Source organism: Gossypium hirsutum, chromosome A07, assembly GCF_007990345.1.
Source record: "Gossypium hirsutum isolate 1008001.06 chromosome A07, Gossypium_hirsutum_v2.1, whole genome shotgun sequence".
In the NCBI taxonomy this organism is placed as follows: Eukaryota; Viridiplantae; Streptophyta; class Magnoliopsida; order Malvales; family Malvaceae; genus Gossypium; species Gossypium hirsutum.
This window is the reverse complement of record NC_053430.1, coordinates 76,703,756-76,775,844: the sequence shown is the minus strand read 5'-3', so window position 1 is coordinate 76,775,844 and position 72,089 is coordinate 76,703,756. Positions and strand designations below refer to the sequence as shown.

General features: G+C 35.8%; 4 protein-coding genes across 27 annotated transcripts; 2 read left to right on the top strand and 2 right to left on the bottom strand.

The window, feature by feature from the left end:
• The first annotated feature begins 34,834 nt into the window (after positions 1-34,834).
• On the top strand, positions 34,835-36,274 carry LOC107899358 (chlorophyll a-b binding protein 151, chloroplastic-like). The gene is made up of 2 exons (XM_016825049.2): positions 34,835-35,229; positions 35,492-36,274. The coding sequence occupies exons 1-2, from the start codon at positions 35,084-35,086 to the stop codon at positions 36,141-36,143; spliced, it is 798 nt and encodes a 265-aa protein (XP_016680538.1). The 5' UTR covers positions 34,835-35,083; the 3' UTR covers positions 36,144-36,274.
• LOC107899357 (pentatricopeptide repeat-containing protein At1g08070, chloroplastic) lies at positions 36,043-38,680 on the bottom strand. Its single transcript, XM_016825048.2, has one exon. It carries the CDS (start codon positions 38,552-38,554, stop codon positions 36,506-36,508), a length of 2,049 nt encoding a protein of 682 aa, XP_016680537.1. The 5' UTR covers positions 38,555-38,680; the 3' UTR covers positions 36,043-36,505.
• Positions 38,681-49,025: 10,345 nt separating this feature from the next.
• LOC107898192 (protein MAINTENANCE OF MERISTEMS-like) lies at positions 49,026-49,644 on the bottom strand. Its single transcript, XM_016823725.1, has 2 exons — positions 49,219-49,644; positions 49,026-49,163 (listed from the first exon to the last, which is right to left on the bottom strand). The coding sequence occupies exons 1-2, from the start codon at positions 49,642-49,644 to the stop codon at positions 49,026-49,028; spliced, it is 564 nt and encodes a 187-aa protein (XP_016679214.1).
• Positions 49,645-53,056: 3,412 nt separating this feature from the next.
• On the top strand, positions 53,057-56,803 carry LOC107899356 (phosphoserine phosphatase, chloroplastic). Of its 24 annotated transcripts, none has more exons than XR_005930656.1 (8): positions 53,057-53,265; positions 53,378-53,582; positions 54,110-54,182; positions 54,696-54,850; positions 55,206-55,355; positions 55,430-55,483; positions 55,807-55,846; positions 56,501-56,803. XR_005930656.1 is itself a non-coding variant. In XM_041117970.1 (7 exons), exons 2-6 carry the CDS (start codon positions 53,551-53,553, stop codon positions 55,822-55,824), a joined length of 348 nt encoding a protein of 115 aa, XP_040973904.1. In that variant the 5' UTR covers positions 53,119-53,265; positions 53,378-53,550; the 3' UTR covers positions 55,825-55,846; positions 56,501-56,803. The 24 variants fall into 24 exon arrangements, 6 of the variants coding, with proteins under 6 accessions (XP_040973904.1, XP_016680534.1, XP_016680535.1 ...); XR_005930644.1 differs by having other exon boundaries at positions 53,119-53,265; positions 54,696-54,789; XR_005930649.1 differs by having other exon boundaries at positions 53,119-53,265; positions 54,945-55,355.
• The last annotated feature ends 15,286 nt before the right edge of the window (positions 56,804-72,089 follow it).

Genomic DNA, 72,089 nt, shown 5'->3' with positions numbered 1-72,089 from the left:
CAAAACCGAGTCATAAAAATAATTAATTTCCATATTCTATGCTTATTATGTGTGTACATGAGTATGTGGAAGTTCCATTCTCCAATTTTGCCAATTGTATGAGAAATTATTAAATAGGGATCGATATGAGACATGGTGAAAATATGATAGGCTAATTTAAAATGGTCTATTAATGCATGTTGTGAAAATGATGGGTTTGCATGTCAAATTACCCAAAATTTGAGCTAGTGGTTGGCCATGCTATGGGTGGAAACATGTTGGGAACATGTTGGCCTAGTGAGGTATGTAGGAAAAAAATAAAATAAGGAGTATGGGTAATAAAGAAAGGAAAAACAAAAAATGAGTGGTTGTTTCCCCCCCCCCATTGCCGTGAGCTAAAGAAAGGAAAAGAAAAACTTGTTCATCCTTTTCATCCTCTTTTGACCGAAAATTCTAAGGGAGGAGGAAGGAGTTCTTGCTTCATGTTTGGTTTGGAAGAGAATTAGGAGGAAGTTTGGCCATGCATGTAACTAGATTGAGGTATGTTTGATATTATTCTTTGAGATTCATGTATATTTTAAGTTGTAAGTTTGAAATCTACCTAGCCATGGTTCAAACTTTGTTAAATGATGGAGATGATATTCGGCCATGCATGTTACATTCTTGGTTGGTATTTTGATGTTTGATGTTGTGGTGATGAGGCATGAAGATGAGTTAAGATTCGGCCTAGGTGGAGTTTGTGTTAATGCCATTGCATGCTAAATATGAAGCTTGTTAATGATGCATGTGATGGTGGATTGATGATTCTTGAATCTCTTTTTTTTAGCATTTTTGAGTGAGCACATATGTGCATTGGTTGCTAGATGGGGAAGAATCGGCTAGCAAGTTGTGTGCTAAGGCCGAATATAATTTTTGTAGGTTAATGAGTAATGCATGTGCTAAATTGATGGAAAGGGAGAGGATGCTTTACTAGTGTATAAATGATATAAAGATTTTAGAAATTATTTTTGCTTAGGTGTATGTATGATTAGGTATATTCGGCCATATGAGTAAATATATAGATGATGTTAAATTTGATTATGTATAATGGGCCATATAGGGTACACATTGTGATATTAACTTTGATTCTCCATAATTGATCAAGTGGGTGATTAGTAAGGGTGATTGCCGAATATACTAACATACATATGCATGTGTCATTGGATTGTAAATATTTAGCAAGGCGGTTAAACTAGTTGATTTATTGATTAAGCTCAAGGAGTTAAAGGAGGAGAATCGAGCAAAGGCAAAGAAAAGATCATCGAGTAGCCGAGTTGGAACCATCTTACCCAACACAAGTAAGTCATTAAGCATATCTTTGGTATTGATTTAAAGGATCGTAATACCTATACCATTGTGTTTAATGAGATGAAATGTATACAAATGTATATGTAAGTAGAGATGAAATTTGTCGAATGTAAAAAGGAAGTGAAGCCTATTGAGTGGCTGGTTTCCGGCACTAAGTGTGCGGGCAATAAGTGTTCACGGTCATGAGATTGGCACTAAGTGTGCGGGTTTAAATTGTACAGCACTAAGTGTGCGAGTTTAAAGTACATGGCACTAAGTGTGCGTGGTTGATTATTAAGCACTATGTGTGCGAACCCAATATATATTTTCTATAAATTATTTACATTAAGGGTGCGACCTTACCGAGTCGATTTTGGACAGCGGAAAAGGTAAGTGTGCGAACTTGAAATGCATGGCACTAAGTGTGTGAGTTTAAAGTGCATGGCACTAAGTGTGCGTGGTTGATTATTAAGCACTATGTGTGCGAACCCAATATATATTTTCTATAAATTATTTACATGAAGGGTGCGACTTTACCGAGTCTATTTTGGACAGCGGAAAAGGTAAGTACCTTGAGTTCATGGCTAATAGGCGCTATGTTTATATTTGGAGTTGAGCTTGGTAAGTTTTGAACCTATGTGACGATTATAGTTGAAGTCACGTACATAAGGTTCATTGTGGAATAGGTGAAAGTTCGTTTAATTGTATGATTATAACAAAAATAAAATGATGTATGAAAGGCCAATGTAGGACTTGGTATGAGATTGAACCATAGGGTTTAAGGAACTATGGTATAGTTTGGTATGGATGGAGTACTTAACCTCATTTCATTGTTTCCTGTTGTGATAATTTTATTAATGGATGGTTGTGGAATACTTATGGCTTACTGAGTTATATACTCATTCGGTGTTTGCTTGTCACCTATTCTAGGTTTCTTGGACTCGTCTCTTTTTGCGTGATCGTGCCGTCGTCGAAGTCATCACACCGGCTAGCAAGTTTTGGTACTTTCTTCTTAGTCGGCTTAGGAGAACATTTCGGCATGTATAGGCTATTATGTTGTGTTTGAACTTTGGTATGTAAACTTTTAGCCATGCGAAAATGGCATAAATGTTCGGTTGGGTTTGGTTTCATAACGTTAGGTCGTAAATCTTGATAATTCGACCTTTTTATGCCATATGTCATGGTTGATTATTTTGGTGTTAAAATTCATGATATGGCAATAGTGTAGTAGGGGGATGTTTGACAATGATTAGCCTTTGGCATGGCTAGTCATGATCATAATTTGTGATATGTATGACGAATTACTAGTTAGATCAAGGAGAAATCACGTAATGGGCATAGTTGCTTTCGTAACAGATGCTGGCAGCAGCAGTGACGTGAGATTGAAAAATCACTAAAAATAGTAGGAGTGGAATAAATTGATGAATAAATTATGTATTCGAAGCTCGATGAGTCTATTTTCATATAGAAGCAACGAAAAGATCATATGGATAGTATGTTAAGAGATATTCAGGTTCTCGTGAGACAGGGCCAGAACGGTTTCTGGATTCCCTATTCCGACTTTGGAAATTCATTATAAATTAACCAGAGACAATTAGGAGTCATACCATATATGGATAGATTCCTCTCTGAGTCTAGTTTCTATAGAAACAAACGGCATCAGTATTGAAGCTCTGTGCAGGGAGATATCCAGGTCGTAATGCGCAAAGGTCAGTGTAGTCGATCCCTGTAACATGGGAGACTTTGACTAATAAACTGTACTAATTGGCCCGACCAAAAATTCTAGAAAAAAATATGTAGATGGGCATATGAGTCTAGTTTCAGGGAAAAATCACGAAACTGATTTTCGAGTTGTGAAACTCAAGATATGATTTTTAAAGCGACTAGTACGCAGATTGGCAGTGTCTGAGAAATATTTTTATAAAGGGTTTAAAGTCTGTTAACATCTTGTGTTCGACTCCGGTGTCGGTCTCGGGTTCGGGGTGTTACAATTGACCATCAGTCTGTGGATGAAAAGCGGTGCTAAAATGCAACTTGGTACCCAAGGCTTCTTGCAATTTCTTCCAAAATCGCGAGGTGAACCTCGGATCTCTATCAGACACAATAGAAATAGGTACCCCGTGTAATCTCACAATCTGAGAAACATACAATTCAGCTAGTTTATCCAATGAAAAATTCGTACGTACGGGGATAAAGTGAGCCGACTTAGTCAGTCTATCAACAACAACCCAAATCGCATCTTTCTTACTTGCCGACACTGGCAACCCAGATACAAAATCCATCGTGACTCGATCCCATTTCCATTCAGGTATCATGATCGGCTGAAGTAAACCTGTAGGCACTTGATGTTCCGCTTTCACTTGTTGACATATTAAACACTTCGAAACAAATTCGGAAATGTCTCGTTTCATACCATGCCACCAAAACTGACGTCTCAGATCGTTGTACATTTCGTACTCCCCGGGTGAATTGACATTCGGCTACAATGAGCTTCGTTCAGAATCATCGAAATAAGTTCTGAATTTCTTGGAACACACAAACGACTTCTGAACCTCAAACAATCGTCATCATCAATTTAAAACTCTGATTCCATATCCCAAACACATTCAGCCCGTTTTTCAACCAATCCATCATCGACTTTCTGAGCTTCACGGATTTGATGAATCAACAATGGTTTGGCCTTTAATTCAGCTACTAACACATTGTCGGATAGAACAGACAAGTGTACATTCATCGCTCGTAAAGCAAACAGTGATTTACGACTTAAGGCATCTGCAACCACATTAGCCTTTCCCGGGTGATAATCAATGACAAGCTCGCCTTTGTCGCAGATTCAAGTCTCTTTGAGTCATCAAATATTTGAGACTTTTGTGATCCGAATATACATGGCACTTCTCACCAAATAAGTAATGTCGCCATATTTTCAAAGCGAATACGATGGCAACTAATTCGAGATCATGGGTTGGATAATTTTTCTCATGTGGCTTCAATTGTCTCGACGCATAAGCTACAACTCGACCTTCTTGCATCAATACACAGCCTAACCCAAGTAAGGATGCATCACTGAAGATGACAAACTCCTTGCCTGATTCGGGCTGCACTAGTACTAGAGCTTCAGTCAAATAAGTTTTCAGTTGATCGAAACTTTTCTGACACTTTTCTGTCCATTCAAACTTGACATCTTTCTGAAGTAGTTTCGTTATTGGTGTGGCTATCATCGAGAAACCCTTTACAAAGCGTCTGTAGTAACTGGCAAGTCCCAAAAAGCTCCGAACTTCAGTAATATTTCTCGGAGGCTTCCAGTTAAGTATGGCCGAAATTTTGCTCGGATCAACTCGAATACCCGATACAGATACCACATGACCCAAGAAGCTAACCTCTCTTAACCAGAACTCACACTTACTGAACTTAGCATATAACTGCTTATCCCGTAAAATTTGCAACACTAATCCCAGGTGTTCAGCATGATCGGTTTCATTTCTCGAATAAACCAAAATATCATCGATAAACACAACTACAAACCGATCCAAATACTATCTGAAAATCCGATTCATCAAATCCATAAATACCGCAGGGGCATTAGTGAGCCCAAACGGCATCACTAAGAATTCGTAGCGACCGTACCTCGTTCTGAAAGCGGTTTTGGGTATATCCGAATCTCAAATTCGCAACTAATAATAACCCGATCTCAAATCTATCTTTGAAAACACTGAGGCTCTTTTTAGTTGATCAAACAAATCATCAATGCGTGGTAACGGATATTTATTCTTTATAGTCACTTTATTCAGCTGACGGTAGTCGATGCACAACCTCATGTTTCCGTCCTTCTTTTTCACAAACAATACTGGTGCACCCCAAGGTGAGAAACTTGGTCGAGCGAAACCTCTATCCATCAACTCTTGCAACTGAGCTTTCAATTCCTTCAATTCCGTTGGTGCCATACGATACGGAGCTATCGAAATCGGTGTAGTCTCAGGTATAAGCTCAATACCAAACTCTACCTCCCGAACAGGTGGTAAACCCGGTAATTCTTCGGGAAAAACATCCGGATATTCACAAACCACCGGTACCGATTCAAGTTTCTTTTCTGGCTCTTTATTATCAAGTACGTATGCAAGATACGCTTCACACCCCTTTCTCACATATTTTTGAGCTAACATCGAGGATATTATTGTTGGCAATCCATTCAAGACAGTAGACTCAACTCGGATTATCTCATTATTTGCACACCTCAAATCAATAGTCTTTCTTTTGCAATTCACAACTGCATCATGCACGGTCAACCAATCCAAACCGAGAATAACATCAAATTCATCAAACAGTAAAAGCATCAAGTCCGCCGGAAAACAGGAACCTCGAATTACTAGGGGACATTTCTTACACACCTTATCAACAAGCACACAACGACCCAAGGGATTCGACACTTTAATAACGAACTCAGTAGACTCAACAGGTAAAGTCTTATTGGATGCTAAAGTCTCACATATATAAGAATGAGTAGAACCAGGGTCAATCAATGCAATCACATTAGTATCAAAGAGAGTGAAAGTACCGGTAATAACATCTGGCGAGGAAGCATCCTCTCGTGCACGTATGGCATAAGCTCTAGTAGGAGCACGAGCCTCAGATCTGGTTGTAGTGTCTCTAGATCCTCTCTGACCGCCACTAGCATTGCCCGTGTTTCTAGATGGTCTACCCCGGGCAGTAGTAGCACTTGGTTTCCCACTCTGATTTACATTTTGTTCAGACAGTCTCGGGCAATCCTTGATAAAATGGTCAGCTGATCCGCACTTATAACAGGAGCGGTCATGGAATCTACAACTCCCCAAATGCCATTTACCACAATACTGGCACTCCGTTCTGTCTCGACGATCATTTCCAACACTGGCGACCGACGTGACTCGTGTACTCACAGGGGGTCGATCGCGATCTCGTCTAGAAAATCCCGAAGTGTCTCTAGACCAGCATAAGTCATCTCTAAATTTCTTCGATGACTGTTGAAAGGGCTTTCCCGAAGATCTCTTACGAAACTCCTTTGCTCCCATATCAGCTTTTCTTTTCTCCTTACTGAGCTCTTCGGCTTTGCAAGCTCGTTCGACAAGTACCACAAATTCTCGGATTTCTAAAATGCCAACATATAGCTTTATATCATCGTTCAGTCCATCCTCGAAACTTTTACACATCACAACTTCTGAAGAAATGCATTCTCGAGCGTACCGGCTAAGCCTTACAAACTTTCGTTCATAATCAGTAACCGACATGGAACCTTGTTTAAGTTCAAGAAATTCCTTCCGTTTTTGATCAATGAATCTCTGACTGATATACTTTTTTCGAAACTCGGTTTGGAAAAACTCCCAAGTTACTAGCTCTCTGGGCACAATAGAAATCAAGGTATTCCACCAATAGTAGGCAGAATCACGTAGCAAGGAGATAGTACACTTTAGGCATTCATTGGGTGTGCAAGATAGTTCATCGAGTACCCGAATAGTGTTGTCCAACCAAAATTCAGCTTGCTCGGCATCATCGCTGTCCGTAGCTTTAAATTCAGTAGCCCCGTGTTTTCAGATTCTGTCAACTAGGGGCTTATTTGACCTTATTTGGTCAGTTACCGGAGGTATTGTAGGTGCGGGGGTTGTATTAGTCGGGAATGGAGGTTGTGGAACAGCCGTATTAGTTCGAATGTATTGGTTGAACCAATCATTCTTCACGCTATAAAAAGCCTGTCTAGCTTCGTTATTCTGATTACTAGCAATAGGTTGAGAGTCCGCCAGAGCTGTCCCTTGTGCGGGAGCAGGCGCTACACTCTCAAGATCATCAGCTACCGCTCGGTTGGGATCGGGATCCATTTCTATAAGTAAACACATTTTTAACTGTCAGAAATCACCACACTATCAAATAAACACATAATGGCATGTATAGCTAGACCCAAACGTATTACGGTAGTCCTAGAATCGACTAAACCATAGCTCTGATACCAATAAAATTGCAACGCCCCGTACCCGAGACCATTGCCGGAGTCAATCACGAGGTGTTAACGGACTTAATTCATTTACTTACACAGTTCATTGTTAAATTTCCAGACAAGCTGGTTAACTGCATCATAGTCACTTTAAAAATCATATCTCAAGTTCCGAAGCTTGAAAACCAATTCTGTAAATTTTTCCTGAAACTAGACTCATACATCTATCTTCAAATTTTTTTCTAGAATTTTTGGTCAGGTTAATTAGTACAGTTTATTAGTTAAATTCTCCCCTGTTTCAGGGTTCGACTACTCTGACCTTCATGCATTACGACTTAGATATCTCCCTGTACAGGGCTTCAATACTTATTCCGTTTGTTTCTAAAGAAACTATACTCAAAAAGGAATCTGTACATATAGGGCATGACTTCTAATTATCTCGGATTAATTTATAGTGAATTTCCAAAGTTAGAATAGGGGATCCAGAAATTGATCTGGCCCTATTTTACAAAACTTATACATCTCATAAAATACGGCTCATATGATCGTTTCGTTACTTTCATATGAAAGTAGATTCATCAAGGTTCGATTACATAATTTATTCACTATTTAATTCCATTCCTACTATTTTTACCGATTTTTCAAATCCACATCACTGCTGCTGTCAGCATTTTTTTTAAGGTAAACTTTACCTATTTCATGGTTTTCCATGGATCAACTAGAATTTTGTCATACATAGCACCAAAATGATTGTGATTAACCATTCCAATGGCTAATCGTTACCAAACATTTCCATACCACTCAATGAACAACATACAAAATGATTATAATGCTATGCTCAATATATATATAAGCCATTTTCGCATGGCTATCCAAATATATACATTACCAAAGGTACTTGACTAACAACAAAGGGCAGTCCTATACATGCCATTATCAGAGTTCAACTAAAAGAGTACCAAAAGGGCTTCGATAGTGTGGACGACTTCGACTTTGACAATCCCGAGTCCGATAGCTGACGAGCAAAATCTATAAAACAGAGAATCAAAGCAACGGAATAAGCATTTAATGCTTAGTAAGTTTGAGTAATGAAATTAGTTTTGACTAAAGTATAACATTCATATGGCTAAATGACTAACTTCATATATGCACATTCTCATAATCATACTTACTTCACGCTTCAATCAACATATTCATACACAAGGTATCAAACCTAACTAAAGGCCGAAAGTTCGTTAATCAATTGAACGAATACTATTTAAAACGAATCAACTTTTCCGATGCATATACGAAACATACCTTATCGTTTGGATTTTATGAGCGTATTAATTGAAATTATTACAACAAGATCGCTCACTTCCAAACCCAAGTATCTTCGGGATTTAGCCGGACATAACAACTCGCACAAATGCCTTCGGGTCTTAGCCCGGATATAATCACTAGCATAAATGCCTTCGGGACATAGCCCGGATATAACAACTCGCACGAATGCCTTCGAATCTTAGTCCGGTTATCATCCAAATAATCATGCACATATGTCCACAAATCATAACACATCTTTATTTCGTTTTCATTACTAGAACTCAGACACAAGGCACTTATCTACCATTACCATTTTCAACTCAATAACCACATACAAAGAGCATGGTTTTGATTCGCTATATAACATGATCGAATCGAATCATAATCTAAGTTCCATTACTCGAAAACTTACCTCGGATGCTGTCGAACGATTTCAACGGCTATTCGATCACCTTTTCCTTTCCTTTATCGGATTTAGTTCCCCTTTGCTCTTGAGCTTAATTTAACAAATAAATTGATTTAATCATTTTGAACATCAAAGAGAAATTCAAGGTACTTAGCCCATATATATTAGGCATTAGAGTCATATATGTATGAAATCATGAATCAAATTCAACATATTAGCCAATATTCTCCTTTAGCCGATTTTCTAAGTCAAGATAAAGCCATCAATATGCTTACCTATAGCCGAACGTACAACATCAATCTATGTATTCATTCATGTGGCCGAATATGCATGTCTATGTTGAGGCCGATTATATACTTAATACATTCTACAAATATGGTTACTTGTATTGACTAAATACCATTTTGTTTCAAGTTCAAAATTCGGTTAATACACATATATACACTAGTAATCAAATACTAACATTTGCACTTCACCTTAATAGCTAGCTTAGCAAACCTTAATTTAACTTATAATTGTTCATAACACAATTAAAGCATCCTCTCCATTCCATCAATTCAAAACACATACATTACTCAATAATATTCAAAATCATATTCGGCCTTAGTACACACTTGTTAGCCGATTTTTCTCCATTTAGCAACTAATGCACATATGTGCTCATTTGCTAGACTCTACTTCACCTAACTACCATTTCTCATCCAAATAACATGAACCACATTTACTCATGACATCAAGCATTCTTTAATTAGGCTATTACTAGTATAAGCTTTAACCATTCATATTTTTAGAAAGACCAAGTTCTTTCCTCAATACATTCATCATCAAAATTTAAGTAAAACAATCAAAATTCCTTCCTTTATAACCATAGCCGAAGGCTCCATTCACCCATCATTAGTGAAAATTTTATCATGGGCTAAGCAAGAACCATGATAATTTACCTAAAACAAGTAAACATTTCACAAATTTAACACAATATACTAACCTCCCTAAGGATTCAAGTGACCGAAATTCTTCCCCTCCTTTGTTTCTTCTATTCGGCCAAGTTGAACAACAAAGAGAGAACTTTGTTTTCATCCCCAATTTCCTTTTCATTACTTTATTACTAACCTTTTATTTTATTATTTCTAACATAAAACACTAACACAAAATGTTTATAATAGGCTTTAACCCATAGCATGGCCGGCCACCATCTTGGTTTTTGGTTAATTTGACATGCAAGTACAATTATTTGCAACATGCATAAATAGGCCACTTTACATTTGCCTAGCACATTTCTAAATTTTCTCACATAAGTCCTATTTAATAAAATTCACTTACAATTAACAAAATTCAAACATGAAATTTTCACACATGCATATATACATATAATAAGCATCAAATATGACGGTCAATTATTTTTATGACTCAGTTTAGTGGTCCCGAAACCACTTTCCGACTAGGGTCAATTTAGGGCTGTCACAAAATGGATCCCAATTGAGCTGAGGCTAATAACGTTGAAACTAATGCGCCGGCTCCCGCTCAAGAGGCAACACTGTCTAATAGTAGACCTCCAACGACTGGTCAGGGAGAAGGGGCTAGGGAAGCCTTTCTCCACATGATGAACGAGTGGTATACAGAGTTTGTTCGAACAAATTCAAATTCCCAACCTCTTCTACCGTCACCTCGGCCGCTTCCCATAGCTCCACAAGGTATGGAATTTGTAAGAATGAACAAGTCCCTGGTTGATAAGATTTGAAAGCACAGGGCTAAAGATTTCAGAGCTAACATGGATGATGATCCCGAGAGAGCTGAGTTTTGGCTTGAAAACTCCATTAGGGTATTTGATGAGCTATTTTGTGCACCTGATAAGTGTTTAAAGTGTGCCATCTCACTTTTGAGAGATTCTGCATACCACTAGTGGAATACACTAGTATTGATGGTACAAGAAAGAGGATTACCTGGGAATTCTTTCAAGAGGAGTTCCAAAAGAAATATATTAGTTAACGGTTCATCGATCAGAAACGTAAGGAATTTCTTGAGTTGAAATAGGGTCGAATCTCAGTGACAGAATATGAACGAGAATTTGTCAAACTTAGTAAATATGCTCGAGAGTGTGTTTCCACCAAGGCTATCATGTGCAAGAGATTTGAGGATGGATTGAATGAGGATATTCATGTGTTAGTTGGGATCTTAGAGCTGAAAGAATTTGTAGTGTTAGTTGAGCGAGCTTGTAGGGTCGAAGAGTTGAATAAAGAGAAGAGGAAAGCTAATTGTGAAGCTAGAGATTCGAGGAAAAGACTTATGAGTAAGCCATTTCCATCTCATTCAAAGAAATCTAAAGAAATGTATTCCCGTTCAAATGTATCAGCTGCATATTCTCATAGAGACAGCATGAAGCAATACTCGAGTTTTAAATCTCAAGCCACTTCAATGGCAAGTGTGGGTAATGTAAGGCCTAACAAACCCGAATTTCAGCATTATGGAAGAAGACATACTGGTGAGTGTAGGATGAATGACAAGGCTTGTTTCAAGTGTGGTTTTCAGGAGCATTTCATCTGAGATTTCCCCAAAATGGCCAAGAAAGAAAAATTTTCAGAGTGTAAGACCGAGTAATACTACTAATAGGGGTAGGCCACAAAGGAATACTAGAAATGGAACTAGCACTAAAGGTGTGATGAAGGATTTAGCGATGAGATCCGAAACTCGAGCACCTGCTAGAGCCTATGCCATCTGTGCTCGCGAAGAAGCGACATCTCTAGATGTTATCACTGGTAACTTTTTCTCTTTATAATACTAATGTAGTTGCATTTATTGATCTTAGATCGACCCACTCTTATGTTTGTGTGAAATTGGTAACTAGTAAGAGCTTACCTGTTGAGTTTATTGAGTTTGTGATTAGAGTGTCAAACCCCTTAGGCAAACATGTGTTAGTTTATAGAGTTTGCAAGAATTGTCCCTTGATGATTCGAGGTCACTATTTGTTAGTTGATTTAATGTTGTTGCCATTTGATAAATTCAATGTTATTTTGGGTATGGATTGGTTAACACTGCATGATGCCGTAGTGAACTGTAAAAGAAAGATTATTAAACTGAAATGTGAAAATGGTGAAACTCTTCGGATTGATTCAGATGAGTTGGGTGAGGTACCTGCTGTGATTTCTTCAATGTCTGCCAAAAAATATGTAAGGAAAGGGTGTAAAGCTTATCTTGCTTATGTGTTGAATATAAAGATGTCTGAATTGAAAATTGAGTTAGTGTCGATAGTTTGTGAATATCTGGATGTGTTTCCAAAAGAATTGTAACACCCCGAACCCGAGACCGACACCGGAGTCGAACACGAGATGTTAACAGACTTTAAACCCTTTATAAAAATATTTCTCAGACACTGCCAATCTGTGTACTAGTCGCTTTAAAAATCATATCTTGAGTTTCACAACTCGAAAATCAGTTTCGTGATTTTTTCCCTGAAACTAGACTCATATGCCCATCTACATATTTTTTTCTAGAATTTTTGGTCGGGCCAATTAGTACAGTTTATTAGTCAAAGTCTCCCATGTTACAGGGATCGACTGCACTGACCTTTGCGCATTACGACCTGGATATCTCCCTGCACAGAGCTTCAATACTGATGCCGTTTGTTTCTATAGAAACTAGACTCAGAGAGGAATCTATCCTTATATGTTATGACTCCTAATTGTCTCTGGTTAATTTATAATGAATTTCCAAAGTCGGAACAGGGAATCCAAAAACCGTTCTGGCCCTGTCTCACGAGAACCTGAATATCTCTTAACATACTGTCCATATGATCTTTTCGTTGCTTCTATATGAAAATAGACTCATCAAGCTTGGAATACATAATTTATTCATCAATTTATTCCACTCCTACTATTTTTAGTGATTTTTCAATCTCACGTCACTGCTGCTGCCAGCATCTGTTACGAAAGCAACTATGCCCATTTCGTGATTTCTCCTCGATCTAACTAGTAATTCGTCATACATATCACAAATTATGATCATGACTAGCCATGCCAAAGGCTAATCATTGTCAAACATCCCCCTACTACACTATTGCCATATCATGAATTTTAACACCAAAATAATCAACCATGACATATGGCATAAAAAGGTCGAATTATCAAGATTTACGACCTAACGTTATAAAACCAAACCCAACCGAACATTTATGCCATTTTCGCATGGCTAAAAGTTTACATACCAAAGTTCAAACACAACATAATAGCCTATACATGCCGAAATGTTCTCCTAAGCCGACTAAGAAGAAAGTACCAAAACTTGCTAGCCGGTGTGATGACTTCGACGACGGCACGATCACGCAAAAAGAGACGAGTCCAAGAAACCTAGAATAGGTGACAAGCAAACACCGAATGAGTATATAACTCAGTAAGCCATAAGCATTCCACAACCATCCATTAATAAAATTATCACAACAGGAAACAATGAAATGAGGTTAAGTACTCCATCCATACCAAACTATACCATAGTTCCTTAAACCCTATGGTTCAATCTCATACCAAGTCCTACATTGGCCTTTCATACATCATTTTATTTTCGTTATAATCATACAATTAAACGAACTTTCACCTATTCCACAATGAACCTTATGTACGTGACTTCAACTATAATCGTCACATAGGTTCAAAACTTACCAAGCTCAACTCCAAATATAACATAGCGCCTATTAGCCATGAACTCAAGGAACTTACCTTTTCCGCTGTCCAAAATTGACTCGGTAAAGTCGCACCCTTCATGTAAATAATTTATAGAAAATATATATTGGGTTCGCACACATAGTGCTTAATAATCAACCACGCACACTTAGTGCCATGCACTTTAAACTCACACACTTAGTGCCATGCATTTCAAGTTCGCACACTTACCTTTTCCGCTGTCCAAAATCGACTCGGTAAGGTCGCACCCTTAATGTAAATAATTTATAGAAAATATATATTGGGTTCGCACACATAGTGCTTAATAATCAACCACGCACACTTAGTGCCATGTACTTTAAACTCGCACACTTAGTGCCATGTACTTTAAACTCGCACACTTAGTGCCATGCATTTCAAGTTCGCACACTTACCTTTTCCGCTGTCCAAAATCGACTCGGTAATGTCGCACCCTTAATGTAAATAATTTATAGAAAATATATATTGGGTTCGCACACATAGTGCTTAATAATCAACCACGCACACTTAGTGCCATGTACTTTAAACTCGCACACTTAGTGCTGTACAATTTAAACCCGCACACTTAGTGCCAATCTCATGACCGTGAACACTTATTGCCCGCACACTTAGTGCCGAAAACCAGCCACTCAATAGGCTTCACTTCCTTTTTACATTCGACAAATTTCATCTCTACTTACATATACATTTGTATACATTTCATCTCATTAAACACAATGGTATAGGTATTACGATCCTTTAAATCAATACCAAAGATATGCTTAATGACTTACTTGTGTTGGGTAAGATGGTTCCAACTCGGCTACTCGATGATCTTTTCTTTGCCTTTGCTCGATTCTCCTCCTTTAACTCCTTGAGCTTAATTAATAAATCAACTAGTTTAACCGCCTTGCTAAATATTTACAATCCAATTACACATGCATATGTATGTTAGTATATTCAGCAATCACCCTTACTAATCACCCACTTGATCAATTATGGAGAATCAAAGTTAATATCACAATGTGTACCCTATATGGCCCATTATACATAATCAAATTTAACATCATCTATATATTTACTCATATGGCCGAATATACCTAATCATACATACACCTAACCAAAAATAATTTCTAAAATCTTTATATCATTTATACACTAGAAAAGCATCCTCTCCCTTTCCATCAATTTAGCACATGCATTACTCATTAACCTACAAAAATTATATTCGGCCTTAGCACACAACTTGCTAGCCGATTCTTCCCCATCTAGCAACCAATGCACATATGTGCTCACTCAAAAATGCTAAAAAAAAAAAGATTCAAGAATCATCAATCCACCATCACATGCATCATTAACAAGCTTCATATTTAGCATGCAATGGCATTAACACAAACTCCACCTAGGCCGAATCTTAACTCATCTTCATGCCTCATCACCACAACATCAAACATCAAAATACCAACCAAGAATGTAACATGCATGGCCGAATATCATCTCCATCATTTAACAAAGTTTGAACCATGGCTAGGTAGATTTCAAACTTACAACTTAAAATATACATGAATCTCAAAGAATAATATCAAACATACCTCAATCTAGTTACATGCATGGCCAAACTTCCTCCTAATTCTCTTCCAAACCAAACATGAAGCAAGAACTCCTTCCTCCTCCCTTAGAATTTTCGGTCAAAAGAGGATGAAAAAGGATGAACAAGTTTTTCTTTTCCTTTCTTTAGCTCACGGCAATGGGGGGGAAACAACCACTCATTTTTTTGTTTTTCCTTTCTTTATTACCCATACTCCTTATTTTATTTTTTTCCTACATACCTCACTAGGCCAACATGTTCCCAACATGTTTCCACCCATAGCATGGCCAACCACTAGCTCAAATTTTGGGTAATTTGACATGCAACCCCATCATTTTCACAACATGCATTAATAGACCATTTTAAATTAGCCTATCATATTTTCACCATGTCTCATATCGATCCCTATTTAATAATTTCTCATGCAATTGGGAAAACTGGAGAATGAAACTTCCACATACTCATGTACACACATAATAAGCATAGAATATGGAAATTAATTATTTTTATGACTCGGTTTTGTGGTCCCGAAACCACTTCCCGACTAGGGTAAATTTTGGGCTGTTACAACTCTCCCCCACTTGAGAAATTTTCGTCCCCGAAAATCTTACCGGTAAATAGGTTTGGGTATCGTTCTTTCATTGAGCTCTCGGTTTCCCAAGTAGCTTCCTCGATCCCGTGTTTGAGCCATAACACCTTCACTAACGGAACCCTTTTGTTTCGCAACTCCTTCACTTCACGAGCTAGGATACGTATCGGTTCTTCTTCATAACTCATATCGGCTTGAATTTAAACCTCTGATGGGCTAATTATGTGCGATGGATCAGATCGATAGCGTCGAAGCATCGAAACATGAAAGACGTCGTGAATCTTTTCAAGCTCAGGGGGCAAAATCAATCTATACGCAACCGGACCAACTCGTTCGGAGATTTTGTACGGCCCAATGAATCTCGGGCTCAACTTGCCCTTACGGCCAAACCTGAGTACCTTTTTCCAAGGCGAAACTTTAAGGAACACTTTATCTCCCACCTGATATTCAATGTCCTTTCGTTTCAAGTCCGCATACGATTTCTGACGATCTGTGGCTGCCTTCAGACTTTCACGGATTACCTTTACTTTCTGTTCGGCATCTTTAATCAAATCAACTCCGAAAATTTTACTTTCACCGAGCTCGGTCCAAAGTAATGGTGTACGGCATTTACGACCGTACAAAGCCTCGTAAGGTGCCATCTTAATACTTGATTGAAAACTATTGTTGTAAGCGAATTCAATCAAAGGTACATACCGTTCCCATGAACCACTAAACTCAAGGATGCAGCATCTCAGCATATCCTTGAGTATCTGAATTATCCGCTCGGATTGACCATCGGTTTGGGGATGAAAAGCGGTGCTAAAATGCAACTTGGTACCCAAAGCTTCTTGCAATTTCTTCCAAAATCACGAGGTGAATCTCGGATCTCTATCCGACACGATAGAAATAGGTACTCCATGTAATCTCACAATCTGAGAAACATACAATTCGGCTAGTTTATCCAATGAAAAATCCGTACGCACGGGGATAAAGTGAGCCGACTTAATCAGTCTATCAACAACAACCCAAATCGCATCCTTCTTACTTGTTGACAATGGTAGTCTGGACACAAAGTCCATTGTGACTCGATCCCATTTCCACTCGGGTATCATGATCGGCTGAAGTAATCCTGAAGGCACTTGATGTTTCGCTTTCACTTGTTGACATATTAAACATCTCGAAACAAAGTCGGAGATGTCCCGTTTCATACCATGCCACCAAAATCGACGTTTCAAATCGTTGTACATTTTCGTACTCCCCGGGTGAATTGACATTCGGCTACAATGAGCTTCGTTCAGAATCATCGAAATGAGTTCTGAATTTCTTGGAACACACAACCGACTTCTGAACCTCAAACAATCGTCATCATCAATTTGAAATTCGGATTCCACATTCGGAATACATTCAGCCCGTTTTGCAACCAATTCATCGTCGACTTTTTGAGCTTCACGAATTTGATGAATCAATGTTGGTTTGGCCTTTAATTCAGCTACTAACACATTGTCGGGTAGAACAGACAAGTGCACATTCATCGCTCATAAAGCAAACAGCGATTTCCGGCTTAAGGCGTCCGCAACCACATTAGCCTTTCCCGGGTGGTAATCAATGACAAGCTCGTAATCTTTCAACAACTCAAGCCAACGTCTTTGTCGCAGATTTAAGTCTCTTTGAGTCATCAAATATTTGAGACTTTTGTGATCCGAAAATACATGGCACTTTTCGCCAAACAAGTAATGTCGCCATATTTTCAAAGCGAATACGATGGCGGCTAGTTCGAGATCATGGGTTGGATAATTTCTCTCGTGTGGCTTCAATTGTCTCGACGCATAGGCCACAACTCAGCCTTCTTGCATCAATACGCAACCCAACCCGAGTAGGGATGCGTCACTATAAATAACAAACTCTTTGCCTGATTCGGGTTGCACTAAAATTGGAGCTTCAGTCAAATGAGTTTTCAGTTGATCGAAGCCTTTCTGACATTTCTCCGTCCATTCGAACTTAGCATCCTTTTGAAGTAGCTTCGTCATTGGTGTGGCTATCATCGAGAAACCTTTGACAAATCGTCGGTAATAACCGGCGAGTCCCAAAAAGCTCCGAACCTCAGTAATATTTCTCGGAGGTTTCCAGTTAAGTATGGCTGAGATTTTGTTCGGGTCAACTCGAATACCCGATGCGGATACCACATGACCCAAGAAGCTAACCTCTCTTAACCAGAACTCACACTTACTGAACTTAGCATATAACTTCTTATCCCGCAAAACTTGCAACACTAATCTCAAGTGTTCAGCATGTTCGATCTCATCTCTTGAATAGACCAAGATGTCATCAATGAACACAACTACAAACCGATCCAAATATGGTCTGAAGATCCGATTCATCAAATCCATAAATACCGCAGGGGCATTAGTGAGCCCAAACGGCATCACTAAGAACTCGTAGTGACCGTACCTCGTTCTGAAAGCAGTTTTGGGTATGTCCGAATCTCGAATTCGCAACTGATAATAGCCCGATCTCAAATCTATTTTTGAGAACACTGAGGCTCCCTTCAATTGGTCGAACAAATCATCGATGCGCGGCAACGGATATTTGTTCTTTATCGTCACTTTATTCAGTTGACGATAGTCAATGCACAACCTCATGGTTCCGTCCTTCTTTTTCACGAACAATACTGGTGCACCCCAAGGTGAGAAACTTGGTCGAGCAAAACCTCTATCTGTCAATTCTTGCAACTGAGATTTTAACTCTTTTAACTCGGTTGGTGCCATACGATACGGAGCTATCGAAATCGGCATAGTCCCAGGTACAAGCTCAATACCAAACTCTACCTCCCAAACAGGTGGTAAACCCGGTAATTCTTCAGGAAAAACATCCGGGTATTCACAAACCACCCGCACAGATTCGGGGTTCTTTTCTAATTCTTTATCATCAAGTACATACGCAAGGTATGCTTCGGACCCTTTTCTTACATATTTCTGGGCCAACATTGCTGATATTACAGCTGGCAACCCCTCCAAATCCGTAGACTCAACTCGGATTACCTCATTATTTGCGCACCTCAAATCAATAGTCTTGCTTTTGCAATTCACAACCGCATCATGCGCGGTCAGCCAATCCAAACCAAGAATAACATCAAATTCATCAAACGGCAAAAGCATCAAGTCCACCGAAAAACAAGAACCTCGAATTACTAGGGGACATCTCTTACACACTTTGTCGACAAGCACGTAACGACCCAAGGGATTTGACACCCGAATTACGAACTCAGTAGACTCAACAGGTAGAGTCTTACTGGATGCTAAGGTTCCACATACATATGAATGAGTAGAGCCAGGGTCAATCAATGCAATCACATTAGTATCAAAGAGAGTGAAGGTACCAGTGATGACGTCAGGGGAGGATGCCTCCTCTCGTGCGCGAATGGCATATGCTCTAGCAGGAGTACGGTTCTCGGCTCGAACAGCCGTATCAGAGGTCCCTCTCTGACTACCACCCCTACCTCCTAAAATTCTCGGTGGTCTACCTCTAGTTGTCACTCCACTAGGTCTTGCACCTTGAATCTTATTCTTCTCATCAAGCTCCGTGCAATCTCTAATGAAGTGGTCCTTCGAACCGCATCCGTAACAGGCCCTGTTAATAGACTTACCCCAACATTCACCTATGTGTCGTCTTCCACATTGGGGACATTCAGGTTTCTCTAGACGATTATTGCCCACACTAGCTACCGAAGTAGCTCGGGAGTCCGTCGATGGTCTTGCTCTGATGGAAATTCCCGCAGTCGTCCTCGACTTATTAGTGTCCTCCCTGAACTTCTTTACGGCTGAGAACGGAGCTTTACCCGTCGATCTTTTACGATAGTCTCTAGCTTCAAATTCAGCCTTCTTCTTCTCCTTTCCAAGTTCTTCCGCCTTGCAGGCTCGTTCGACTAGTGTTACGAATTCTTTTATTTCCAAAATACCCATTAGTAGCTTTAAATCTTCATTCAATCCTTCTTCGAATCTTTTGCACATAGCAACCTCATCAGCTACACACTCCCGGGCATACCTACTGAGTCTTACGAATTCATGTTCGTATTCAGATACTGTCATACGGCCTTGCTTGAGTTCCAAGAATTCCTTACGCTTTTGATCAATGAACCGTTGACTAATATATTTCTTTCGAAATTCCGTCTGAAAGAAGTCCCAAGTTACTCATTCGTTTGGGACTATGGAAATCAGGGTCCTCCACCAATAGTAGGCTGAGTCCCGCAACAAGGATATAGCACACTTTAGACATTCATCGGGTGTGCATGACAGTTCATCAAACACCCGAATGGTGTTATCAAGCCAGAACTCGGCCCTTTCAGCATCATCAGTAACTATGGCCCTGAACTCCTCAGCCCGCGCTTCCTAATCAAGTCTACAGGTGGCTTACTCAGCCTCACAGGATCAGTAACTGATGGCATTACTGGCTCCGGGGGTGGATTATTCAAATTCGGGAATTGTTGGACAGCCGGATTGGTTCGGGCATACTGCGCGACCCACTCATTCATCATGGTAAAGAAGGCTTGTTTAGCCCCCTCACCTTGATTATTCGCAGATGACTGAGGTTCAACAGGCGGTGTCCCTTGTGCAGGAGCAGCCACTACACTTTCAATGCCATCCGCCAAGGTTCTCTCTACACCGGGATCCATTTACTAATCAAAACATAAATTTTAACCGTCAGAAGTCATCACACAGTTAAACATTAACATTCCGCATGTATGGCTAGACTCATACGTGCTGTGACAGCCCAAAGTTGACCCTAGTCGGGAAGTGGTTTCGGGACCGCTAAACCGAGTCACCGAAACGTTTGAATGTGATACTTATTGTCTAGAATATGTAATTATGAATGTGTGAAAATTTCAAGCTTCAATTTGGTTGATTTCATGTGAATTTAGTCAATAGGACTTATGTGAGAAAATTCTAAAATGTGATAGGTCAATGTGTGAGGACCTACTAGTGCATGTGGACAAAGGGGGACTTGCATGTCAAATTCCCCCCCTAATGAGTAGTGGCCGGCCATGACAAGGAAGGATGGGCAAAACATGTCATGAAACATGTTTTGTTAGTGGAAGAATAAAATAAGGAGTATGGGTAATAAAGAAATGGAAAACAAAAGAAAAAAAAATGTGTGTGTGGTGTTTGTCCCCCCATTGCCGTGAGCTAAACAAGAGAAAGGGGGAATTTTGTTCATCCTTTTCTCATCTTCATGCTTGCCAAAAACTAGAAAGAAAAACAAAGAAAAATTTTCTCATCCTTTGGTTCATCCTTGGCCAAAAATTTTAAGGAGGAAAGAAGAAGAAAGGTGAAGAGATTCGGCCATGCATGTAGCTAGGCTAAGGTATGTTTGATGATGTTCCATGAGAGGCATGCATGTTTTAGTTGTTAGCTTGAGTTCTACCTAACCCATGGTCTAAATCTTGCTATGTGATGGAAATGGCACTTGACCATGGATGAATCATTCTTGGTTGATGTTTGATGTTGTGGTGATGAGGCATGAGGATGAGTTAAGATTCGGCCTAGGTGGAGGTTGTGTTAATGCCATTGCATGCAAAATATGAAGCTTGTTAATGATGCATGTGATGATGGCTTGATGATTCTTGAACCTCCTTTTTAGCATTTTTGTGTGAGCACATATGTGCATTGGTTGCTAAATGGAGAAGAATCGGCTAGCAAGATGTGTGCTAAGGCCGAATGTAACTTTGCATGTTAATGAGCAATGCATGTGTTAAATTGATGAAAAGGGGGAGGATGCTTTACTAGTGTGTATATGTGTGTATTAAGTGTTGAAATCGACCCCAAAAATGGACATGCATATTCGGCCAAGGGGAAAGAAATTAGCTAATATGTTGTGTTGATGCATGATTTTGCATGTATGAGACTTTAATGTCTAATGTATAAATATGGGCTAAGTGCCTTGTGTTCATCTTTTGATGCCTAAACGATGAAATCAATTTATTTGTTTGATTAAGCTCAAGAGCAAAGGGGAAATAAAACCGATAAAGGGAAGGAAAAAGTGGTTGAATAGCTAGCGGAATCGTTCGACAACACCCGAGGTAAGTTCTTGAGTAAGAGAGCTTAAATTACAATGTGATTAAATCATGCTCTATGTGTGGCTATTGAGCCGAATGTGCAAGGACGATATGTGCCTTGTGTTTGAGTTTCGCAAATGAAAATGAAATGTGAATGTGCATGATTAATTGAATGCTGTCCGGGCTAAGTCCCGAAGGCTTTGTGCTAAGTGAATATATCCGGACTAAGATCCGAAGGCCTTTGTGCGAGATACTAAATCCGGGTTAAGTCCCAAAGGCATTCGTGCGAGTTATTAAATCCGGGTTAAGTCCCGAAGGCATTCGTGCGAGTTGTTGAATCCGGGTTATGTCCCGAAGGCATTGTCTGAGTTACTAAAACCGGGCTATGTCCCGAAGGCACTTGAACGAGGAGCTATATCCGGTTAAATTCCGAAGGTACGTGATTTGGAAATGAATGAGCTTGCTGTAAAATTCCAGCTAATACTCGAAAAACATCCCAATATTGGGATATGTTACGTATGTGTTGAATATTAATCGAGCCCTTACAAATAAATGTTCGCTCAGTTGATAAACGAGCTACCGGCCTTCGGCCAAGTTAGTTTATTGTGTATGTACCTAAGGGTTGTTAATGTTGTGAAGCAAGTTTGATATCGGTAAATTGCGTATTATGAAATATTCCGTTTAGCTAAATGTGTGCTATTATTTGTGCATGCTGGAATTCCTTGCTCAAACTTACTAAGCATAAATTGCTTACTCGTTACATTGCTCCTCTGTTTTATAGATTTTTGGTTCTCCAGCTATCGGACTCGGGATCTTGAAGTCGAAGTCGCCCACACTATCAAAGGCTCTTTTGGGTACTATTTTGGTTGAATTTTGATATGGCATGTATAGGACTACCCATCGTTGTCTTTCGAGTACTTTATGAAATGTATAAGTGTACAGCCATGCGAAGATGGCTTGTAGAAGTGGAGTATGGCATTAGACCATTCGTATTTATGAATGTATAGATGGTTTCATGATGTAACTATGTTGGAATGGAAGTGTTGAGCAAATGATCAGCCACTAGAATGGCTAAGTATGATCATATGTGGGCTTATGTATGACAAGGCCCTAGTTGGTCCATGAAACCCCAAATTAGGTAAGGTTTACTTTGAAAACAGAAGCTGATAGCAGCAGTGGTGTGGATTGGAAAAATCACAAGAATTCGTAGGAGTGGAATTAAATAGTGAATAAATTATGTAATCGAACCTTGATGAATCTACTTTCATATGGAAGTAACGAAACAATCATAGGAACAGTACAGTAAGAGATATTTGGGTTCTTGTGGAACAGGGCCAGAACAGTTTCTGGATTCCCTGTTCCGACTTTGGAAATTCACTATAAATTGACCAGAGATAATTAGGGGTCATACCATATATGTATGGATTCCTCTCTGAGTCTAGTTTCCATAGAAATAAACGGAATCAGCATTGAAGCTCTGTGCAGAGAGATATCCCAGTCGTAATGGGAAAAGGTCAGTGTAGTCGACCCCTGTAACATGGGAGACTTTGACTAATAAACTGTACTAATTGGCCCGACCAAAAATTCTAGAAAAAAATACATAGGTGGGGACATGAGTCTAGTTTCAGGAAAAAATCACAAAACTGATTTTCGAGTTGTGAAACTCAAGATATGATTTTCGAAGCGACTAGTACTCAGACTGGGCAGTGTCTGGAAAAATTTTTCAAAGCTTGTTGACATCTCGTGTCCGACTCCGGTGTCGGTCTCGGGTTCGGGGTGTTACACGTGCTATGGTAGTCCTAGAACAGACTAAACCATAGCTCTGATACCAATCAAATGTAACACCCCGAACCCGAGACCGACACCGGAGTCGAACACGAGATGTTAACAGACTTTAAACCCTTTATAAAAATATTTCTCAGACACTGCCAATCTGCGTACTAGTCGCTTTAAAAATCATATCTTGAGTTTCACAACTCGAAAATCAGTTTTGTGATTTTTCACTGAAACTAGACTCATATGCCCATCTACATATTTTTTTCTAGAATTTTTGGTCGGGCCAATTAGTACAGTTTATTAGTCAAATTCTCCCATGTTACAGGGATCGACTACACTGACCTTTGCGCATTACGACCTGGATATCTCCCTGCACAGAGCTTCAATACTGATGCCGTTTGTTTCTATAGAAACTAGACTCAGAGAGGAATCTATCCATATATGTTATGACTCCTAATTGTCTCTGGTTAATTTATAATGAATTTCCAAATTCGGAACAGGGAATCCAGAAACCGTTCTGGCCCTGTCTCACGATAACCTGAATATCTCTTAACATACTGTCCATATGATCTTTTCGTTGCTTCTATATGAAAATAGACTCATCGAGCTTCGAATACATAATTTATTCATCAATTTATTCCACTCCTACTATTTTTAGTGATTTTTCAATCTCACGTCACTGCTGCTGCCAGCATCTGTTACGAAAGCAACTATTCCCATTTCGTGATTTCTCCTTGATCTAACTAGTAATTCGTCATACATATCACAAATTATGATCATGACTAGCCATGCCAAAGGCTAATCATTGTCAAACATCCCCTACTACACTATTGCCATATCATGAATTTTAACACCAAAATAATCAACCATGACATATGGCATAAAAAGGTCGAATTATCAAGATTTACGACCTAACGTTATGAAACCAAACCCAACCGAACATTTATGCCATTTTCGCATGGCTAAAAGTTTACATACCAAAGTTCAAACACAACATAATAGCCTATACATGCCGAAATGTTCTCCTAAGCCGACTAAGAAGAAAGTACCAAAACTTGCTAGCCGGTGTGATGACTTCGACGACGGCACGATCACGCAAAAAGAGACGAGTCCAAGAAACCTAGAATAGGTGACAAGCAAACACCGAATGAGTATATAACTCAGTAAGCCATAAGCATTCCACAACCATCCATTAATAAAATTATCACAACAGGAAACAATGAAATGAGGTTAAGTACTCCATCCATACCAAACTATACCATAGTTCCTTAAACCCTATGGTTCAATCTCATACCAAGTCCTACATTGGCCTTTCATACATCATTTTATTTTCGTTATAATCATACAATTAAACGAACTTTCACCTATTCCACAATGAACCTTATGTACGTGACTTCAACTATAATCGTCACATAGGTTCAAAACTTACCAAGCTCAACTCCAAATATAACATAGCGCCTATTAGCCATGAACTCAAGGTACTTACCTTTTCCGCTGTCCAAAATTGACTCGGTAAAGTCGCACCCTTCATGTAAATAATTTATAGAAAATATATATTGGGTTCGCACACATAGTGCTTAATAATCAACCACGCACACTTAGTGCCATGCACTTTAAACTCACACACTTAGTGCCATGCATTTCAAGTTCGCACACTTACCTTTTCCGCTGTCCAAAATCGACTCGGTAAGGTCGCACCCTTAATGTAAATAATTTATAGAAAATATATATTGGGTTCGCACACATAGTGCTTAATAATCAACCACGCACACTTAGTGCCATGTACTTTAAACTCGCACACTTAGTGCCATGCATTTCAAGTTCGCACATTTACCTTTTCTGCTGTCCAAAATCGACTCGGTAAGGTCGCACCCGTAATGTAAATAATTTATAGAAAATATATATTGGGTTCGCACACATAGTGCTTAATAATCAACCACGCACACTTAGTGCCATGTACTTTAAACTCGCACACTTAGTGCTGTACAATTTAAACCCGTACACTTAGTGCCAATCTCATGACCGTGAACACTTATTGCCCGCACACTTAGTGCCGAAAACCAGCCACTCAATAGGCTTCACTTCCTTTTTACATTCGACAAATTTCATCTCTACTTACATATACATTTGTATACATTTCATCTCATTAAACACAATGGTATAGGTATTACGATCCTTTAAATCAATACCAAAGATATGCTTAATGACTTACTTGTGTTGGGTAAGATGGTTCCAACTCGGCTACTCGATGATCTTTTCTTTGCCTTTGCTCGATTCTCCTCCTTTAACTCCTTGAGCTTAATTAATAAATCAACTAGTTTAACCGCCTTGCTAAATATTTACAATCCAATTACACATGCATATGTATGTTAGTATATTCGGCAATCACCCTTACTAATCACCCACTTGATCAATTATGGAGAATCAAAGTTAATATCACAATGTGTACCCTATATGGCCCATTATACATAATCAAATTTAACATCATCTATATATTTACTCATATGGCCTAATATACCTAATCATACATACACCTAACCAAAAATAATTTCTAAAATCTTTATATCATTTATACACTAGTAAAGCATCCTCTCCCTTTCCATCAATTTAGCACATGCATTACTCATTAACCTACAAAAATTATATTTGGCCTTAGCACACAACTTGCTAGCCGATTCTTCCCCATCTAGCAACCAATGCACATATGTGCTCACTCAAAAATGCTAAAAAAAAAAGAGATTCAAGAATCATCAATCCACCATCACATGCATCATTAACAAGCTTCATATTTAGCATGCAATGGCATTAACACAAACTCCACCTAGGTCGAATCTTAACTCATCTTCATGCCTCATCACCACAACATCAAACATCAAAATACCAACCAAGAATGTAACATGCATGGCCGAATATCATCTCCATCATTTAACAAAGTTTGAACCATGGCTAGGTAGATTTCAAACTTACAACTTAAAATATACATGAATCTCAAAGAATAATATCAAACATACCTCAATCTAGTTACATGCATGGCCAAACTTCCTCCTAATTCTCTTCCAAACCAAACATGAAGCAAGAACTCCTTCCTCCTCCCTTAGAATTTTCGGTCAAAAGAGGATGAAAAAGGATGAACAAGTTTTTCTTTTCCTGTCTTTAGCTCACGGCAATGGGGGGGAAACAACCACTCATTTTTTTTTGTTTTTCATTTCTTTATTACCCATACTCCTTATTTTATTTTTTTCCTACATACCTCACTAGGCCAACATGTTCCCAACATGTTTCCACCCATAGCATGGCCAACCACTAGCTCAAATTTTGGGTAATTTGACATGCAAACCCATCATTTTCACAACATGCATTAATAGACCATTTTAAATTAGCCTATCATATTTTCACCATGTCTCATATCGATCCCTATTTAATAATTTCTCATGCAATTGGCAAAATTGGAGAATGAAACTTCCACATACTCATGTACACACATAATAAGCATAGAATATGGAAATTAATTATTTTTATGACTCGGTTTTGTGGTCCCGAAACCACTTCCCGACTAGGGTAAATTTTGGGCTGTTACAAGAATTACCTAGGTTAACTCCGATTAAAGAAGTTGAGTTTGGTATTGATTTAGTACTAGTAACCTTACCGATATCTATTGCTCCGTATAGAATGGCTTCGACTAAATTGAAAGAATTAAAAGCTCAGTGGATAAGGGTTTTGCGAGACCGAGTTTTTCTCCTAGGGTGCTCGAGTGTTATTTGTAAAGAAGAAAGACGGATCCATGAGGCTTTGTATCGATTACCGAAAGCTCAACAAGGTGACTATAAAGAATAAGTATCTTTTGCCGAGGATTGATGACTTGTTTGCTCAGTTAAAAGGAGCAACAGTATTCTTGAAGATTGATCTGAGATCTGGCTACTGTCAGTTGAGAATTAAAGAGTCGAATGTACTAAAAACCGCTTTTAGGACAAGGTATGGGCATTATGAATTCCTTGTTATGCCTGAATGCACCTGCTATTTTTATGGGCTTGATAAATAGAATTTTTCAACCGCATTTAGATAAGTTTGTGGTTGTGTTCATCGATGACATTCTGATTTATTCTCGAGATGAGTCCGAGCATGCTGACACTTGAGAACTGTATTACAAACGTTGAGAGATAAGAAATTGTTTGCCAAATTCAGTAAAAGTGAGTTTTGGCTCCGGGAAGTTAGATTTTTGGGACATATTGTTTCATGTGATGTTATTCGGGTTGATCCAAGTAAGATTTCGGCAGTTGTTGATTGGAAATGACCAAGGAATGTATCTGAAATTAAAAGCTTTTTGGGTTTATCCGGTTATTATCAATGCTTTGTCAAAGGATTTTCGATGATTGATACTCCTATGACCAGGTTGTTGCAAAAAGATGTTAAATTTAAATGGTCCAAAAAATGTCAACAAAGTTTTGAGAAATTGAAAGCATTACTGACTGAGGCATCGATTTTAGTGCAACCTAAATCGAGAAAAGAATTTGTAATCTCTAATGACGCTTCATTGAATGGTTTGGGTTGTATGTTGATGCAAGAGGGAAAAGTGGTAGCCTAGGCCTCGAGACAGTTAAAACTGCATAAGAAGAATTATCCAACGCACGATTTGGAATTAGCTGCCATCGTTTTTGCTTTGAAAATTTGGTATCATCATTTGTACGGTGAGAAATGTCATATCTTTACTGATCATAAGAGTTTAAAGTATTTGATGACTCAGAAAGATTTGAACTTGTGAAATGAAGATGGCTTGAGTTACTGAAAGATTATGAGCTAGTAATTGATTATCACCCGGGTAAGGCAAATATAGTCGCAGATGCGTTGAGTATAAAGTCTTTATTTGCTTTGAGAGCGATGAATACACGATTGACTTTGTCCGATAATAGTTCGATCCTAGCCAAGTTGAGAGCTAGACCATTATTTCTTCAACAAATTTGTGAAGCTCAAAAATATGATGGTGATTTGCAAGCCAAAAGAGTTCTTTGTGAATTGAGTAGTGATTCAGATTTTCATATCGGATCCGATGATTGTTTGATGTTCCGAGGCAGAATTTGTATACCGAAAAATGATGAACTTATTCAGAAAATCTTCATGAAGCACATAATGGTTGTTTATCTGTGCATCCAGGTAGTACAAAAATGTATAATGATTTGAAGAAATTTTATTGGTGGTCAGGTATGAAACGAGATATTTTAGAGTTTGTTTCGAGATGTTTGATATGTCAACAAGTAAAAGCCGAACACCAAGTGCCTTCGGTTTACTTTAGCCAATGATGGTACCTGAGTGGAAGTGGGATAGGATTATATGGACTTCATAACTAGGTTGCCTTTGACTCCGAAAAAGAAAGATGTCGTCTGGATTGTTGTTGATAGATTGACGAAATCGGCTCATTTTATTTCAGTGCGTACTGACTACTCACTTGATAAGTTAGCTGAATTGTATATTTCTGAGATTGTGAGATTGTATGGAGTGCCTATTTCTATTATTTCGGATAGAGATCTAAGGTTCACTTTGATATTTTGGAAGAAATTACAAGAGGCTTTTGGTACAAAGTTGAACTTTAGTACCGCATTTCATCCGCAAATCAACAGTCAGTCTAAAAGAACGATTTAGGTACTCAAACATATGCTCCGATGTTGTGTTCTAGAATTCGAAGGTAGTTGGGAAAAATATCTACCATTAGTCGGGTTTGCTTATAACAACAGTTTTCAGTCGAATATAAAGATGGCACCATATGAGGCATTGTATCGCCGCAAGTGTCGAACTCCGTTGTATTGGACCAAGCTTAATGAGAAACAGATTCATGGGGTTGATTTGGTTAGAGAAACTGAAGAAAAGTAAAGGTAATCCGTGATTGCTTGAAAGCCGCTTCAGATTGACAAAATTTGTACGCAAATTTGAAAAGAAAAGAAATCTAATTTTAGATTGGTGATAAAGTATTTCTGAAAGTGTCTCCATGGAAGAGGATTCTGAGATTTGGCCGTAAAGGCAAGTTAAGTCCACGTTTCATTGGCCCGTATGAGGTTATTGAAATAATAGGGCCAGTGGCAAATCGGTTAGCTTTACCGACAGAGTTAGAAAGGATTCATAATGTGTTCCATGTGTGTTAATGTCGCGACGATACCGTTCTGATCCCTCACATGTGATTTCTCTGATAGAGATTGAGATACGACCTAATATGACTTACAGTGAAGAACCGATCAAGATTTTAGCTTGGGAAGTTAAACAATTGAGAAATAAAAGTATAGGCCTAATGAAAGTTTTGTGGCAACGGCATGGGGTTGAAAAGGCTACGTGGGAACCTGAGGAAGCTATAAGAAAATAGTACCCAAACCTATTTTCTGGTAAGATTTTCAGGGACGAAAATCCCTACAAGGGGAAGAGTTGTAACAACAATATTTTGGCCTACTCGGAACAGTGGTTTCGGGATCACGAATCCGACATAGAAAATCTTGTTTTATTACATTTTCAACGTCTACAGTTTTATGGAATGATTTTGTGAAAATTCCATTCGAAAATTTTGACGTTTGAGCATTCAATTTTAACAAAAAAGACTAAATTGTAAAAGTGAAAAAGTTGAGTTCTACATGTTAGAGGTGTATAATTGTTATGAAATTTTAAATTAAAGGTCCTTAGATGGTAATTAGACCATTTGTTAAGTTAGTGGACAAAAATGGACATGAGGTGAGAGAAATTTCATGTTTTATAAAAAGGGAATTTTGGTAATTTGTCAATTAAAGACATAATAAGTAAAATAAAAGCAAATTTTCGTCCATCTTCTTCTTGCTTGGCCAAAACTTGAAGGAAGAAGACATATCTAGCGTTTTTCTAGTTTTCAAGCTCGGTTGTAAGTCCGTTCTTGTCTTGTTTTTAATGCCCTTTACATTTTTGAAGTTGTTATCACTCGATCTATATATTTCTACCACTAATTTGAGAAATGATTGAGGCCTATGGTTTGACCCATGTTAGGCATGTGTTTATTTTGATGTTTAATGATAGATTATGCAAGTTTGATGTTTGATAAACAACTTTTGCTAAGTGATTTTCGATGGAAATGCCTCAAATAACCTATTTGTAAAAGTTATAAAATAAGTAGTAAAAGTGTGATTGAATGAAAAATGTGGGCTGGTATAAGTACAATAAAGATCTGGCTAGACTTGGTAATGAAGAAATTTGATAAAAATCATTTTACGAGCCTAGGGACTAAATTGTAAAAATGTCAAAGTTTAGGGGAAAAACATAATTTTTCCATAGTGTAATTTTTGGGCTGAATTGAACAATGTGAATATTAAATGAATTAAATTTGTTATTATAGATCAAGAGAAGCAAGGTTGAACTTAGATTGGAGGAAAAAAAAGTGTTTGACGATTAGGTCCTATTTCTACTATTTTTATACCGAGGTAAGTTCGTATGTAAATAATGCATTGTTTTAATTATGTTTTAAATGTTTTATTATTGTATGAATTGTGATTGACCCTTAGACGTATTTGAAAATGTTTCGACAAGCGTGAAGTCCCGATTAAACCTTAGGAATAGATAGGATACAAATGTCATGACATTAGGGTTACTAAGACTACATATAAGACCATATCTGGGATATGGCATCAATATGAGACTTCATGTAAGACCATACCTGGGATATGGCATCGATATGAGACTTCATGTAAGACCATAGCTGGGCTATTGGCATCGATACAAGAGTACATGTAAGACCATGTCTGGGATATGGCATTGGTACGGTACCGTGTGTACGAGACTCCCGAGTATCCTTTAGTATTCCAAGTGGTTCAATAGGTAATTTAACGAGTATGTCAAAGATGAATTCTGTGTAATTCCAATTCGAGATAACTCAGGTATGTACGTAAAACTCATACGAAATGAGCTCGTTATGTGATGAACCCTCGGTAAGGTTATGAATATAAGATCTTAATAATTTTTATGCCAATTGTCATCTTGTTAATTGTATGTTAAATGTTTGGATATGATGCTTATTATTTGCATAGGAACTTAATAAGCTTTAAAGCTTACTCCCCTTTCTTTTTCCTTATCTTATAGTGTCACCAAGCTAGCTCGGAGATCAGAGACTATCGGAGATCCACTCACACTATCAACTTATTATCTTGGGTGCCAATGAATTCAACATTTTGAGTTATAGCATATATAGGGACTTGGTCATTTTGTTATGTGTCATAATTGAATTGACCTAATGTGTTGGCCTATATTGGTTGGTAATTCATCTTGTAAATGGCCATTTGAAATTGGCTAATATTGGTATAAGTATATATATTTATGATGATGCTTTTCATGAATGTGGGAATTTGCATAATTTGAATTGATAAATGTTAGTATGTGAATGAGGTGTTGATGTCTTGGTTGTGGTTGATTTGGTTGTATGTATATGTTTGGATTCGTGTTATATGTTGTTATGTAGATGTGTGCAGCAAAGGGGTGACAAAATGGCTTGGTAAATAGCCTTATTTTTGTCCACACGGGTAGTCACACACACGGGTGTGTGTCTAGGCCGTGTGTGATACACAGCTTGCCCCATGGGCTTATGTTCCTGTCGTGTGTCCCTTGCACCTTAATTGTTGCAAAACAGAATGCTCAGAATTGAGTACACGGGTAGAGACACGAACGTGTGTCTCAACCGTGTGGATGACACGGCCTCAGGCACAGGCGTGTGTCTTGGGTGTGTGAAGTTTGCACCTATTTTATGAAAAATCAAAATTATTAAATCGACCACACGACCAAGCACACGGGTGTGTGACTTGGCCATGTGTCTTTAATTTGTTTTTGGGTGACAAACAGAGAGTTACACGGGTTAGGGACACGGGCGTGTGTGACCACATGGCCTGCCCACACGAACGTGTTCTAGGCCACACAGACGATTGACCCCTATTTGGTGGAAAAATTTTCTAAGTGTTCTAAAATTTTCTAAAGTTCCCGGTTTAGTCCCAAACCACTTCCAATGCATGTTTTGGGCCTCGTAGGTTCATTTTAGGGACATTATGAATGAATGCGAAAAGTTTTAATTTAGGATGGAAAATTTACGTCCCGATTTTGTATGATTGCTTGTGTATAAGTCCGGTAATGTTTCGTACCCTGTTTCGGCGTCGAATACGGATAAGGGGTGTTACAAAAAACCTGATTCTGCAAGTGTGTATCTGTGGACATGAATCCACAGGCATGTGTCTAGCGTGTATTAGCAGAGTATGACTCCGCTAAGATCTTTCACCTGTATAGGTTGCATTGGGAAAATTCACCTAGACTTACCGTAACACATATGTTCGCAGAGAGTGAAGGTGAACTATTTATTTGAGCGAAGTGTATTTTATACTTGTTGCTTATATTCTTACGTGAAATGTTTAGCGTATTAGTTGTCCTTATGCATGTCTTATATTCCACACAAGTTGTATGTGTGGGCGAGTAAACATCATGCGAACTCACTAAGATCATTTTGAACTTACCATGCTTCTTGATTTATCTCTTCAAGTATAAAAAGCCATTTCGAACTATGGGAAAGGGACTAAGCCAGAAGTTGATGTTTTAGTTGTGAGCCTTTTAATTGTATTTTTGTAACATGTACATATCAAGGTAGTCTACACGCTAGTAAACTAAGAATCTAGTTTTACTGTATTTAGTTGAAACTCTTTTTAAACACAAGGCAGTATGTACGGTTGGATTAAATGTATATTTTGTAGACTTTTAAGTATATGCCAAAAATGAAATAAGTTGTCAACTCATGTTATTGTATATTCCAATTAGCTGAAATCATTTAAATATTCGGTAATAACATTATTTTATTCGAGTCCACGGACTGAACTGAGCATGAGATGTTACAATAAATAATAAAAATATATTGATGAAGCACATTATCACTTATCTTGCCAAATTGAGACTGCTTCGCTAGTACCTATCCTCCACCCCATTCCCATATCTAGCAACCGTCACAGACTCCATATGCTCCAGCAATATCTATAAATTATTAAATGTTAAAACTTTCTTGTAATGAATTTTATTAAGAATGTAATCTAAGAAGTTTAAAATTTAATTAGTTAATCGTAAGTTAACCTACTAGATATTAATTAAATTAAGGAATTTTATTTTTCATATATTTAATTCTTTTATATTTAAATAAATCAATAAGATTTCAGATTTAAATTATTTTGTTTTTAAAGTGAATTATTATGTCAAGTCTATTATTTAAATATTTATTTAAATTTAAAAAATATATATTTAAATAGAATAATTTAATTAATTTTAAAATTTTAAAAGATATTTTTTTTATCCTTCACTAATAGCTGCTTATATGCATGCAAATTATGAAATTTTAAAGAAGAAACTTGTGATTATTGTCTTGTCTATCATAATTTGCTAATTTGTCATGAAATGTTAATGACTATTTTATTTATTATTTGTAATATTACTTATTTATGACGTTAATTGAATTGTGCTTTAACATGTAAATTAAAATAATTTCAAAACTTAAAAGTATAATTAAAATATCATATTAAAAAAAATGATATTTGCAAATATAGAAGTTACCTATTTTTTTATTAATAGATTGTGTAATTTATATAAGTCTAATTATGAAATTTATTACGTTGTCAATAATTCAATTTAATTTTATACAAATTTTAGTTATAATTCTATTTTGATGAACATCTTTTAATTAAAAAAAATATAATGTACACATGATTGTGAGTCACCCTATTAAGTTATCATAATTTCAAACTCAAATATGTATTAATAGTTGTATCCTAAGGGAAGATGATAATGTTTTTAAGTGTACAACTTTTAAAAGTTATATATATATTTTCTATTAAATATTAATTTATTATAGTTTTATCTATAAATTAGTAAATTTTATTAAAAAATCAATCTAAAAGGTTTAAAATTTAATTACTTAATTAGCCAACTTTATTTATTTTTATATTTAGTTCATATATATTTAAATAAATTAATAAAATTATTATGCCAAACTCTATTCTTACATATTTATTAATTTAAATCTAAATAAAAAATATATATGTATATATTTATTTAAATTGAATAATTTTATTTATTTTAACCTTTTAAAAGATATTTTTATTTTTCACTAATAGCTGCTTATATCTATACGGATTATGATACAAGAGATACTAGAACATGAGAAATATTAGCAGAGTCAAGTGGCTATATATGTGGCTTTAGCTTCACCAAAAACATCAACAAGATTTTTCCAAATCCACGCGGCATAAAATCAACCTATACAACTCTCCAAAAAATCCAATTGCAAATCCACACCAATGCAGCAAACAATAGACTGCTGCTGACATGTACATTTCCTGATCCACAACATCTTCTCATTTCCATTATAACCCCTTCTCTCCTCCAAACTAAAATAGACTACAATAACCATCGGCAAACAAACCAAGTCAACCTAAAGCCTTAGGAACCATGGCAACCTCTGCTATCCAACAATCTGCTTTTGTTGGCCAGCCCGCTTTGAAGCAGTCCAATGAGCTCTTACGCAAAGTCGGAGCTTTCAATGGTGGTCGTGTTACCATGCGCAGAACTGTGAAAAGTGCCCCTACCAGCATCTGGTATACTCTTGTTACTACTTCCTAGTACTAACTAGTAGCATTTTGTTATAAGGATCTTTTCAGTCTAATCATTGATGGTTAACCCAAATATTGTGAAACAACAGACTGTAAAAAATTCAATTTGTACAGTACATTCTAGCAGCAATCTGCCTTATTTTAAACAATACATTTAAAGAGAAATAACATGTACAAGTGAAATCATGCAACTGAACTATATTTCTGCATCTTGATCTGATTACCTACGGTTTGGTTTTAAAAACAGGTATGGCCCTGACCGCCCAAAGTACTTGGGTCCATTCTCAGACCAAATCCCATCATACCTGACAGGTGAATTCCCTGGTAACTATGGGTGGGACACTGCTGGGTTATCAGCTGACCCTGAGACATTTGCTAAGAACCGTGAGCTTGAAGTGATCCACTGCAGATGGGCAATGCTTGGTGCCCTTGGTTGTGTCTTCCCTGAAATTCTTTCAAAGAATGGAGTTAAGTTCGGAGAGGCAGTTTGGTTCAAAGCTGGATCTCAAATATTCTCCGAGGGCGGCCTTGACTATCTTGGCAACCCAAACCTTATCCATGCTCAGAGCATTCTTGCAATCTGGGCTTGCCAAGTTGTGCTCATGGGATTTGTTGAAGGATACAGAGTTGGTGGGGGACCACTTGGTGAAGGACTGGACCCAATTTACCCAGGTGGTGCTTTCGACCCACTTGGACTGGCTGATGATCCTGATGCGTTTGCAGAATTGAAGGTTAAGGAGATCAAGAATGGCCGCCTTGCAATGTTCTCCATGTTTGGATTCTTTGTCCAGGCTATTGTCACAGGAAAGGGTCCCATTGAGAACCTCTTTGACCACCTTGCCGATCCGGTGGCCAACAATGCATGGGCTTATGCCACTAACTTTGTCCCCGGAAAATGAACTTAGATTATAGATACGTCTCTGAAAGCTGTAACATTAATTGCTATGTAGCATCTGTTGCTGTGTACTGATGTAATTCACTGCTAGTCTTTTGAGTTGTATCATTAAATCCATATCCTTTTTCCCTGAAATAGCAACTTTCTTGAAATGAGATGAGATCATAAAGCAAATGTTTTATTTTGTCGTAAGAGGCTGGTTCAGTTAGTTGATATAAATAAAGCGCAAGAAACATATCTAGCCATTTCTATAAACCCTCAAAAGTGATGACAAAACACAACCCGAAGACCTTAAAGTTATCATGAGGGTTTTCCCTTTCAGTCCTGTTGAAAGATGGCAATAATACCAGCCAACAGCTGAGGTAATCACCAAAAATCTTTGCACGAACACAATCCATCTTTAAAATGATGAAACCGGCTATTATCTCTCACAATAATCTCACGACTATAGATTTTAGAAAGCAGTTTAGTGACGGAATGGCAATCACTACAAACACGGAGGTTCTTCATGATGCGAATGGGACATCCAGCTTCAGTATTGATGAGACCAAAGGCAATAGCCAACCTCTCACTATGGTTTTCCAATTCTGCTTCTTTCTCTTCCTCCTCTTCGATATACAACAACACTTGGCTTGTGTCAGGAACATGTCCTGCCAATTTCAACTTCTCTCTCATCTCAGCCAATTTGGAATAAATTTCTTTTGTTTGCGGATGTGATTTATCTCCCACAATAAAGTTATGAACCACACCTTTATGCTCTATTGAACTGCAGCCGGGATCTTTTCTTAATCCTCTCTTCTTCATCATTTCTCTTACCTCAGAAACTTTCTCCCACTCACCTGCTACAGCGTACATATTGGAAAGGACAACATAACCACCAGTAGTCTCTGGAGCCAATTCAATCAAATGTTGAGCAGCATATTCACCTATTTTTGTGTTTCTATGGTTCCTAGCACCACTAAGCAATGTCATCCAGATTACTTTGTTTGGTCTCATGGGCATTTCTTCAATGATATCTTTTGCTTCTTCAAGACAACCAGCTCGACATAATATGTCCACCAAACAACCATAATGTTCTATAGTAGGTTTAATTCCATATTCATTTACCATCATATTAAAATATTTGTGACCATCGTTAATCAATCCAACATGACTACAAGCATTAAGCACACCAACAAAAGTTATAGCATTAGCCTTCACACCAATTCTGCGCATTTCAAGAAATAGCTTCAGAGCATGGTCAGCCATGCCATGAATACTCAAGCCTACGATTATAGCAGTCCAATGCCCCAACTTTTTGTGGCTTATTGTCCGAAAAACAGTTACCGCACTATCAATGCCTCCGCACTTGGAATACATTTCGATGAGCACTGTCCCAACCACCCCATCTAATTCGATTCCATTTTTAACAATATACGAATGTATCAATCTTCCCGTGCCAAGACTAGCTAATCCAGAGACAGCAGAAATCACACTAACTAACGTAGCCTGAGTGGGCCTAAATTCCTCCTCCAACATTCTCTCAAACATTTCCAAAGCTTCCAAAAAGCGCAAGTTCAATTTGAATCCTCCTATCATTGAATTCCACGTGATCAAATTTCTTGTGGGCATTTGATCAAACAATTTACAAGCGGAATTAGTATCTCCAGCTTTCATATACCCATTAATCATAGTATTCCACGAAACTAAATTCCTATTTGGCATGTTCTCGAATATCTTTCTAGCAGTCTCAACCTCCCCAGATTTCGCCAACCCATCAATCAAAACTGTCCATGAAAAACAATCCTTTTCAGGCATTTCATCAAACACCTTCATGGCAGCCTTAACTTCTCCACACCTTGCATACCCGTCAAGCAAAGAATTCCATGAAACCAAATCTTTCTCATCCATTTGATCAAACACTGCGTAAGCAGAACCAATCTCGCCGCACTTGGAATACAAATTAACCAAACTAGCCTGCACAAATTTATCTAATCCGAAACCAAGCTTCAAAACCAGCCCATGTATTTGTTTGCCTTCTTTCAAAGCTGTTAACTTAGCACATGCCTTAATCACACAAGGAAACGTGAATTCATCAGGCGGAAAATGACCAAGCAGAAGGACGAACAGGGAGATAGCTTCATGGGATTGTTGGTTTTGTATGTAGCATTTGAGGATGATATTCCAGAGAACCAACGAGGGGTGTTGGATTTGATCGAAAACGGAGCGAGCGTAGCGGAGGTTGTTGATGTTGGGGTCAGCATAGAGAGAAAGGAGACGAGAAGAGAGTGAGGGGTGAGAGAAAACGCCGGTTTTGAGGGAAAATGCGTGAAGCTGTTGGGTTTCTTGTTGGGTTTTGGAGGATTTGAGAAGCGAAAAATGGAGAGCATCAGGGAAGTGCCGGTGGAGGATGTTGGAAAGGGTTAGAGTTCGCATTTTGGGATGCCAAGGGAAGAGAATCCCAATTTCACAAATTCATTCTAGGTGAAATTTTGGAGGGAATTTTGGCTGGCGGAGGGTTCAACTAAATATGCTTTAAATATACCGCTCCCCATAGTACTACAGTAGGATTTTAAAATTTTAGTTTGCTTATGAGGAGGTTTTTTTTTTTTTAACTTTTAAATTATATCTCTCATTTGAGTCCACAATTAACGTTGAAATGTGATCCATTATTTAAATTACTTGGAAAGGATGATAGTGGTGAGTGGGCTGAAGAAAGTTAAGTAATACTTATATAAGCCACCAATTTTAATCCTTCCTCTGTGAGGAAGGTCTTAATCTTATAATTAGTGGTGTTCGGGAGATCAATGCGATGCGGTGCACGACAGCAAAATGAGATAAGTAAGAAAGAGCACACAAATTGAACTGTGAAGTAAAGGTGCGACAATCCAAATTGGAAATTAAAAGAATGTTTGTTCATTGCCCCGACACTGAAGAAGAAGTAGATGGACTACCATAGTTTTATTATATTGTGAAATACTTGAAATTTCAGAAATTCCCTGAATATGCTTATGCAAATGATAAACAGATTATCAAAAAGACTATATATCAGTTTCTTCTTAGATGGTGAGGGGTTATATAAAAAGATCAAGATCATATCCTATTGAGATGTGTAGATTCTAAGAAAGCTCAAAGAATATTAGAAGAAGTACATGATAAGGTATATGGTGCACCCGCAAATGGACATATGATGGCTAGACAAATCATGAGGGTTGTGTATTTCTAGGCGACCATGGAAAGAGATTGTAGTGATTATGCTCAAAAATGGGTTTTTTTTAAATAATATAAAATAAATTAAAAATTTTCCAAAAGGTATTCCAGTTGAATTATTTATGGAAATGGTATACCAAGGGTGGTGGAGGGTGGTGCATAGGCAGCATCACCCCTATATTTTGACACCCATCACTTTCAGCTAAAAAAATAAATTTTTAATGGTGCATCCTTGTTGATAGACAACACCAAAGTATTTTTCCCATACAATTCCAATACATGGGTTAAATACGGGCTTGGGACAAGTTTTAGTGGTGGTGCCCATAGGAAGGCAGCACCAAGGAGTGGTGCCCATGGGAAAGGTGACACCAAAGTATTGGTTCCAATGTTATAGGCGACACTAGTGGTGCCAATCTTGTGGGTAGCACCAGTTCTTAGCCATTATTTAAACAGTGTTTGGGAAAAAAGTTTTGAGAATTCAAATAACAAAAAAAGAAAAATCTGTAGAAGAATAGTAAACAAACAAAGAAGAATTCACTAGGTTAGTAGATATAAAATTCATATTTTACATTACATTAATTATTTTGCTTGAAATTGTATTGAGAATTTTTATTTCTTTTTTAACAGATCTAATATTGAAAATGGATAATCAATTTTTCATGTGTTTATTTTGATGGAGTAATTTTAACAACAACAGTTGGATGTATATTTGAATGACACCAACAAATAGCAATGAGATTTAATAGAAATGTCTCGATTGATGATATGAAGGAAATGATTAGTGCAAAAATTGTTAGACATTGTGGGAGAAGGATTTGGAAACATTTTTACAAGTTTCCAGTTTTGACAAATTCCATCAAATTCACCGAGATTGAACTTGTAAATGATGAAGACGTGGAGACAATGGTCACTCTTTATTGTGGGAATTAGAGCCACCAAAATACACTGATTCAGTTATTTGCCGATTTAGCTGATGTGGAGCCAGCTGAAGATCCCACTCTATTATGTGAAGAACATAGAGTTTAATATCTGTTTATGGTTGTTCCGATATCCTATGTTGATTGTCAATCGACTGTACGCAGGTTCGACATCAATCTTAATGCTGTACCTTAGACTGATACGGATGCTGATGATAGATATGATAATAGTGATCCTTCTGATCATGAGGTTGATGGTGATAGTGATCTCGATATGGACAAGGTCCCTGATGATATCGACGACGAAGGTGTGAATAACGATGGCAATGTTAACGAGTCTTCAGTCAAGAACCTGGTTCGATGCATTGTGGTATGCTATGATTCTGAGGCACACATGTTGCTGATAGACCTCGATGCGACGCATCCAATCAAGTTCTCGGAGTATCCTGATATACTATCTGCTCACTAGTTGGCCGTAGATTCTGAACCTGAGGAGTTTTTCGTGGGCCAAAAATTTGAAACCAAGGAAGAGTGTGTATTTGCCATTAAGCAGTATAGCATGAATGTGTTAGTAGACTACAAAGTTGCCGTGTCTAAACTAACATTGTATATTAGGGAGTGTTGGAGGTCGGCGGAAGGCTACAATTGGTCGGTAGAAGCCGCATTTATCCAAAACTCACAAATGTGGGAGATACTAAAATTTGTTGGGCCTCACACATGCATTTCAACATGTATGACAAAAGACCATTGAAAACTTGATTCCAAAACTATTTGCACATGCATCATGCCAACGGTGAAGGACATGCCAACCATTAAAGTTTTGGTACTGATAGGCAAAATGCAAGCACGATTCCAGTATCGAGTATCATACTAGAAAGCATGGATAGCAAAACAGATGGCAACGGAGTAGCTGTACGGAGATTGTGATGCATCGTACAATGAGCTACAAGGGTGGGTAGTTGCAATGCGGAAGCATGTGCCGAGTAGTTGGAGACACGACCTTATTACAGCCTAGATGACCAACTACAACCAGGAAGAAGAATTTTCCATTGAATGTTTTAGATGTTTGATCTATGCATGCGTGTATTTCCCACTGCAAACTACTTGTGCAAGTAGATGGGACCTAACCATACGGGAAATATACGCAAATCTTACTTATTACAATTGCTCAAGACGGGAACAAGAGCTTGCATGCGATAGCATTTTCTATTTTGGACAAGGAGAACATGGAATCATAAGAATTTTTCCTCACTAACCTACTAAGGTATCTTATAAGTGACAATAATATTTTCATCATTTTTTATAGAGAGAAGGGAATAATTATCACCATTAGGTGTTTCTGGTGTACCATGGAGATCAGTTGTTGTATATGGCACATCGTGACTAACTTTCACCGAGAGTATAAGAATAAAGACTTGCGGAGACAAGTTGTGAAAATGGGTAAAATTTAGTTTCAATATATGTTTTAATATTATCAATACTTGAACAAATTAATTCGAGATTGAAAATTGTCTTTTCTTAATACATACACAACGTACGAGTTAGAACCACACATTTTTCGGCAAAGGATGACCAGTGTAACAACTCGATTTTAGGGCTAGTCAGAACAGTGATTTCGGGACCACAAATCCAACGCAGTAAAATTTATTTTCATTATATTTTTATGGTCTAAAATTTTACGGAATAATTTCGTGAAAATTTCGGTCAGAAATTTTGACATTTGGTCACTCAATTTAGTCAAAAGGAAAAAAGTGCAAAAGTTGAGTTCTACATGCTAGAGGTGTCCAATTACTATGAGATTTTAAATTAGAGGTCCTTAGATGATAGTTAGACCAATTGTTAAGTTATTTGGCAAAAATGGACATGGAGAGATAAAATTTTAAAGAAAGGTGAAAAGGGCATTTTGATCATTTGGTAAATAAAAGAATAAAAAGGGAAAATAAAGTCAAAATTGGTGTCCATCTTCTTCACCATAGCTGAAATTCTCAAGCTCTCCATATGTAGGGTTTCTTCAACTTTCAAGCTTGATAGTAAGTGCATCCTAGCCCCGTTTTTAGTGTTCTTTATGTTTTTGAAGTCGTATGCACCCGATCTTTCCATTTCTACCACTATTTTGAAGTAGAGTCCATGTTTGAAATTGTACCCATGTATGAAATGCATGTGTTTTGATGTTTAATGGTAGAAAATAAAAGTTTGTTGTGTAATAAACAACTTTTAATAAGTGAATTTCCATGAAAACTCCAAAAAAGGACCTATTTATAAAAAAGTTGTAAAATGGGTAGTAAAAGTCTGATTTGATGAAAAATGTGGGATGATATGAGCATGTATATGTTTTTTCTAGGCTTGGGTAACAAAAAAATTGAATACATTTCATTTTACGAGCCTAGGGACAAAAATGTAAATATGTCAAAGTTTAGGGGCAAAAGTATCCCAAGCCAGCTCAGTGATCGAAGACGGTTGGAGTTCCATCCACACTATCAAATTATCATTTTGGGTACTTATGATTATAATAGTTTGAGCTATGGCATGTATAGGGACTTGGTTTTTTTGTTATGTGTCATAGTTGAGTTGGCCAAAAGTGTTGGCTTATGTTATTTGATAATTCATTTTGTAAATGGCCATTGAAATTGGCTAAAATTGGCTTAAGTATATATATATGCATAAGATGATGATTTCATGGATGTGTGAATTTGCATGGATTGATTTGATAAATAGGTGATGTTTGTATGTGGTAGATGGTTTCATGTAAATAATACGTTGATATCTTGTTGATGGCCGAATTGGTTGTATGAATATGCTTGGAGTTGTGTTTATTATGGTTGTGTAGGTTGGTGCAAGAAAGGGTGGCAAAATGGCTTGGTAAATAGCTTTATTTTTGTCCACACAGGTAGACACACGGGCGTGTGTCTAAGCCGTGTGTGACACACGGACACACGGCTTGCCCTATGGGTGTGTGATCCGGCCGTGTGTCCCCTAAAATTTGAATTTTAGCTTCGAATTGGACACACTGGCAAAGACACGGCCTTGTGTCTTAGCTATGTGAAGGACACAACCCAGGGACATGGGCATGTGCCCAGGGCGTGTGAAGTCTGCACCTATTTTAGGAAAAATTATGAAAATTAAATCACCCACACAGACTAGATACATGGGCGTGTGACTTGGCCATGTGACTTCAATTTGTTGATGATGTCATAAATAGAGAGTTACACGGGTTAGGGACACGGGCATGTGTGACCACACGGCCTATCCACACTGTAACACCCCTTACCCGTATCCTATGTCAGAACAAGGTACGAGGCATTATCGATCTTTCACACAATTTAACACAAACCGAGCCATAAAAATTTGATCCAATCTTAAAAACATTCAAAGATAAACACAATGTCCCTTCTACGCCCCACATGGCCTTTAACATGCTTCAAGGGCAATTTGGGACTAAATAGAGAACTTCTAAAAATTTTACAATACTTAAATTCCCCAAGTTTGGAGAATCACACGCCTGTGTGGGTAGGCCGTGTGATTTTCACACGCTCGTGTGGCTAGGACATGTCCATGTCCTCAACCCATGTAACTCTCTATTTATGACGTCAGCATAAATTAGAGGTCACATGGCTAAGTCACACGCTCGTGTGCGAGGCCGTGTGGCGAATTTAAGTTTCGCATTTAAGGTTCAGACTTCATATGGTCCGGGCAAAGGCCCATGTCCTGAGGCCATGTCTTCTACACGGTTGAGACACACAGCCGTGTCTCTACCTGTGTGTTTACTACCATGCATACTAACTTGCAAATCTAAGGTGTAGGGACACATGGCCGAACAACACGCCCATAGGGCTGACCGTGTGTCACACAGGGCCTAGACACATGCCTGTGTGTCTACGTGTGGACAACTTTGAGACTATTTTCCAAGCCCTTTTGTCACCCTCACTAACAAATGCACACCCTCATATGCCAATGGTGAATATTATGGCATAAATAGCTTACTTAAACATCCATAGTTTTAACTCATGCATAACAATTACATGCTAAAGTATATATATTTGGGACTCCATAACTTACTAGGATCATTCAAAACATTTCCTTACTTTAAACCATGCTATAACCTAACCAGGTACATCAATCATCCATCAAGCATAGATTCCATATTTTATCATTCATTGCCAACAACCAACTTAACAAACACCTTAAGGGTATCAACACATCTCACGCATGCATCAGTATCTAGGATTACAACACAATAATCAATATGAGCCATACTTCATGGCCATGTATAAAATGAATTAATATACCATTATGGGCTATCACTTTGGCCAACCAATATGACATGTATAACAAAATAATAAGTCCCCTATACATGCCATATTTAAATGTATTAAACCAAATATACCCTAAAATATTTGTTGATAGTGTGACTTGAGCTCCGACGTCCACAATCCCCGAACTAGCTTGGCGATGCTAAGAAAAAGGGAAAGAGAGAGGGGGTAAGCATAAAGCTTAGTAAGTTGTATGTAACTAATAAACAACATAGATCATACAATTTCATGAGTGAAACATGCTACTAATTACCACCACATTATCAATTTACACACAATGGACATACTAAGAATTGACAATAAATGTCATTGAACTTCACAACTTATCTTATTCATTCTTACTCATGCTAAATTTTCCATCAAGAATCAAATTCCATACTCATGAGGTTTACATACATACCTGTACTACTCATAACTTATTCATATTTCTCCATCTCTTAACCTTGATCTTGAATCGCCCGTTGAGCCACTTGGAATACGGAAGGGCGTTCGGGATTATCATACACCAAATAGGGTGCCAAAGACATGTCCTAGGCATGGTCTTACATGGGACCACACATCGATGCCATATCCTAGATATGGTCTTATACGAAGTCTCGAATCAGTGCCGACGCCATGTCTCAAACATGGTCTTATACGGCACCTTATTTCGATGCCATGTCCCAGACATGGTCTTATACGAAATCACTTAACAATGCCGAAGCCATATCTCGAATATGGTCTTACACGTGATCTCGTATCGATGCCAATGCCATGTCCCAGACATGGTCTTACACGAGATCTCATTAATCATGGTGTAATGACATCCAAATCTTGAGTATTCCTTAGGGTCACCTAAGATTTCCGAGATACAAAGCTATCATTAAATTTTTATTGAATCATTTCAAGTCAAATTCCATAAGGGCATACACACACATTTCATATAACATCAAGCATTAAATCCAGAATAATGAAATTGTTGAATTACTTACACACAACTTACCTCGGTCCCAAAATATTGCTAACTTTACGTTTTAGTCCAAAACCTTGCTTTTCCCTTAGTTTAGGTCCAGACTCCATTTTTCTTGATCTATAATAGCAAATTCCACTTGTTTAATTATCACATTGCCCAAATCAGTTCATAAATCGCAATTTGAAAAAAATTATGATTTTACCTCGAAACTTTCACGAAATACAAATTAGTCCCTAAGCTCGTATAATGAAATATACTCATATCCTTTACTACCCAAGCCTAGCCGAATATTTCTTGTACTCATAGTAGCCCACATTACTCATAAAAAATAGATTTTTATCACTCAATTTTATACCTTTTTCAATTTAGTCCTTTTTAGGTGTTTTCATGCAAAATCACTTAGTAAAAGATGTAAACACACATCAAGCTATCATATTCCTCCATTAAACACCAAAGAACATGCATGTCACACATGGATAAATTTTTAAACGTAAACCCTACTTCAAAATAAAGGTGGAAATAGGTAAATCAAGCTACGGGATCTTCAAAAATGTAAAAAACATTAAATACGGGCTAGGGAACACTTACTATTGAGCTTGAAAATGTCAAAAACCTAGCTATAGAGAGCTTATGAATTTCGGCAGCCACATGAAGAAGATAAGCCAATTTTTGCTTTAACTTTCCCTTTTTATTCTTTTTATTTCTAATTGACCAAAATGCCCTTAAGGCCTTTCTTTCAAATTTTTCCTATGCATGTCTATTTTTGTCCAAAATTTTAGAAATTGGTCAAATTGCTAATTAGGACATTCTAATTTATAATCTAAAGCAATTTCATGTTTGAAGCTTCTAGAACACAAGTTTTGCATATTATTTAATTTGGTCCTTAAAGTTCAATTGGACATTGTATGCATAGAATTTCTCCATGAAATTTTCACACAAGCATGCATACCTATCATGGACCTTATAAAAATCATAAAACAACTATTTTTATCTCGAATTTGTGGTCTTAAAATCACTGTTCTGACTAGGTCTTAATTTGGGATGTTACACACATGGGCGTATGACCCCTGTTTCGATGAAAATTTTCTAAGTGTTGGAAAGTTTTCTAAAATTTTCGGTTTAGTCCCGAACCACTCTTATTGCAAGTTTGTGGCCTCGTAGGCTTGTTTAAGGGACAATGTGAACATTTTTGAAAAGTTTTAAATTTGAGTGGAAATTCATGCGCCGATTTCGAATGTTTGTTTGAATTTAAGTCTGGTAATGCCTTGTACCTAGTTTCGGTGGCGGATACGGGTAAAGGGTGTTACAAACAGACTTGAAGGTGACATGCAAGGTGAAACAAACACTCCTTTTTTTTATAATGGTTGAGTACCATAAAGCCGTGGCAATGGGCTTAAAGTTTCAATGACAGGTTTCGATATAGTCATATGACCACCAACTTGGCAAAGGGGGTTAACTCTGTGTTGAAAAACACACGACATCTTCCAATTTTATCTGTGTTCTCGACTAAGTTCTACAGGTTGGCTACCTTGATGCCAAGAATGAGGCTAAAACAAGTCAACCAGATTAATACGGGACACGTGTTTGTCAAAGATGTTAGGAATGTAATGGATGCTAACTGTTGGAGGGAGAGGTTAATGAAGTAAGAATTATATTCACAACAGTTTGAAACGTTTGGAGTTACAGAGACCATTGGTCCTCAACCTGATATCCCATCTAGGTCTTATGGAGTTGATCTCTAAAACAGACGATACGATTGTGGGAGGTTCAAGATACTTCATTATCCCTGTGTGCATGTCGTAACAATCTATGCTCGCGCCTCACTCAACGTTGAATAGTTTATCGCTGAGGTGTATACTCTCGAGTACATGTTGCGTGTTTGGGAAAATGAGTTCCCCGTCCTACTTGATCTATCTACATGAGAGGTGCCTACGATGACTTTTAAGCTTTTCCCAGACAAAAAGTTGCTTAAAAGTTTGCAATCAACCAGAATCCATAATGAAATGGCCATTAGAGAGAAAACCAATGGGAAGCTTTGTGGCGTTTGTAGATTAGCTAGCCATAGCCAGAGTAAATGCCCGTAACGAACATACCATATTGGTTAATCGTCGTGGTCAGGTGGAAATTGAGCCAATGTACTCTAATGAATTTAATTTATATTACAACTTTTGTATTTTTGCATTTATATTTCAAAGTTTATATTTTTGAATTTATATTACAAAGTTTGTATTTTTGCACATATATAAGTCGATAATTTATACCTTAAATACCATTTCATTTAAATTTAGTACAAAAAAACCTGAAAGTTAAGTAAAAAATGAGTTTAAATGCTCAAATTTTACTACAATTAAATACATACAAACTTGACCATTGATATGACAGAAATTCTTAAAATTGATAGTTTGATGGTATGGTCCTAGGGATAAATTGTTGTGATGGTCAATGTTCACGTTACGAGTGCTCGCGGTGATCAACGTGGTCCTCACCCGAACCTAGGGGTCTGCTAAACATAGTGGAAAAATCGTATGCCCCAAACGTTTGCCTGGAAGGACAGGGGTACTGTGGTAATGGGTTAAAGATATCAAACGTCATCGATGATATCGGATCAAGTATATCAGAACTGGATCTAGGAAACTCTAAATGATATTCATGGTCTGATGAGCCCGAGAAACAGTCATTGACCCCTAGGTTTAGATGATAAAAACTATTCCAAAACTGTGTATGAGACCACTCAGGTTCGAGCATTGGCTAGGGTTTAAGCAAGGGCTCTGGCTCGGGTGCAGGAGGCGGATGTGGAAGGGGATAGGTGACTTGCCCAAGGCATGGCATGCACGAGGGGATTACAGTCGAGATTGCCCACCGAATAAATATAGTTTCCCCTTCTTGGAGTACTACTGTATGTTCTGTAACGAGCGCTGCAAATCAAAAGAGAGATCCATCTGAGGTCTTTGCCCCATCTAGTTGTTCCACACTGCAATATATTGTTGATGCACTACTATCTAATTATGTCCATGTTTTCCCCTCTTGATAATCCCGTGGATTTTCCCCAATTGCACTGGCGGTGCCGGGATATATTGTACGCATCTGGACTACCGAAGTACTCAATCTCTATTATACTACTCCACTGTCTGGAAATTGATAATGGGTGCATTAATGCACTACAGGTGTGAATGGATGTGGGTAGACAAGGGAATCACAGTCGCAATTTGCGGGAAGGAATAGGGCATCAAGATGAATTGCGCAATTAATAACATGGCTATATTAACACGGTTCGAGTAAGATATATAAAGTAATTACATGTCACAAATATTGGAATAACTTAACCCTTTCCCAACATGTGTCTTAATCATCAGACGATATATCAAAACCGTGTATGACCTCTTAATACCCGAATTAGTACTCCATCTACGAAAAAAACTTGTTAGAATAATATCATTAAAAAAGAAATGTCAAATAATTGCTATAATGGGACAAATTTTTTTCACCTATTCACAAGTGGAAAGACATATGCTTCGTGACTAACCGACGCCAAGAATAGCATCCGGTAAATTGCCCAAGACTGCAACAATATGAGGCATCCATCTATGCCCATAGCAGAAGGATTTTTTGTCCGAGAAAGCTCGCGAGACAACATAGCTAGTACTGCGAAACCCCAACTATATGAATAGACGTTATGCAAATCAATTAACAAGGTAATTACATCAAATGGACCTCGTTGTTGTTTGCATCAGACATGAGTACACCTCCTATAATGTGCATAATGTATGCTCGAGCGGCACACATCACATCTCGCTCAGTGACATTAATCGGTAAATATTTGAAATTGGCCTTTAGCCATGAAAACCTCAAACCCAAAAATTTCAACTCGGCATCATCGAGCGAGACTCCCAGTAGGTTATAGCAAAGGGTGACTGGCTTAGAGATCGCACTTATGCCTGTTACCGTACTACCGTTGAATGGGAGCTCAAGTTGTAGTGTAACATCCTCCAGAGTGATGGTGCACTGCCCACATAACAAATGTAAAGTGTGGGTCTTCAGGCGCCATCGCTCGACCAAAGTAGAAATTAAATCGTACCATAAATCAAATGTCCAGATCAATACCGCTGATCTGAATCTGGCTAACTCAAAGTATGACATTAGTTATTCATTCAGCAGATATCATAAACTGTTCACACGACCCCTCAATGCGTGATACGGGCCCTAACACTATTAAATTACAAAAATGGTTAATATAACCTAGTTTAAATCTGTAAATGACGTGGAACTTTTTATAAGGTAAGAAATAACAATTTTATTATCATCATATTAACCGTTTTCGATACGTGATTATCATCTTTAATCAAAGAACCTATTTTGATATCTACAACCTAGAAAAAAATTGAGTTCAATTAGTTTGTTGCAAAAAACACATTTCGATAAGTAACTAATTTCTATTTGGGCCTTTTTTATCCCAATTATAAGAGAAGAAATATTAAAATATAGAAATGAGACACCTTAACAAAAAATAATTATCACATTTTAAATAATTATCAAAGCACATTAATATTATACAATAAATATAGTACACTAATAATATAATTATAAAAATACTAAAGAGTTTGGTGCACATCACATTTTTGCCATACTATTTTAGTATATAATAAATGTTTTTATACTACTTAATAAAGAATATAAAAAATATCTCATAAATTCCAACTTAATGGTTCCATCTTTTACCTACATAAAAAAAATGTTAAAACAACAAAAATTATCTCAACATAATAAACCTGATAAGACTAATGTTGTTATTTGAATCTAATAAAAAAACAAAAAAAAACATATGAATCAAAAAATAAAATAGAAACATACCTTACCAAAATACTACCTACCAAAAACCTTCCTTTCTTATCAAAATAATACCGTACAAAAATAAAAAAAATTAATCAGAATATAAATTAATCAAAAACATTTCTAAAATAACATGGTTAGACAAAAAAAAATAACATTTATAACCAATAAATAAAAAAATTTCACTAAACTAACCAAAAATGTATAAATACTAAAAAAAAAAACTTCTTTTGTGTTATAAAATAAAGAGAGATGAGGAGAATAAAGAACAAAGAAAATATGAAAGCAATAAAGAAAATAAGAAGCAATAGAGAATGTACTTTATTGATCAATTGGGATGATTACAATGCTTCATCAGAGTCTCTATTTATAGGCATAAGAAGAATAAAAGAAGTAGAGATCTAATTCTAATAACTATTTAAATTTAGAGTACATTAAAACTTTATCTTAATCATGATGGACATCCACTTAATTAGATATTCATAACACTCCCCCTTGAATGTCCATTAGTAGATAATGTGTCTCATTAAAACCTTATTAGGAAAAACCTTATGGGATGAAAACCTAATGAAGGAAAAATAGTACACGATCTATAATACCACTACAGGAAAATAGGGCTTTAGCAGCGTTTTTAGTGGCGTTTTATCAAAAAATGCCGCAAAAATTATACATTAGCAATGTTTTACCAAAAACGTCCCTAAAAATAGAGCAATAGCAGCGTTTTCTGGTAAAACGCAGCTAAAAAACAGAGCAATAGCGGCGTTTTTGGTCAGACGCAGCTAAAAAATAGAGCAATAGCGGCGTTTTTGGTCAAACGCTGCTAAAAAATAGAGCAATAGCGGCGTTTTTTCTCAAAACGCTGCAAAAAGTCATATAACCCCTAAAACCTAAACCCAAAAAAATTCATAAACACTAATCTATAACCCTTAAAACCCCTAAACCCTAAAAAAACACTAAACACTAATCTATAACCTCTAAAACCCTAAACCCTAAAAAACATCATATGGATGTTGATGTGTATATACATAGATATTATTGTAAAAGCTTATGTTCATAATAAATTATGGAAGCAATACTTAATATTGATTAAATTTATTTTTGGGTTTAGGGTTTAATATTTAAGGATTAAGGTCTATGGTTTAGGGTTTTATGGTTTAAGGTTTAATGGTCATGGGTAGTATGTTAATCTCAAGTGAATCATATTCAATTAAATCCTAAACCCTATAATTAATATATATTTTGGGGCATAAGTAGGGGGTTGAAAGGGTCTCGCCCCTCTAAAATGAAAAATTTTCCATTTCGATTTTTTGAAATTTTTAAAAATTTTAAAGGTAAAATTGCACTTCATCCCTTTGAATAATGGAAAATTTTTTATTTAATCATTTCAAAATTATAAAAATATATGCTAAACTCTAGTCGTTTAAAGTTTAGATGATAGGGGGTAAGGGGTAGAAGTTTAGGGTTTATGTTTTATGGCTTAGGGTTTAGAGGTTAGGGGTTAGGGGTTAGGGTTTAGATTAATTAGTTTTTTTAATTTATATATTAAATATTTTATTATATAATTGTAAAGAGATAATATTAAATTTAATATATTAAAATTATGAATATAGTTTAAATTATTTAAGAGAAAATAGATAAACTTTTATATATATATAATAGATAAACTTGAGATTTGTTAAATGATAAAATTTTATACAATCAACCAACTAATGCTTTTATATTTAAAAATATTTAATCTAAACATATTTAAAATATTAGATTAAAAAAAATTGATAAACAAAAAAGGCATTAAAATGTATTAAAATTTGTACAAACGGCACCATACAGGGGAAAAAAATTTAGTGGCGCTTAGCCAGAAAACGCCGCAAATTCTGTTTTTAGTCGACTAAAACGATGCAGTTTCAGTTTATAGTATTAAACATTTAGTGGCGCTTCTAAAAACGCCACCAAATTGCATTACCATTTGGCTTAAACGATGACGTTTAACAACAAGGGATAAAATTCGATTTGAACGGCGATGTTTCATTACAAACAAAATAAAGTTCTAACTTAAACGTTTTTGTTTGTCGCCTTCGCCCCATGCATCGCAACCCATCCCCTCCATCGCCTTCGCCCTTTGCATCTGCTGTATAGCCATCGAGTGTCCCCTCTGCTACCCGAATATATTTGGTGAATTAAACGAGGTTGTCGATTCCTTCGAACAAGGTTGACTTCACTTTTAGGTTAGTAACAACATTCACCATGTTCATCTTATTTTACTTGAATATCATATTCTAGCTACCACATTTTCTACTACAACGGCTTGGTTATTTTGATAAACAATTAAATTTGCTGTGTCATTTTATATTTTTTTAATTCATCAATTTCATTTTATTTCTGTTAAAGTTTCCTTTTGTATTTTATACGATAATTTAAAAATTATAAAAATCTTCAAAAAAATTTTAAAATTTAAAATTTAAAATTTAAAATTTAAAATTTAAAAAATAAAAAAACTTAAATATTTAATATTTAATATTTTAGTCCATATTTCAGTTAAAAAGTTCAATATTCAAAATTAAAAAAATTCCAAAAAATGGTAATCTCAGCACAAAAATTGTGAAAGAAAAAATAGAAAAAAATATGTTAAAATGAAAAAAAAATTAAAATTAAGTAATAGTGGCATTTTTAGTAAAAACGCCGCAAAAAATTTGAGTTATAGTGGCGTTTGTTTTGAAAATGCCGCAAAAATCCATAATTTTACCAAAAAAAGGCCATTATAGCTTAATTTTGCTTACCCGCTCACTCCCAAAAAATTCCCGCTCACTCCCAAATTCCCTCTTCTTCTCATCTATGTCACTCACCCTAAATCCCCCAAATAAAATTTAGCTACTCTTTTTCTCTCGATCATTCGTTTCTTTTCACTGTCTAGATATATCTGCCTCTCTCATCTTCGTAAGTACTCTCACTTTGAATACTCCCATTTTCTTATTGATTTTGCAGATAGGTTCTCTACTCCTTTTTTCGGGTGTAGCGTTGTTTATACGTTTGGTTGTTGTTGAAGAAGTGCTACTACCATGGCTACAAAGAAGAGCGTTGGGGACTTGAAGGAAAATGATTTGAAGGGAAAGAAAGTGTTTGTTAGAGTCGATCTGAACGTTCCATTGGATGATAACTTCAACATAACTGATGACACAAGGATCCGTGTTGCTGTTCCCACCATCAAGTAATTGATCGGTCATGGCTCTAAAGTCATCCTCTCTAGTCATTTGGTACCTTTCTTTTATTCCTTTTCTTTAGATTTGATTTCTTTAATAAAAATTTTCTTTTGATCCCATACTGGGTTTTTGGGTTTCTGTTTGCCTTTTGATATATCTGCATGTTTTGATCTGGTGTTCATTGAGATCTTTATGGGTATTTGTGGTTTTGAGATTTATTTTTGATTGACTAAGCTAGATCTGTCTGAATCGGATGGAGGCAGCATCATCTCTGTTTTTTGTTTAAATCTTTTATGTTCGATCTCATTTTCTTTTTAATTCTAAAATCACCGCACGGAGATAGTATTTATTGATTTTTGATATTTCTAACAAGCATGTTCTGTGGCTGATATTTTCATAGTTGCTGTTTGTTTTTAGCTCATAAATTGGTACACCTTTGTTTTCTCTTGATTCTGATTTTGAGCTTGGTTTATTATTTGCACAATTTTGGCAGCAATAGTTCATCTAAAACTATATAATTGCTTTGGCGAATATCTGGGGCATGAGATGAGTAGGTGTATGTTTTTGTTTTGTTTTGTTAGGATGAGCAACCAAAAGTACAAGGACCAGCAGTTTTGGTCTCAACTGAAAGAGGATCAACTATCAGTCCAATTGGTATTTCTCTGTGTGTGTGTGTGTGTGTTTTCTTATGATTTAAGGGTTTTTTCTTCATTGGATTTAGTTGAAAAATGGAATATATGTTCATTGCAGTACTTGGACATGAGGTTTTAGAACTTTGATTTGCATGAAACTTTGACTTGCAGGTCTCTTTTTGTCAATCTCTTACTTTGGAAATTGCTCCAAAATTTTACATATTAACTTGTTGATTGTAATGTGATAAGAAGTACAAAGGAAGGGTTTGTTATCTTGGCTATCAAATTTCTCCAATTCTTCAATTCAAATATTGTCAGCCTTGCTTATTGGCATCTTCTTCAATGTGTTTGATATTCTAGGTAGCATTTATGTGCTTGATAATCCTTAATTCCCATACAAGTTATAATGACTACTGAAAGGCATCAACTCCTCAATGAATTAATGATTTTTTATTCTTGTTTGCCTTTCTTTTTAATCTTCTCTTTGACATGATGTTTGATAGCCTAGTTCATTATTCTTCTTATTGATCTCTAGGATTTTGCCCGGCATTGAAGAATTAGTCAAGAAGCTGAAGGCAAGGAATACTGATGTATATCTAATTTTCGGGGGCTTCCGCCAAATGATCAATGTATGCAACTATGCTACTAAATGCTTGAAAGACCATCTATGATTTACTTTGTTCTGTTAAGGTATACATGTGGTTTCATTTGCCCTTCTGATAAATGCAGATCTGAAATCACTTGCAATATTTTGATGATATTGAAAATAGAAACTTGAATGTAGGAAATTGGAAAACACGAAATGGCAATCCTTACTTGACATTAGATACTACACATGCAGCAAATGGTGACTTCTGAAAAACCAATTAGATATAAAATTATGAAAGTGTGATATGGGTAATGTTGTCATCAGTAAGTCATTGTACAGCATGTAGGTTCGTTACTGTTGAGAGAGCCATGTTATTGTATATTAATATAATCTTCCAATGGTTAACCATTGGCCAACTACTGCCAGAAAATAGTTAATTGAGAAGCGTTTTTGTAGCCTGTTGCATCAATCCTTGGAATTTCGCAAGAAAACATTTTTTCCAATCAGCTGCTCTTTGGAAGTTCCGGGGAGTTTTTGGGATTCGATGCTAATGAGCCCACTTCGAGGAGTGGAGGAAAAGCTACTGCTGTTCAGCAAATAAGAAAGGTGAGTCTTGTGGCTTTTTTTGTATTGGCCGGCTAAAAGTTCATTTTCCAAGTCTAACCAAAAAAAATTTCCAGGTTAAGGGATACAAGGCATTAGTCATGATTGGTGATGGTGCTACTGATCTTGAGGTTAGTAAATTCATCTTAACTTTCTTTAGATATAGTTAATCTTTAAGGTTACCATATAAAGTAATTTTTCCTTCAATGCATTGGGAATCAATATATTAGCGTTTAATGATTGCATTTAATATAAAAATATCGGGTAAACGTATCATGGAGGCTTTTGTATTAAGAGCTAAATTGCATTTTGCCCTCTACTAAAAATGACTACTGAAAGGCATCAACTCCTCCATGAATTAGCAATTTTTTATTCTTGTTTACCTTTCTTTTTAATCTTCTCTTTGACATGATGTTTGATAGCCTAGTTCATTATTCTTCTTATTGATCTCTAGGATTTCGCTCGGCATTGAAGAATTAGTCAAGAAGCTAAAGGTAAGGAATACCGATGTTTATCTAATTTCTGGGGGCTTCCGCCAAATGATCAATGTATACAACTATGCTACTAAATGCTTGAAAGACCATCTCTGTTTTACTTTGTTCTGTTAAGGCATTCATGTGGTTTCATTTGCCCTTCTGATAAATACAGATCTGAAATCACTTGCAATATTTTGATGATATTGAAAATAGAAACTTGAATGTAGGAAACTGGAAAACACGAATTTAGAGAGAACTTGCCATAAAATTATGAACAATCTTTTTCTCATGAATTTGCAGTAAGAAATTAGAGAACTTGTTTCTTAGTTTGGAGTTTGAAAGTATTAGTCAAGAAATTAACAACTCTTATTCCCAACTTCAAATTACTCGAGAGTAAAAAATCCCATTAAATAAATCTGCAGGAGAGTTATACTTTCATGATTAGGAATCATGAATAGGTAAAAGATGTTGTTTATATCATATGATGTTAGTTCTAAAAAAATCAAAAGTTCTGTTGAAGCTTAATCTTGTTTAAGTTATTAGCTGATTAAGGATCTTAATTTACCAGTTTATGGTGGAAAAAAAGGTTAGCAATTTATTACCAGTTTATGCTAGTTTTAGTGTAAAGCAATTTGATTTTAATTTGTTTCATTTCTTTTTTATGTGGTGTAGGGGGTATGTTGGAAATCACAGTTCGGGATTCAAAGACTTTCTGCTAAAACCGGAGCTGCTTCGATCTATTGTGGATTCTAGTTTTGAACATCCTTTCGAAGGAAAAGTTTTAAACTCATGTCTGATGTTAACATTCGTGAATTCCATGAATTAAGTCATTTTGTTTTTCTTACTTTTAGTGACTTATAATGGTGGGCAGTATACAAGTTTGGTGCTTTATTATTTTGATTTACTGTTTTGGATGAAGCATTTGTTGTTACAGGATATGCTTTTTAGTAATCTTTGAAATACTTTGCCTTCTAATTATAAATTTTCAACTTAATTTACCTAGGCATGAAAGTCCTCAAAATTATCATAGCTTTTCTTTTCTGTTGATTCAAACTGTTCATTTAAACTCTTTTTTTTATATATACCTTTTTAATAAAATTTTTAATAATTCATTCATTCTAAGTTTGTTGGACTTGCCTACAGCTGAACATATAGCTTATATATGAATATGCTTCATCTGCATTGCCTGATTCACTTGATCTGGTTTGGTTGTTCTTTGATTCTGACTTGTTCAAGCTTGTATTATTCAGGTAATATCGATATCTATATTCATCATTACGACACGATAACTGGTTTGGTAATCTTTCCGTTAAAGGATTAAGAAGAACATTTATAATTTACTGAGTGTTGTTTAGGTTCGCAAACAAGATGTTGTATTTGGACTTGCTGTTAGTAAAAGACTTGCTGTATTTTATTTATATTTATATTTAATCTAATTTATATTATTTATTTTAGTTTTGATTCTATATTTTTATTTTTATTTTAATTTGATAATGAATTTTAATAGAATTTTAATAGAAAAATTTTATATTTATATCATGGACATTATTCTTCTCAATATTTTGATAATGAATTTTAAATTTTTTTATATTTTTCATGATCTTTATAATATATTATAATATATATATATTTTAAATTTTATGACCTTTAGCGGCGTTTGTGGGAAAAGCACCGCTAAAGAACACGGCCTTTAGCGGCGTTTGTGGGGAAAGCGTCGCTAAAGGCCATGACTTTTAGCAGCGTTTTTTCAAATAAATGACGCAAAATTTAGCGGCGTTATCTATAGCGGTGTTTTTTGCGGCGCTTGTAAAAACTCCGCTAAAGGCCTAAAAAAAGGCCGCTAAAAGTCAGTTTTGTTGTAGTGTACGCATAATATGCTGCCTCATTAAAAACCTAATGGGACAAAACATCGGTTAAGGGAAAAAAAAAGTATAACACGTATTTACTACCTCTCATGAAAACATAACATACTTTCTCATATTCTACTAATTCAATCTTGAATACTAGTTTTTCAAATGACTATTTGAATGTATTGCTAACCATTTATATAACTATTCTTTTGATTATCATGATTGAGGGAAAATTTTGGAGAAACATATTTTGATCTCTTCAGGAATTTCAACAATAATCATAGCAAACTTTAATCATGATCCTTCTATAAAAATACAAATAGGTATTTTGGATCATTTTATTATCCTCTTTCATCTACTATTGACTAAGTCAAATTTACCACATATTTTTAATTATTTCAATTCATATAAATGAAAAATTTCCTGAGAATTTCAATATGCTTCTAGCATTTTAAATCCTTCAAGGATTTTAATATAAACTTTACTATATAGTGATTCATAAAAGGTTGTAACAATATCCATTAGACGCAAGTTAAATCGTTTATGAATTGTCAATTTAATAATATATCTAAAGGTTATTGCATCTACCACAAAAGAATATTATATCTTTTCATAATCAATGCCAGGACTTAGCGAAAAAATTCATATTTTTATTCCGATTTTGTAAAACTACTTTACATGCACCTTTACTGGCTTTATACTTTTAGATATTTGGACTACTGGTCCAAAAACTCCACAAATTTAATTGTACTTGAGTTGCGTCTTTCTATTTTGATCAATTTATTCTATATCTATATTTCTCAATAGATTTATTCAAGATATTCCTTTTATTTCATTATAATACTACATGCAAAATCATTGTCGACCACTTTTATTATTCGGTTTTACATTTTCTCGAATTGACATAATTTATCGAGATCTCTTAAGTTCATTATTTTAAAATTCAGTTTTAGGTAACTGAATCTCTTCTGAAGTTTTACTTATTAGTTATGTCTTGGGTCTCTTCTAGAGCACCTGCCTCCACTATATGACCATCTAGAAGAATTTTTTCATCTTTGGAACCGATCAATCTATATAACACTTGGTTATTCACATTAAGTTTGTAAATACATTTAACAGTTAACTTGTAATGAGTTATCCTTATTAAACTTCTGGTTCAATTACTCTCCCCCTAACTCATTACAAGTTATTGTTTCTCTCCCCCTAATGTTGGGAAAACTGACAACTCATGTCACAATTAAATCTCAAATTAATTGCTCAAAAATATTACAAGGAGACTCATATAAATATACATTCTCGATCTCTTATTTGACTTGTGCGTTGTGGTGGAACAGTTGGAACATATATCGCACATCTAAAAATTATAAGATGGGAAATATTTGGCTCTTGACCAAAAATTAATTGTAATGGGGAGTATTTATAATTTATTGGCTTGATGCGTACAACATGTAAATCAATACAAGCATGAATCTCATGCTGAAATAGAAAGTTTTGTTCTCATAAGTAATGGTTTAGCTATTAGTTGGAGGCATTTGATAAACAAGTAAGCTAAATCATTTTATCTGTGAACATGAGCTACATAATGTTCAACTTTTATCACAATTGACATGCAATAATCATTGAAAACTTGGGATGTAAACCCACCAACATTAGCAAGATGAATTGTTTTAATTTCATAATCTAAAATTAATCATTTAAACAAGCAATCTCGCAAACGACAGGTTGCAAGTTGATAATGCATGTGATTATTTTCTAGATCCATCTACAAAAATCATATAATATCAAAACCATCCACATGGTGGATGAATGGACCCATATTTATTTCAGAAATACAAAACATTAAATCTCAACTTTAGCTAGTGAGTTTCTAATAATCAATTTTCTCAATTTTCATTGAGAACAAACAACAAATGAGAATTCTTTAAATTAAAGAATCTTTTGGTTCTTTAATGGATGTCGTATGAATTCTCAATTTATTTTCGCATCATATACGATCTAGGATAGTCTAATTGGTCACGCCAAGTAGTAAACGCATTTGTATTAGTAAACTTCTGGTTTACTTTATCATGTGTCTCAATTGTACTAAATTGTAACAAATTGATAATTTTATTGTCATTCTTTTTATTTTGTATCCACATTAAATACTATTGTGACATTTACTTCTGGAAATGTCTAAATCACTGTGAATTCTATAATGCCACTAAGTTAATAAATATAATTTTCAAATAATTATATGCAGTAATCGCTTCAGGGAATATGCCAAAATATTCAAATGCCCAAAAATCTATTAACAGCAAACTTTGAGAGTGAATCTTATTTTCCATGTGTATAACAGGTACATAACCAATGACTTTTCATACATAAGTTTTTTCTTTTGCAAGTTCTCATTAGTAATATTTTACTACGTAATTTTAATTGAGAATTTATTCTGAAAATTGTAGAGTTATGTTCACAGTTTTTAAAAAAATACTGGCAACTTTAGATGCATCCAACCATAATAAGCTTTAGATAGAATTATCATATTCTATTGCTCATGAGTAGATCTTTCACAGTCAAATATTTTGCTTTCAACCCTTTAATAGGGATGATGATAAAAGAATATCATAAATATTATAAATTAATAACTCAATCCCCCTTTTTTAATCATATGAAATATAATCTTTTCCTCATTCACAATCTCAATATGAGATCCATTACAAATAAATTTTAAAAATAATGCATTAACCATCACAAATTTTGTGCTTTTTAGATAGTGACATATTAGCTCTTTTGGAGCTTTTAACTAATTTTGTACTATCAAATATTGGAATAATATTTGTTTGTTTCAATACCAAATAAGATAAATATTTTCTATCTATAATGATAGAATTCATTCCTACATTTTCATAGTTTTCCTCAAAGACTATTAACAGAAACAAAATATTTGGGCATACGCCACATATGTGGCCAATAATATTTCATATCACATATTGATAACATAAGTTATCTTTACCCTTTAAAGAGTTTTCTTGAGAACTCTCATTGTTCTCTTATTTATTACTATGTTCCCACTTTTAGTAGTTCATTAGTATATCTTTTATTTTCTTTATATTTACATTCACTTCGGGGAATGCAACAAATCTAGTAGGACATATTTATAAACATCCCAATAGATTCTTTATTTCATAATTACCATCGCAAACATGCGTGAGATTTCAAATCAAAATCTATCTATGCATGTTTTCATGATTAGTCTCCAATTATAATAAACAATAAATAAAACATAGTAAAATATACCTGAAGATCTTTAAAACCATTGTCACCACTAGAAGGTATGAGATAGTTCAAAAATATTCTTGATTTCACATAGATAACGATAACAAATCTTTCACCATCTGTAAAAACTTTGCATCTTGCCTTCAAAGAAACTGAAAATCATGGAGGATAAATTTGATCGTTGATAAAAGGAACTATTACTTTGAGCAAGATCGTGCTGATAACGTGTTATAAAATAAAGAGAGATAGGGAGAATAAAGAACAAAGAAAATATGAAAGCAATAGAGAATGTAAGAAGCAATAGAGAATGTACTTTATTGATTAATTGGGATGATTACAATGCTTCATCAAAGTCTCTATTTATAGGCATAAGAAGTATAAAAGAAGTAGATATCTAATTCTAATAACTATTAAATTTTAAAATACATTAAAACTTTATCTTGATCATGATGGACATCCACTTAATAAGATATTCATAATATTTTGAATTTTTTGAAACCCTAAACCCTTATAACCCCAAACAAAATCCCTTAATCCATTTTTTCCAAACCCTAAACAAAATCCACTATTCTTTTTTTTTTCAAACCCAAACTAAACCTTAAACTTAACTCCCTAAACCCCAAATGTTTTTCCCTTTCTTCTTTTGTTCTCTTCTCTTCTATTTTTTTCCTTTCCCCTTCTCTTTTATTATGTTTTTTTTCCTTTTTGAGTCGCTAAACTAACTAAAAATTTTGACTAAGGCAAGCGCACCTATCGAACAGTAGTATAGTTGTGGTGAGACTAGAAATATCGTATCCACAAGGACTAAAAGTACTAGTACTTACTATCTTTTTATTATCTAGCCTAAAAATTAAAGGGATGTTTTTAAACTAAGATTAACTATTTAATTAACTAAGAACAAGACAGAAATAAAAGTTGGAGAATACTTTTGGAAAATCGAAGTAGAAGATAATACCCAAGGAAGAATCCACCTAGGCTTCACCTATTACTTCTAAATTAAATGATTTATTCACTTGACTTAATCCATAGAAATCCCTGACTTATGTTAATATCTCTCTCGAGACTAAAAACAACTGACTCTAGGTTGATTAATTGAAATCTCTTCCTAATTAAATCCCCTATTGTCGCATTAACTCGATTTATGGATTCCCTTATTAGATTTAACTCTAATCCGAAAGATTTATGTCGTGCTATGTCTAGGATTGCATTCAAATCCGCCTAATTATGCTAGATCTACTCTTAAACAGGGATTTTTGCTCCACTGAATAAGCACATCAGACTTGAAATTAATATCCTGAAATATTAAAGCAAGAATTAAGAACACATAATTAAGAATAAGAACATGTATTTATCATATAATTCAAATTTTCATCTCCCTTAGGTATTTAGAGAGTTTAGTTCATAACGATGGGGGAAGACATCTCAAAATTGGGAAAACAATAAAACATAAAGAAACCCAAAGAACTTCTAAGGAAATTGAATAGAGATCTTCAGTCTTGAAATAGATCCTGCTTCCGAGCTGATTCTGATGACTGTCTTCGAGTATTCTCTGCCTTCTACCCTCCGTGTGTCTTGATCCTCTTCTAGTATAGACTTTGGAATCCCCAAAATAGCCCAAAATTAGCCTTTTCCGAATAGAATTAGACTTGGGCTCGACAGGGACAAGGCCATGTGCCACGCTCGTGTGAAGGTGCTCAGGCCGTGTGCAATTTTGATATGGTTTTAAGTCGGCACGGCCATGACACACGGGCGTGTGGTCTGCCCGTGTGTCTAACACGGGTGTGTGGAGTACCCATGTGGAAGTGTCTAGACTATGTGCAGCACTGAAATAAACCTATTTTGTCCATTTTTTTAGCTTTTTTCTTACACTTTTCGCTTTCCTATGCTCATCTGGATATAAAACATGAAATTAAAGGATTAGGAGCTTTAAATTCACTAAATCTTATGATTAGTCATCCAAAAATATGCCAAGCACGGGATTAAAATCTGTTACTATTGAGGTTTATCAAATATCCCTACACTTAAGCATTTGCTTGTCCTCAAGCAAAATCCTCAACTCACAATTAAAATGCATTCTTCTCAACTTATAATTCTTATCAATAGTGTTTCGAAATAATTCAAAAATAATCATACATTGAGAATTTCAATTAAAAGTGAAACATCTCGATTTTGGGCTTAGTCAGAATAGTGGTTTCGAGACCACAAATCTGTTGAAGAAATTTTATTTTTATGGTCTACGATTTCACGGAATAATTTTGTGAAAATTTCGTTTGAAAATTTTGACATTTGGGTACTCAATTTAGTCAAAAGAACTAAATTGTAAAAAGTTGCAAAATGTGTATTCTAGTACACAAAGGTACTAAGTACTTGTGAGTAATGGGTTTTTAAATTAGAGGTCCTTAATTGGAAATAGCTCATTTTGTAATTAGTGGACTAAATGGGCATGGTATGGTATGTTTTTATTTATTTTTCATTAAGGGTATTTTAGTAATTTGACAAATAAAGCCAAAATAACTAAGAAAAAGATGTCATCTTCTTTATTTTTCTCATGCCATAACTGTATATAGAGATGGAAGACATGGCTAGGGTTTGTAAAATTTCCAAGCTTGATTGTAAGTCCATCTTTGCCCCGTTTTTAATGTTCTTTGCATTTTTGAAATCCTCATAGCTCGATTTACCCATTTCTACCATTAATTTGAGCTAGGGTTCATGTTCAAAAATTGACCCATATGTGACATGCATGCATTTTGATGTATAATGGTAGAAAATGAGTGTTGGGTGTTAGATAAACAACTTTTGCTAAGCGATTTTACGTGAAAACGAGTAAAACGACATAATCGGTAAAAATACCTAATGTTCATAAGTAAATGTTAGAGTGAGAATTTGATGTTGTCATAGAAGGGAAAAATGATCAGCATGTCATAAAACATAAGAAAATAGGATGAAGTTTAATTTCCGAACCTTGGGGAAAAAGTGCAAATATGCAAAAGTTTAGAGGTCAAAATGCAAATTTGTAAAAATATGATTTATGGACTCATCTGAATATTGTGAGTAATAAATGAGCTATATTTGTAATGTTAGATCAAGGAAATTGAGATTCGGGCTAAAATAGAGAAAATACAACGTAGTGGACTTAAATGGTAAAAATGGCCATTTTCGTATACAAGGTAAGTTCATATGATTTTCAATAATGCAATGTGTATTTTAATATTATTTCTTTAATAGTACATGAGATGTAAGTACATGTACAAATAAATACCTTAATTGATGTTTTAAATGTTTAAATAACATTTAGATAAATAATATGTTATTTGGTTACTTTGTTGCTATAATATGTTTTGATGTTTTATGCTTATGCTGTAAGTGTTTCCATGTTAGTATTTGTTTATGATAATGCCATATGATATGAGGCCAACATTCCGAGAATGTTCGACAAAGAGGTGAAAGTCCAAAAATCCCTTTTGAACTTAGGAATAAGTGAGGATACAAGTGACATGTCACTAGGATAGTTATGTATATATGAGCTCATTTGATGACATGATACATGCTAGGTTCGGGAGCTTGTGCAGCCCTGTTGAGAGGCATGTAATTATGTGGTACACACTAGGTCCGGGAGCTTATGTAGCCCTGTTGAGAGGCGTGGTTATGTGATGCATGCTAGGTTCGAGTGCTCTTATGTAGCCCTGTTGAGAGGCGTGCTATGTTATGATTATGGCACTTCGGTGCATTTGTACATCCTGTTCATTATTCCAAATATTCAACGGGTAATGTATATGAAATTTGAACGTAAGCTAAGTAAGGTATGTATATGTGCAAGAAAGCAAAGGTATGTATTTTCCATTATGTGCTCGTATGACTATGATGATTTATGGCGATATATATCCTTGTGTATTATGTATGAATCGATATGAACGATAATGTTATATGATTTGGTGAAAGTATGATGGTTTATGGAAAGATACATGTATGATATTAAATCATGCCTATGAGTATAAAGCAACAATGAATTTATGATAGCTATTGTGATTTTGCATCGTAACAATGTTGAACCGCAACAGTAGCGCAACTTTGAAAAATCACCATAAATAGTGGAAGTCGAATTAGAGGCTGAATTATATATGGAATTAAAGCTTAATGAGTCTTGTTTCTCATAAAGGAAAGAAAACTACTTTTTTATTATGAGATATTTGAGTTCTTGTGAGACAGAGTTGGAGTGATTCCAGACTCCCCTGTCTTAGCTTTAGAAAATCACTAGAAATTTTAAAAAAATAATAGTGAGTTATAAATTATATAGTTAAAATTATTATTGATTCTATTTTCTAGAAAGATAGATGGGAGCATTATCTGAATTCTGTAGTATGAGATAAATAATTTTTAGTGAAGAGATATCAGAACTGTTGGACAGCAAAACAGGGGAAAATTTAATGAATAAACTGTACTAATTGGCTAAACCAAAAATTCTGAAAATTTTATGAAAAGAAGATATGTGAGTCTAGTTTCTGGTAAAATTAACTGATCTTAATTTGGAGTCTTGTAGCTCAAGTTATAAATAATTTGTCAACTATGACTCGAGTAGACAACTTGACCAGAATATGACTAAAAGTGTAATTATAGTTGTTTTACCTAAGGAAACATATTGGTAAATTGCTTATTAATTTCATATGGACATACTAAGCATAAAGCTTACCCCTCCCTCCATTTCTTTTAGTATTGGCAGGTCAGCTCGGGGTTGGAGATTGTCGGAGGCAGCATCACACTATCAGAATATTGATGTGAAGCGTCAATAAACTTCAAGTGTTTTCAAGTGAGTGGCATGCATAGAGACTTAGTCTTTATGATAGTTGTTAGTATGATTTGGCCAAACTATTGGCTTATGATGGTTAAATCGTATATAGCCATGTGATATGGTTTATATTCGATCATTGGGTTGTAAACCTAATTGATTATGCATGCTTGATCCATTGCTATATGATATGTCATGCTTATGTGGTGAATAAATTATGATCATTAGATGTGACCATATTCTTAATGCAAAGGTGTAAGGTAAGAATAAGTAATACTATTGTTCAACATGAAATTGGTGTGAAATGTCTTAGTCAAGCATGTTGTTCTATGTATGTGAATTGTCGGTATTCTATAAAGACGTGGCTTAGTTATATATATAAGTTTGTTGTTAAGTTGAGATTATTTGACATGAAGGTAACTGTGGTATGAGAGTATAAGTGGTAACATAATTGATAAGGCCAAATGAAAGTGAAATGGTATGTCTAGTTTTGATATAAAATGAGAACAAGATCTAGTATATCTAGTTCTGGTTAATGTAAGAATGTGTATTACATGCATGATGGTAGGCAAATGATATATTTGTATTAAAATATAGGATGTTGAATGTTATTCAAACCATGTGGGTGCATGTAGGGTGACAAAAAGGCTTGGAAAATAGACTAAGAGTTAATTACACGGGTTGAGACACGGCCGTGTGAGGGACACGGCCTGGAGACATAGGCGTGTGGCTTGGCCGTGTGGTTCAACTTGTGTGCTGACGTCATAAACAGAGAGTTACACGGCCTGAGGACACGGGCGTGTCAAAGGCACACGGGCGTGTGACTCTATTTTATGGTAAAATTTTCTATATTTTCCCAGAACTTTCCAAAGTTCTTGATTTAGTCCCAAAACCTTCCTAACGTATGTTTTGGGCTTCGTAGACCCAAATAAGGGACTAGGTGCATGTGAATGAACGTTTCAAAATAATAGTGAAATTTTATAGCCCGTATTTTAGTTGGATGTTTGTATGTTTGTCCGGTATTGCCTCGTACCCTATCCCGGTCTCGGGTTCGGGTAAGGGGTGTTACAAAAAGAACATTAAAGTTTCCAACAATCCAAATTGAGCATTTTAATCATAAAATCATAGATATTCCCCTTTTTCTAAGTAATTACCTTTAATTTCAAATCGACAAGGGTTGACATCCTTACTAAAGATTCACTCAAATCACTCAAAGTGTTTATGGTTCAAAAATTAAGCACTCAATAGTCAAACATGAAATGTTATTACTATTGGCTTGCATGAAAATCAAATCTCCACCACTATAACTGAGATGATACACAAATCAAAAGGTCTTTAACAAGGTTGTAATGGGGCTTGGGTTAAAGGTGTAGATAAACACTAAAAAAGAGGATTAGAATCAAGATTAATTTAATAAATCAACAAACTTAGAAAAAAAAGCTAATTACTGAATTACAAACAAGTGCCAGAATTAAAACTATCCAAAACTAATGAAGTGAGCTTTTTCTCAATTTAATAACTCTTACTTATCCAAGCTCTTTATGACAATATGTAATTATATGAATATAAATATATGGTTTTTGTTTTAAGAATAAAAAAAGTAGAAAGTACATAATAAGAAATAATTCAGCAACTGAAATAGACAAAAATAGTTAGGTAACTGATCAAATCAAATCTCGATAAAAAGGAAGTCAATAAAAAGAGAGAAATTCTTAACGAATCAAAAAGGGTTAAGTTGTGGGTTAACATTTAATGGGAGAATATCAAGAAATGGTGTTTAAGGCTCAAAGGGGTTCACTAAGGGTCAATTATGTGGGTAGGCTTTTTGTGGAATATCATCTCAGTATATCAAATCAAAGATGTGGTCTTGACATGCATAATCGAAGCAAGTTCTAGAATAACAAATTAATGTTGACACACTTATAACCAATAAAATAAGTGAGCAAGAAAGATATATGCTCTAAAAGGCTCAAAATCTCACGAAAATTATGGGTATTTGATGTCAATCTTGTAAATTCAAACTTTAAGAAAATACCTTAATTCAGGGAAACAACCTAGCAATTTTAATTCTCAAAAGTCAACTTATCATGCTTGATTCTCTAATGTCTTAAAGTTTAAACACTCAATGCACAATTACCTATGATTTAATTCAAAACATATCAATAAAAATTATAAATCAATCAGAATTCACTTTAATAGTAATATGAGAAAATTATTTGAGAACAAGATAAAAAATTCAGAGATTTTCTGATAATCATATAAATAACCTCCCCATACTTAAGATGCACATTGTCCTTAATGTACAAAGATAGATAATAACAATATAAGCATAATATCGTGAAAGAGGGGGAGAACCGAAACTGCCTTGAATTTGGATGTAGTCCTTGGAATAGCGAAAGTGGATTTATAAACATTGGAGATGGAGTGCATGTGTAACTAGGCAGAGGTGAAGGTGGTGGTAGAGGTTGGGTTCCATAATCACAGTGCCAAGCGAAGAAGTTATCGTGGTGGTTATAGTCGTGGTCGAGTAGGACATGTAACACCCCCATGCCCGAAACCGTCACCAGAGTCAAGCTTGAGGTGTTACTAAACTTATCTTACCTTTTAAACAACTCTAAACCACTTATTTTAATTTTTGGAATAAACTATTTTTCTGCATCATGGTTGCTTAAAAATTCATTTCTCGAGTTTCAAAACTCAAAATTAAGATCCGTAAATTTTTCCTGAAACTAGACTCATATATCTATCTACTAATTATTTTTCTAGAATTTTTTACTTATCCAATTAGTACAGTTTATTAGTTAAAGTTACCCCTGTTTCAGAATTTGACTCCACTGGCCTCTACTTACTACGAACCACTTTTCTCTCTGTAAAAAAATCATATGACTATAACGTTTGTTTCTATTAAAACTAGATTCAATAAGTATTCTAACCATATAAATTAAACCACATAATTATTTTTTAAAAATTTATGGTGAATTTCTAAAGTTGCAATAGGGGATCCAGAAATTGCTCTGGCATTATTTCACCAAAACTCAGATACCCTATAAAATACAAAACCTTTACCTGTTTTGCTTATTCCATATGAAAATAGACACAACGAGATTTAATTTCATATATTATTCACCATCAACCTATGTCTCTACAATTTCTTGTGATTTTTCAAAATCCCATTATTTCTGATACTTGAATCTGTTTTTAAGTTACTTTCACATTTTTCTTAGTTTTCATGTGATAGTTACTACTTAATCATACATACTATTAAACATGTATATCATCAGTCACTCTATTAGCTAATCACTAGAAAGTATTTACACATCATTCATTGATCATATCATATCAAAAGAAACCAAGTTTCTATACATGCCATACACAAAACGAAACGTCTAACTATACCAATGTGATTTCTTCGATAGTGTGATCGGGTCTTCGACGTTTCCTTCGATCCCCGAGTGGCATGATAAAAACTATAAGAAAAAGAAAATAAAGAGAGTAAGCACTAGGCTTACTAACCTTACAAGCAAATAAATTACAACATTCAACATAATGAATAATTATACATAATGTCACCTAGCCTCATAAACATTCTTTACTTCTCATTTTCTACCTTCTTCTTTACTCACTTACCTTCTTTCTTACCTGACCTTTCACTATTCATAAATATAATCTACCTTCCCTTTTCCTGATAATTCACTGTAATTTAACGTGTACAATGACCCGTTGAACCACTCGGAATACTAAGGATACTAGGGTCGTTCCTGTCTATCAATATCCTACCAATGCCATATCTTCGACATGGACTTACATGAATTATTCCTGTCTCCAATGCCATATATATATATGTAATATGGGCTTTCATGGCTCATTCCTGTCTCCAAAGCCATATATCTGATATGGACTTACATGGCTCATTTCTGTCCTGTCCTGTCCTGTCAACCCCAATATCCTAACATTCCTAAGGTTCAAACGGGGCTTCCTAATGCTTTTTCTCTGTCACTTCGCCTTTAATTCGACTTTAAATATTCAAAGAAAATAAGTATATAAATGCTGGAAATTGAAAATAATAATGTAAAATAAAAGAATATTGCATTTATTTACTGTAAACTTACCTCGATACAAAATGTGACTAAACTTTACAATTTAGTCCTTTACTTTTTCTTTTCCCCGATCTACTCCCGAATTTCGCTCTTCTTGATCTATAATAGCAAATTTAACTTATTTAATATTCACATTTATCAAAACAGTCCTTGACCCAAACTTTGGCAAAATTACATTTTTGCCCCTAAACTTTCACATATTTTCACTTTTGCCCCAATGCTCGTAATTTAAACTTCATCCTATTTTCTTATGTTTTATGACATGCTGATCATTTTTCCCTTCTATGACAACATCAAATTCACACTCTAACATGTACTTATGACTATTAGGTATTTTTACCAATTAAGCCCTTTTACTCGTTTTCACTTAAAACCGAGAAGCACAAGTTGTCTAACATAATTTAAAACCTCATATTCTATCATAAAACATCAAAATAAACACTTTTCACCTATGGTTATTTTTCCAAATATGAACCCTAACTTAAATTATTGCTAGCATAAGCTTTATCGAGCTACCGGGACTCCGAAAACGTAAAGAACATTAAAAACGGGGCTTGGAATCACTTACTATGGAGCTTGAAAGCTTGAAACAAACCCTAGCTATGGAGAACCCTTAAAATTTCGTGCTAATGAAGAAGATGATGAATTTCGTGTTATTTTTCCCTTTTTATTTCATTTAATATCCAAATGACCAAAATGCCCTTCCTTATTAAACTTTCAAAAATTCCATCCATGTCCTATTTTGTCCATGAACTTAGAAATTGGTAAAATTGTTATTTAAACCCTCCTAATTAATATTCCAAAGCAATTTCATACTAAAAACTTCTAGAATGCAAGTTTTGCAAATTATTCGATTTAGTCCCTAATCTCAACTTAAGCACTTTATGCATAGAATTTCATCACAAAATTTTCACACAATCATGCAATCATATCATGAACCTTAAAATAATAATGTAATAAATTTTTCTACCTCAAATTTGTGGTTTCGCAACCACTGTTCCATTTAGGCCCTATTTCGGGATGTTACATTTCTCCCCCCTTTGGGGATTTTCATCCCCGAAAATCTTACCTGTGAAGAGATTTGGGTATTGTTTTCGCGTAGCCTCTTCGGGTTCCCATGTAGCCTCGTCTACCCCATGTCTATTCCATATTAATTTCACAAGTGCAATACTTTTGTTCCTTAATTGCTTTACCTCTCGAGCTAGAATCTTTACCGGTTCTTCACCGTAAGTCATGTCTGGCTGAATCTCAACCTCTGTCTGAGAAATCACATGTGACGGATCTGAATGGTAACGATGTAGCATAGACACATGAAATACATTATGAATCTTCTCTAACTCAATTGGCAAAGCTAACCGATATGCTAATGGTTTGACTATCTCAATCACTTCAAACGGTCCAATAAAACGTGGACTTAGTTTGCCTTTCTTGCCAAATCTGAGAACTTTCTTCCACGGGGATACTTTCAAAAAAACTTTGTCACCAACTTGATACTCAATCTCTTTTCTCTTCAAATCTGCATACGACTTTTGTCTGTCTGAAGCTGCTTTCAAGCAATCTCTGATGATTTTTACTTTCTCTTCTGTTTCCTTAACTAGATCAACCCCATAAATCTGATTTTCCTTAAGCTCTGTCCAATACAAAGGTGTGTGACATTTACATCCATACAAAGCTTCCTAAGGTGCCATCTTCAAACTCGACTGATAACTATTATTGTAGGCAAACTCTACTAATGGTCAATATTTTTCCCAACTGCATTGAAATTCCAGTACACAACATCTAAGCATATCTTCAAGTACCTGAATAACTCTCTCTAACTGACCGTCGGTTTGAGGATGGAAAGCTGTACTAAAACTCAACTTTGTGCCCAAAGCCTTCTGTAATTTCTTCCAAAACCGTGAAGTAAATCTTGGATCTCTGTCTGAAATGATCGATAATGGTACCCCGTGTAGTCTAACTATCTCTGAAATATACAACTCGGCCAACTTGTCAAGTGAATAATCCATAAGAATTGGGATAAAATGACCCGACTTCGTTAACTTATCAATCATAACCCATATTGCATCTTTCTTTCTCGGTGTAAACGAAAATCCTATCACAAAATCCATAGTAACTCGATCCCATTTCCACTTAGGGACTAGTGTCACGGGCTAGAGTTCAAAGCCCGTGACCATCGAACCAAATGCATCTGATGGAGGTCTATTACTTAGATGGGGATCATTTGGCCCACGAGAGCTGGCCCGATTCAAGGAAATATTGGAGAAGCCTGTCAGATT

Bases quoted from the DNA above. Each gene is read 5' to 3' on its own strand.
- LOC107899358 (XM_016825049.2), top strand. From the start codon at position 35,084: ATGGCAACCTCTGCTATCCAACAATCTGCTTTTGTTGGCCAGCCCGCT. The intron at 35,230-35,491 runs GTATACTCTTGT...TTTTAAAAACAG, and splicing joins AGTGCCCCTACCAGCATCTG to GTATGGCCCTGACCGCCCAA.
- LOC107899357 (XM_016825048.2), bottom strand. From the start codon at position 38,554: ATGCGAACTCTAACCCTTTCCAACATCCTCCACCGGCACTTCCCTGAT.
- LOC107898192 (XM_016823725.1), bottom strand. From the start codon at position 49,644: ATGTCATACTTTGAGTTAGCCAGATTCAGATCAGCGGTATTGATCTGG. The intron at 49,164-49,218 runs GTCCATTTGATG...CTATTCATATAG, and splicing joins CTGATGCAAACAACAACGAG to TTGGGGTTTCGCAGTACTAG.
- LOC107899356 (XM_016825045.2), top strand. From the start codon at position 53,551: ATGGCTCTAAAGTCATCCTCTCTAGTCATTTG. The intron at 54,790-55,205 runs GTATGCAACTAT...GCGTTTTTGTAG, and splicing joins GCTTCCGCCAAATGATCAAT to CCTGTTGCATCAATCCTTGG. The intron at 55,356-55,429 runs GTGAGTCTTGTG...AAAAATTTCCAG, and splicing joins CTGTTCAGCAAATAAGAAAG to GTTAAGGGATACAAGGCATT.